The sequence below is a fragment of the Schistocerca nitens genome, chromosome 4 (genome assembly GCF_023898315.1).
Source record: "Schistocerca nitens isolate TAMUIC-IGC-003100 chromosome 4, iqSchNite1.1, whole genome shotgun sequence".
Lineage (NCBI taxonomy): Eukaryota > Metazoa > Arthropoda > Insecta > Orthoptera > Acrididae > Schistocerca > Schistocerca nitens.
In genome coordinates, this window is record NC_064617.1 from 163682733 (window position 1) to 163754821 (window position 72089).

Here is a 72089-nt window from a genome sequence, read left to right on the forward strand (position 1 = left end):
TTTATCGAGTAATCGAATTCCAACGGATTTCTTTTGGAACTCATGTGGATCACCTCACACTTTTCGTTATTTAGCGTCAACTGCCACTTGTCACACCATACAGCAATCTTTTCTAAATCGCTTTGCAACTGATACTGGTCTTTGGATGACCTTACTAGACGGTAAATTACAGCATCATCTGCGAACAACCTAAGAGAACTGCTCAGATTGTCACCCAGGTCATTTATATAGATCAGGAACAGCAGAGGTCCCAGGACGCTTCCCTGGGGAACACCTGATATCACTTCAGTTTTACTCGATGATTTGCCGTCTATTACTACGAACTGCGACCTTCCTGACCGGAAATCACGAATCCAGTCGCACAACTGAGACGATACCCCAAGGACCCGCAGCTTTATTAGAAGTCACTTGTGAGGAACGGTGTCAAAAGCTTTCCGGAAATCCAGAAATACGGAATCAACCTGAGATCCTCTGTTGATAGCGGCCATAAGTTCGTGCGAATAAAGAGCTAGCTGCGTTGCACAAGAACGATGTTTTCTGAAACCATGCTGATTACGTATCAATAGATCGTTCCCTTCGAGGTAATTCATAATATTTGAATACAGTATATGCTCCAAAACCCTACTGCAAACCCAAGTCAATGATATAGGTCTGTAGTTCGATGGATTACTCCTACTACCCTTCTTAAACACTGGTGCGACCTGCGCAATTTTCCAATGTGTAGGTACAGATCTATCGGTGAGCGAGCGGTTGTATATGACTGCTAAGTAGGGAGCTATTGAATCTGCGTAATCTGAAAGGAACCTAATCGGTCTACAATCTGGACCTGAAGACTTGCCGTATCAAGCGATTTGAGTTGCTTGAGTGGCTTGAGTTTCCTCTCACTGAGTAACAAGTTAGTGCCACTCTTATACATCACTGTGCACACTGTAAAGTTATGTATGTTTTATACTTACTTCGAAAATTGATAGGGATCAACTACCTTCAACGTACATTTGCTTGCTTTGTAGAAGTACTGATGTTCGTAATGGAGGAGTTTATTTGCTAACCTGGTTCCCATATGACTTCCCGAAAGCTGCTTTGCTCTCCATACAATCATGCGTTTTCTTGATAACATATTCTACAACAGGCCACATTGTAATCTCTTGTGTTCATGTCTTCTCCAGTTACCCGCCAATCGCAAATACACACCTCAAAAAATGTTTTTCCATCACCTGGGTTCCGAGAGTTCCGGAATCTGTACAGAAAATCGGAGTAGAGATAAACATAAACATAATTTAAGCCCTTTTTATTGCTCTTGAAAACCGTATGTTGCATGTTGTACCACCATGCAGGGAACCCTCAGAGGTAGTGGTCCCGATTGCTCTGCTCACCACTATATATAATACCCAATAGCATTCTTCTCTTGCATTGATGCGTGCCTGTATTCGTCGTGGCATGCTATCCACAAGTTCATCAAGGCACTGTTCGTCCAGATTGTCCCAACCCTCTACGGCGATTTGGCATACATCCCTCAGAATGGGTGGTGGGTCACGTCGTCAGTAAAAAGCCTTTTTCAGTCTATCCCAGAATGTTCGATAGGGTTCGTGTCTAGAGAACATGGCTACTCCAGTTGAGCGATATTGTTATCCTGAAGGAAGTCATTCACAAGATTTGCACGAAGGGGGCGCGAATTGTTGTCCATGAGGACGAATGCCTCGCCTATATGGTTGCAATATCGGTCGGAGGAGGCATTAACGCATCGTACAGCCGTTACAGCGCCTTCCATGACCACCAACGGTGTACGTCGGCCCCACATAATGCCACCTCAAAACAACAGGGAAACTCCACTTTGCTGCACTGGCTGGACAGTGTATCTAAGGCGTTCGGCCTGGCCGAGTTGCCTCCAAACACGTCTCCGATGACGATGCGGCTGAAGGCATGTGCGACACTTATCGGTGAAGAGAACGTGATGCTAATCCTGAGTTGTCCCTTCGGCATGTTGTTGGGCCCATCTGTATCGCTCTGCGTGGTGTCGTGGTTGCAAAGATGGACCTCGACATGGACACCGGGAGTGAAGTTGGACAACATGCAGCCTGTCGCTCACAGTTTGATTCGTAGCACGACGTCCTGTGGCTGCACGAAAAGCATTACTCAACCTGTTGGCTTTGCTGTCAATGGTCCTCCGAGTCGTAATTCGTACGTAGCGGTCATCCGCTGCAGTAGTAGCCCTTGGGAGGCCTGAGCGAGGCATGTCATCCAAATTTTGTCTCTCTGTATCTCCTCCATGTCCGAACATCGCTTTGGTTCACTCCGAGACAACTGGACAAGCTGTATTGACCGTCCAGGTATATCTGAACAACACGAGCCTAGCACCTCCTTCCTGGTGGAATGACTGGAACTGACCGGCTGTTGCCCCCTCCGTCTAATTGGCGCTGCTCATGCATTGGGGCTGGTTTAGTGACATCTCTGAACACTCAAAGAGACTATGTCTGTGATACAATATCCACAGTCAACCTGTATCTTCAGAAGTACTGGGAAACGGGTTGATGCAAAACTATTTTTTATGTGAGTGTTTAGTATATCCTTCCCATGAACCATGGGCCTTGCCGTTGGTGGGGAGGCTTGCGTGCCTCAACGATACAGATAGCCGTACCGTAGGTGCAACCACAACTGAGGGGTTTCTGTTGAGAGGCCACACAAACGTGTGGTTCCTCAAGAGGGGCAGCAGCCTTTTCAGTAGTTGCAGTGGCAACAGTCTGGATGATTGACTGATCTGGCCATGTAACACTAACCAAAATGGCCTTGCTGTTCTGGTACTGTGAACGGCTGAAAGCAAGGGGAAACTACAGCCGTAATTTTTCCGGAGGGCATGCAGCTTTACTGTATGATTAAATGATGAAGGCGTCTAACGGATAAAATATTCCGGAGGTAAAATAGTCCCCCATTCGGATCTCCGGGCGGGGATTACTGAAGATGACGTTGTTATCAGGAGAAAGAAAACTGGTGTTCTACGGATCGGAGCTTGGAATGTCAGATACTTTAATCGGCAAGGTAGGTTAGAAAATTAAAAAGGGAAATGATTAGGTTGAAGATAGATATAGTGGGAATTAGCGAAGTTCGGTGGCAGGAGGAACAAGACTTTTGGTCAGGTGAATACAGGTTTATAAATAAAAATCAAATAGGGGTAATGCAGGAGTAGGTTTAATAATGAATAAAAATAATAGGATTACGGATAAGCTACTACAAACAGCATAGTGAACGCATTATTGTGGCCAAGATAGACACGAAGCCCACGCCTACTACAGTAGTACATGTTCATATGCCAACTAGCTCTGCAGATGACGAAGAAATTGATGAAATGTATGATAACAGAAATTATTCAGGTAGTGAAGGGAGACGAAAATTTAATAGTCATGGGTGACTGGAATTCAAGAGTAGGAAAAGGGAGAGAAGGAAACATAGTAGGTGAATGTGGATTGGGGCTAAGAAAAGTGAGAGGAAGCCGCCTGGTAGAATTTTGCGCAGAGCATAACTTAATCATAGCTAACACTTTTTTTAAGTATCATGAAAGAAGGTTGTATACATGGAAGAACCCTGGAGATACTAAAAGGTATCAGATAGATTCTATAATGGTATGACAGTGAATTAGGAACCAGGTTAAATTGTAAGACATTTCCAGGGGCAGATGTGGACTCTGACCACAATCTATTGGTTATGAACTGTAGATTAAGATTGAATAAACTGAAAAAGGTGGGAACTTAAGGAGAATGGACATGGATAAACTGAAAGAACCAGAAGTTGTACAGAGTTTCAGGAAGAGCATAAGGGAACAATTGACAGGAATGGGGGAAGGAAGTACAGTAGAAGAAGAATGGGCAGCTCTGCTCTGAGGGATGAGGTAGTGAAGACAGCAGAGGATCAAGTAGGTAAAAAGACGAGGGCTAGTAGAAAACCTTGGGTAACAGAAGAAATATTGAATTTAATTGATGAAAGGAGAAAATATTAAAAATGCAGTAAATGAAGCAGGCAAAAAGGAATAGAACCGTCTCAAAAATGATATCGACAGGAAGTTCAGAATGGCTAAGCAGGGATGTCTAGAGGAAAAATGTAAGGATGTAGAACCTTCGGAGAAAAGAGAACCACTTGTATGAATATCAAGAGCACAGATCAAAACCCAGTTCTAGGCAAAGAAGGGAGAGCAGATAGGTGGAAGGAGTATATAGAGGGTCTACACAAGGGCGATGTTCTTGAGGACAATATTATGGAAATGGAAGAGGATGTAGATGAAGATGAAATGGGAGATATGATACTGCGTGAAGAGTTTGATAGAGCACTGAAAGACCTGAGTCGAAACAAGGCCCCCGGAGTAGACAACATTCCAGTAGAACTACTGACAGCCTTGGAAGAGCCAGTCATGACAAAACTCTACCATCTGGTGAGCAAGATGTATGAGACTGGCGAAATACCCTCAGACTTCAAGAATAAAATAATAATTCCAATCCCAAACAAAGTAGGTCTTGACAGATGTGAAAATTACCGAACTATCAGTTTAATGTGTCACAGCTGCAAAATACTAACGCGAATTCTTTACAGACGAATGGAAAAATTGATAGAAGCCGACCTCGGGGAAGATCGGTTGGAATTCCGTAGAAATGTAGGAAAACATGATGCAATATTGACCCTACGATGTATCTTAGAAGAAAGATTAAGTAAAGGCAAACCTACGTTTCTAGTATTTGTAGACTTAGAGAAAGTTTTTGAAAATGTTGATTAGAATACTCTATTTCAAATTCTGAAGGTGGCAGGGGTAAAATACAGGGAGCAAAAGGATATTTACAATTTGTACAGAAACCACATGGCAGTTATAAGAGTCGAGGGGTATGAAAAGGAAGCAGTGGTTGGGAAGGGAGTGAGACAGGGCTGTAGCCTATCCCCGATGTTATTCAATCTGTATATTGAGCAAGCAATAAAGAAAACAAAAGAAAAGTTCGGAGTAGGTATTAAAATCCAGGGAGAAGAAATAAAAGCTTTGAGGTTCGCCGATGACATTGTAATTCTGTCAGAGACAGCAAAGGATTTGGAAGAGCAGATGAACGGAATGGACAGTAACTTGAAAGAAGGGTATAAGATGAACATCAACAAAATCATAACGAGGATAATGGAATTTAGTAGAATTAAGCTTGGTGATGCTGAGGGAATTAGAACAGGAAATGAGACACTTAACGTAGTAAAGGAGTTTTGCTATTTGTGGAGCAAACTACCTGATGATGGTCGAAGTAGAGAGGATATAAAATGTAGACTGCCAATGGCAAGGAAAGCGTTTCTGAACAAGAAAAATTTGTTAACATCATGTGTCAGGAAGTCGTTTCTGAAAGTATTTGTATGGAGTGTAGCCATGTATGGAAGTGAAACGTGGACGATAAATAGTTTAGACAAGAAGAGAATAGAAGCTTTCGAAATGTGGTGCTACAGAAGAATGCTGAAGATTAAATGGGTAGATCACATAACTAATGAGGAGGTACTGAATAGAATTAGGGAGATGAAGAGTTTGTGGCACAGCTTGACAAGAAGAAGAGACCGGTTGGTAGGACATGTTCTGAGGCATCAAGGGATCACTAATTTAGCATTGGAGAGCAACTGGAGGGTAAAAATCGTAGAGGGAGACCAAAAGATGAGTACACTAAGCAGATTCCGAAAGATGTAGGTTGCAGTAAGTAATAGGAGATGAAGAGGATTGCACAGGATAGAGTAGCATGGAGAGCTGCATCAAACCAGTCTCAGAACTGAAGACCACAAAAACAACATTTAGTATATTGCCCCGCGTTTCGACCATTGTTATATACTACCTAACTTTCAGGATATTCAGGTCAGTAGTCACAAAGGAGACTGTTAGTTACAGCTTCTGCACGGTCAGCAGACGATACAGATCAGCTCCTACCATATGTTCGTATGAAAGATCGTCTTGTGTTCACAAACTGAAATCTTTAATTATGTACTTCAGTAATGCTTAGAGCTGTTGCACTTCATACAAACTGCACAAATATGTGCATGGAATGGACGAAGTCCTACAAAGAATTGGCCTTTACGCCAAAAGTTCATAATCTTTACACTCCTTAGTACACTATCTTTTTATACTAGGATAAGTAATCATTTTCACATTAAGTTAATTCTTTCTTATATTCAATAAGTAATCATTTTGGCATTAAGTTACTCCATTCTTTAATCAATACTGTTTTCTGTTCTTTTTGTGAAGGTTAACTTCTGTCGTCACACGTGCCTGTCGGATAAACGGCTGAAAAAATGCACACCTTATTATGGTTGATTTGTTAATTTACGAAGACGACAGTTAAGTTTTATGGTGAAACTTACTGGCAGACTAAACTGTGTGCCCGACCGAGACTCGAACTCGGGACCTCTGCCTTTCGCGGGCAAGTGCTCTACCATCTGAGCTACCGAAGCACGACTCACGCCCCGGTACTCACAGCTTTACTTCTGCCAGTACCTCGTCTCCTACCTTCCAAACTTTACAGAAGCTCTCCTGCGAACCATGCAGAACTAGCACTCCTGAAAGAAAGGATATTGCGGAGACATGGCTTAGCCACAGCTTGGGGGATGTTTCCAGAATGAGATTTTCACTCTGCAGCGGAGTGTGCGCTGATATGAAACTTCCTGGCAGATTAAAATTGTGTGCCCGACCGAGACTCGAACTCGGGACCTTTGCCTTTCGCAGGCAAGTGCTCTACCAACTGAGCTACCGAAGCACGACTCACGCTCGGTACTCACAGCTTTACTTCTGGTAGTACCTCGTCTCCTACCTTGTGAGTACCGAGCGTGAGTCGTGCTTCGGTAGCTCAGTTGGTAGGGCACTTGCCCGCGAAAGGCAAAGGTCCCGAGTTCGAGTCTCGGTCGGGCACACAGTTTTAATCTGCCAGGAAGTTTCATATCAGCGCACACTCCGCTGCAGAGTGAAAATCTCATTCTGGAAACATCCCCCAGGCTGTGGCTAAGCCATGTCTCCGCAATATCCTTTCTTTCAGGAGTGCTAGTTCTGCAGGGTTCGCAGGAGAGCTTCTGTAAAGTTTGGAAGGTAGGAGACGAGGTACTGGCAGAAGTAAAGCTGTGTGTATCGGGCGTGAGTCGTGCTTCGGTAGCTCAGTTGGTAGAGCACTTGCCCGCGAAAGGCAAAGGTCCCGAGTTCGAGTCTCGGTCGGGCACACAGTTTTAATCTGCCAGGAAGTTTCATATCAGCGCACACTCCGCTGCAGAGTGAAAATCTCATTCTGGAAACATCCCCCAGGCTGTGGCTAAGCCATGTCTCCGCAATATCCTTTCTTTCAGGAGTGCTAGTTCTGCAGGGTTCGCAGGAGAGCTTCTGTAAAGTTTGGAAGGTAGGAGACGAGGTACTGGCAGAAGTAAAGCTGTGTGTATCGGGCGTGAGTCGTGCTTCGGTAGCTCAGTTGGTAGAGCACTTGCCCGCGAAAGGCAAAGGTCCCGAGTTCGAGTCTCGGTCGGGCACACAGTTTTAATCTGCCAGGAAGTTTCATATCAGCGCACACTCCGCTGCAGAGTGAAAATCTCATTCTGGAAACATCCCCCAGGCTGTGGCTAAGCCATGTCTCCGCAATATCCTTTCTTTCAGGAGTGCTAGTTCTGCATGGTTCGCAGGAGAGCTTCTGTAAAGTTTGGAAGGTAGGAGACGAGGTACTGGCAGAAGTAAAGCTGTGAGTGCCGGGCGTGAGTCGTGCTTCGGTAGCTCAGTTGGTAGAGCACTTGCCCGCGAAAGGCAAAGGTCCCGAGTTCGAGTCTCGGTCGGGCACACAGTTTTAATCTGCCAGGAAGTTTCATATCAGCGCACACTCCGCTGCAGAGTGAAAATCTCATTCTGGAAACATCCCCCAGGCTGTGGCTAAGCCATGTCTCCGCAATATCCTTTCTTTCAGGAGTGCTAGTTCTGCATGGTTCGCAGGAGAGCTTCTGTAAAGTTTGGAAAGTAGGAGACGAGGTACTGGCAGAAGTAAAGCTGTGAGCACCGAGCGTGAGTCGTGCTTCGGTAGCTCAGTTGGTAGGGCATTTGCCCGCGAAAGGCAAAGGTCCCGAGTTCGAGTCTCGGTCGGGCACACAGTTTTAATCTGCCAGGAAGTTTCATATCAGCGCACACTCCGCTGCAGAGTGAAAATCTCATTCTGGAAACATCCCCCAGGCTGTGGCTAAGCCATGTCTCCGCAATATCCTTTCTTTCAGGAGTGCTAGTTCTGCATGGTTCGCAGGAGAGCTTCTGTAAAATTTGGAAAGTAGGAGACGAGGTACTGGCAGAAGTAAAGCTGTGAGTGCCGGGCGTGAGTCGTGCTTCGGTAGCTCAGTTGGTAGAGCACTTGCCCGCGAAAGGCAAAGGTCCCGAGTTCGAGTCTCGGTCGGGCACACAGTTTTAATCTGCCAGGAAGTTTCATATCAGCGCACACTCCGCTGCAGAGTGAAAATCTCATTCTGGAAACATCCCCCAGGCTGTGGCTAAGCCATGTCTCCGCAATATCCTTTCTTTCAGGAGTGCTAGTTCTGCATGGTTCGCAGGAGAGCTTCTGTAAAGTTTGGAAGGTAGGAGACGAGGTACTGACAGAAGTAAAGCTGTGAGTACTGGGCGTGAGTCGTGATTCGGTAGCTCAGTTGGTAGAGCACTTGCCCGCGAAAGGCAAAGGTCCCGAGTTCGAGTCTCGGTCGGGCACACAGTTTTAATCTGCCAGGATGTTTCATATCAGCGCACACTCCGCTGCAGAGTGAAAATCTCATTTTGGAAGTTTTATGGTGTTTGTTGTAGAGTACATGTGGACGTTGTAGTTACGACTGGAGAATGCTTTACTTGTCATAATCCATAAAGACTGGTAACTAAGTGTCACCTTTTCTTTTAGATTTTCATGATTATGCTACAAAATCTTCTGTCTTTCTAGACGACAACAGCTGTGGTCACAGGGCTGCACACTTACGTTTCTCTTTTTATGGTCACCAAACCACTCTTTCGAACTGCTAACAGTGGATGAAATGCAGCAATGTAATGTAAAACGTGGCAGCTCTGCGACATACATTCTGCTTGGGTGGCTTCTGTTGGATACCGCAAACATGAAAGATTTTTGACTCTCTTCTTTCCGATTGGGACCATTATTACTGATGGAAGAGTTGTTACACGGCAGTAACGAGATGTGACCTTGGCGTAAATGTATATTTGTGTGGTGTGTTTATATTTCTAAAAATACCTTTAAATTCATTGAATTGGCCATCCTAAATACTTTCAATATAACTTGTGATATAAGCTTGTCTTAAGCAGGTGGGCACTATATGATCCATCTTCACTGCTGCCGCCGAAGGAATGTGTAACAGTCGGTGTGGAGAAACTGCCTTTTAACAGAAACACAGTATGTGAAATGTAGATGCATCAGGATTGTGAAAGTGTAATTATAATGTGAAAGCGTAATTATAATTTACCAACGTTACCTTGTATTAACAATACAAAATTCACCAAATTCTCCTAAACAGTTTGTTTTAAAGGAAAAACTAATATAAGCAAGTTAATAATGTTTCGAGATCAATATTAATTCAAAAAACAATAATATGAAAATGTTCAATGTGAGAAATAGCGTTATCAATAGTTCAATAACAGTGGAACATGAAACAAATTTCACAGTTTATCACGCGCTCTGACTCACTGTTACTCGGAACACTCAATCAGAGAATAATCCCAAATTTAACACTAAAACAATAACAGCAGAATTAAACTTAAATCACACAGAATGAATGCAACTACAATGCCAAAATTTTGCACTAACTGAAAATGTGGTATTCGACTGTAAACAGAACCTTGAATTGCTCGGGTATGACGAGCGCTTAACGTAGCTAAATCTTTCCTGACAAGTATCGTGTTATTACACTGAAATCGGGAGACTGCAAACAACGATCTGTCCGAAGTCCTTCTAACAAAAAGTAACAATTAGAAAGAAGAAGATAACCAATCTCACTGTTCCAATAGTAATGTGCAATCGCCTGTAGCACACAGGGTGAAATCAGTTAATTTGAAACCAAAATTAGTACATAACTAAACTAGTCCAAAACAGTAAGCCACGAGGGTAATTGTCATGTGGCACCTCTTAATGTCAGGTCGAACCTCCTTTTACCGGCCGTAGTATAACAGCACGATGCGGAATGAACTCAAAAGTCGTAGAACGTACCCTGCAGAAAGACTGAGCCCTGTTGCCTGCGTAGTGGTGCATAATTGCGAAAGTGCTCTCACCGCCGGATGTTGTGCACTATTCGACCTCTAGATTACGTCGTGTAAGTGTTCGATGGTATTAATGTCAGCCAAGCTGGGTGGTGAAGCCATTGAAATGGTTCAAATGGATCTGAGCACTATGCGACTTAACTTCTGAGGTCATCAGTCGCCTAGAACTTAGAACTAATTAAACCTAACTAACCTGAGGACATCACACACATCCATGCCCGAGGCAGGATTCGAACCTTCGATCGTAGCGGTCGCTCGGCTTCCAGACTGTAGCGCCTAGGACCGCACGGCCACTCCGGCCGGCTGAAGCCATTCGCTCGAACTTTCCAGAAGATTCTTCAAAGCAATGGCTAACAATTGTGGCCCTGTGACGTACAATAGTTGAGAACATGAAGTCCATGAATGGCTGTAAATGGTCTCCGAGTAACTGAACATAACCATTTGAAGTCAACGATTGGTTGAGCTGGGCCAGAGAACGCATTCCATTCTGTGGAAACACAGCCAACACCATAATGGACCCACCACCAGCTTGCACAGTGCCTTGTTGACAGCTTGGGTCCATGGCTTCATAGGGTCTGAGCCACACTCGAATCCTACCATCAGCACTTACTAGCTGAAATTGGGACTCACTTTACCAGACCACGGTTTTCTATTCGTCACAGGTAAAAGCGATACGTTTACGAGGCCAGGAGCGGCGACGCAGTCAATGTCGTGCTGTTAGACAAGCCACTTGCGTCATTCATTTATTGCCATATCCCATCAACACCAGATTTCGCGACAGTCTCCCAACGGATACGTTCGTCGTTGGTCCGATACTGACACATTGATTTCTGCGGTTGTTTTGCGCAGTATTGCTTCTCTCTTGACACTGACAATTGTTCGCAAACGCCGTTGCTGTCGGTCGTTAAGTGAAGACTGTGGGCCACTGCGTAGCCCATGGCGAGAAGTGATGCCTGATATGTGGTATTCTCTGCACACTCTTCCCACTATGGATTTAAAAATTTTGAATTCTCCAACGATTTCCGTGTTCAAAGTCGGTTAATTTTCGTCCTGTGGCCAAAATTACTTTCGAAACCTCTTCTAACGAGCCACCTGAGTACAAATGACAGTTCTGCCAGTGCACTGCCCTTTTATACCTTGCTGTATGCAATAACACCGCCATCTGTATATTTGGATAACACTGTCCCATGACATTTTGTCACCTCAGTGTACATATATACATATATTTTGTATAGTATGTTAGAATATAAGGGATTTCGAATGTTCTTACAAATTTACGGTATTTATTTGGGGTTGCACCTGTACAAATAGAAAAATGACTTGAATGGTAAGAACGCTAACGAAACTACGTCCTGGAATCTCAAATAAATGCCTGAGTACCTCAGTACAGACGACAGTTTCGCCAATGCACCGACCTTTGAAATGTTGAGTATGCCATGTGTATCAGTAACCCACCTCTGTGTATAACTAGTATCGAAGATTTCCGATGCAACGTTGCCTGAAAGCCTCCTTGAACAATTCCGCATACAGGGCACGCAGCATTAGGCAGCGTTCACACTGCCGGCCGGGCCGAGCCGAGCCTGGCCGGGCCGCCGCCCGCTTTACTATCAGACACATGGTTTTGAATTGCGGTGTTCAGACTGGCGGCCGGGCCGCGCCGACACGGCGTGAGCCTCCCGGAGCCGAGCCGACGACATTCCGAATGTTTAATATTGCCGGCGCGAGCCGACCGCAGGCGCGAGCCTGTGGAGCAGCACTACTGCTTCTGCAGTACACGCATCACACGTCTCCCTTCTGCTTTCATCACAAGTGTGACTGCACACGTCTTTTATTTTAAGATGTTACCTCACATTTCACAATAAGTGAGGAAAAATTACGTTTATTATAATGATACATGCGAAATTACTTTTATTTCATATATTTAATCTACATGCATTTACAACAATAGCTTGCCAGCGTTCGCGGCATTGCCGCCACTGAATAGTTCGCATTTACTTGTAAACGGAGGCAGATATGAGTGTCACTGAGGGACGGAAATGTGTCCCTACCAGATGACAATGCATTGTAAAGTCATGTTGTGGCACGTTACTATATAAGCTGTTGTCTGTGACATCTTTTTGCGATGTTCTTACTTTAATGGATGCAGAATAACATATACATGACATTAACTTGTGTCCATCAATTTGGTATCAGAATTTCGGCTAGTATGACAGTAATGATGCAGTTTCCAGATTATGGAACGAAGTAACCAAGGAGTGTGTTTCAGATAGTACGCACAAATATAAATTATTTTCCTTTATAATTTTATTTGTTTTATTTACAGTGAAATGAGATACAAAAAAATACAGTAAATAGCAAAGTAATTTCAATTCCAAAATTTATTTGAGAGGTTTTTCAATTATTTTAAGTTGCATTTTTAACGAAATATTCAACAAAAGTGTTCCTGACAGTTTTCGAACGTAATGTGGAATTTCTGTTGAATGTGGCACCAGCTGTCTGCATATCAGCATTGTTACAAAACTTTTCAGCTTCAACATTGCATCCTTCTCTGTCAATGACAATATTATGAAGTAGACAAATGCACTTGACTATGTGATCAGCTACGTCAACGGATGTTTCAATTTCCTTCCTCAGTAGTCTCCATTTATTGGTCATTATACCAAATGCACATTCAACAACTTTTCTTGCTCTGGAATGCATATCATTGTATAGAATCTTCTCGTTGTCCAAATTTCTGCGAGGAAAAGGTCTCATCAAATTCTCTAATAAGGGGGAAGCTTCATCTCCCAAAATGACGTACGGTAGTTCCTGACACATTCCTTCAAGTTTTGTTGGTGGCGGTAATAACAGCTCTCCATTTGTAAGTTTCTTATATAACATACTTTCTTTAAACACGCCTGCATCAGACTGTTTACCGTAGGCACCAACATCCACAGCTATAAATTTGTAATTTGCATCAGCAACTGCTTGGAGTACAATCGAATAATACTGTTTGTAATTGTAAAACATGCTGCCAGAAAGTTTAGGACATTGGACACGTATGTGCTTCCCGTCTATACATCCAACACAGTTTGGAAATCCCCATCTCGTATGCATTTCACTGGCAATTTCTTTAAATCGAGAAACAGTTGGCGTTGGTAAATGAATGGGGGCAAGTGACTCCCATATGGCCATACAAACGTCTTTCACCAACACTGATACGGTGGACACTCCTAATCGGAATGACGATGCTAGTGCATGAAAGGAGATGCCAGTGGACAGATACCTGAGAAAAAAAATCGTAAAATGTGTTACTCAAGTGTGGTGTTGGGCGAAGTTTTTACAGTTTTGTTTGCACAGTAGATATTTACTTAGTCAATGTCATTTCATAGTTATACAACAATAAATAATTAAAGAGACATTTTCTTGCATCCTTCTATATTCTTTCAATTAAAATAATGAAATCGAAATGCAAAGACCTGAGAGACAGTTACAGAGAATAACTTGTATAACTTGGCAAAATAAGGTCATGTGATCCAGGGAATAGTATATTAAAATGCAATTCCACTCGGGCTTTGTTCTGTCATATGATTTTCCTAAGTTCCAAGAGCTATGCACAGTTCCTTACCAGTGGAAATAGAACCACTGAGTCAAAGGGCATATCAGTCTGTCTATCTTACAAGGTAATGAAAAGAATTCTGTGAGGTCATCAGTGGCTCCACATGATGAACCATCACCACTGCCAAGCGCTGCATCATGAAGAAAAACGAAGAAAAAGTTGGAAAATTCTGAAGGAGTGTATCTGCGATTCTTCGTTGAAGGCACAGCAAGACATTACCCAAAATGACGAAGCTAATTACTTACTGATGACTCTCAGGAGTCCCATAAACTCTCTTCCCCTCAGAGGTAAGCGTTTGTGAAATTTAAAATACAAAAGCATGACTACAATTAATTGGAGGTAGTGAATGCTGCACAAAGTTCTACTGCAAACCAAAAAGTGTGTACTAACGAATCTTACCTTATCGTTATACACAATTTTTCTTCTGCTGTTATACTTCTGCGAAAATTTGTGTTCTGTTTCGAAATTTTGTCTTGAATGTTCTGCAGCACATACTGAAATGTATTATGATTCATTCTGTAATATGAATAAAATTTTTCAGGATAGTTTTTAAGTTCTTCGTGTAAAGAAAAAAACTCTCCTAAATGTCTGTCGCTATTTATGGGATGAATCCATAACCTCTTAGTTCTTCTGTACTTCAAAACTCGACGAGTAACTGCAGAGTCAAAACAATACCAATAAAAGAGTGAAGACATTGTTCTACACGACAGCACACACTAGCCAAAGGCGAGCAACTGTTGACTGCAGCTGCGTTTTCTAGTGACTTGCTTGTCAGCTGTCGAAGGGTGGGGATTTTTTTTAATTTATTTATTTGGCCTTCGGCAACTAGCAGCCATTTAGCCAAAGAGTAGGGATTACCTTGACGGTGCAGCGCAGCCCGCCAAGGAAGGAAAAAAATAATGAAGAACAATGAAACGCACGTCTGTGTCGATCTACAGTAGTTTCATTAACTCTCCATTATTTTTTTTTTTTCTGTCAAAGTAGACAACGAGACTACAGAATTGCGCTTCAGTTTCTGCAGTAAACGTATCACAAATCTCCAGTTTGTTTTTGTGATTAGTTTTACACCACTGATCACTAGTAATTAGTTTTTTTCTGTCCTGCATTATATGACTACATTAAACCAAGCTGTAACCGCTCGAACTCCGTGGCTTGCGGACGCGGCACTGACGCCACTGAATATCTCGCATTACTTGTGACCAGAGACAGATATCAGTGTCATTATCATTTCAAAAACTTTTTGGTACTTTTAGCTACATTTCATACGCAACAATGTATGGTCTAAAACGGATCTAACAGTAAGCTACCCGCTACATAACTTTTTCACTACAAGATCTGTAAATCAAGTGCACAACGTTGACAAATAGCATCATTTAACAATGACTGTTAAGAAATACGAAAAGATAAATGATTCAATACGAAGCTAAGATGTTACACTAGCACGTGTACAAAAATCAGATTTTTTAGCCGCATAATTTCTTCAAAATCGGCTGGGAAGCGTTACGAAACTAAGAAATCACGCGAAACGAAAAGTAGACTTTTTCTTTTTTCACGACGTAAGTAACGCTTTTAAGGAAAAAATGAGTTCATAAAACGATGTGGCGCAGTCTTATATACCTCTAAGAATTTTTAGAACATGAAAATCGGAGAAGTGGATTTTCCCCCATTCCGCCGACCCGGCTCGGCGCGGCGCGCAGTGTGAATGCCCTACACGTCGGCCTGAGCTGGCTAGGCACGAGCCGAGACAGTACGCGTCAGCCCGGCCCGGCCCGGCCGGCAGTGTGAACGCAGCCTTAATCTCAGACACGTCCGTGCAGTGCCGGCGTCGTCTGAAGCACTGCCTGGCCGACTCTCCCTGTGTTTGGCGGCACTCACTGGGTGTGGACAGTTGCCAGCTGCCACTCATTTCCACAGGCGGCCGTTAGCAGAATGGGCTGCGCCGCTGCTCCCCAACAGACGGCCTTCCATCACGGCGGCCTCCAGCTCGTTGATTTCACTGGCGATGACTCAGGCTCCGCTTCTGACAGCAGTGCCTTCCAGGAAATGCGAGTAAACTGCTGCCACTCGGCGCCACCCACTGAATCCGGACGGAACTTCCTCTTCTTCATCTTCCTCGACCTTCACTGCAAAAGGTTACTCGTTTCCTCGTTCCTGTGGTTTCGGTTATTCTAGCCGAAAGCTGTCAACCCCTTTTCATCCGTTGCTCGATCAATACATACAATTCTCGTGAGAAAGGTTCTTCTCAGTAGCCCAGTCGTTTCTCATTCCTTTAAGATGCACAGACGATTGAAGAATTTTATTTGCCAGTTTGCTCAGTATAGGATGTCTCACTGCCACTTTCTCTCATACGTCTGATGTGTTGATCCTAGCTACACCAGTGACTTGCGTACTCTTCAAAACATTTGAAAAGCGTCAAAGCTTTTCATGTTTGTAATTAAAGGAGATAATTGCTTTTAAAATCAGTCATTAGTTTATTGCAATATATGAAGTGTGATGGAGGTTAATTATTGTGTCATTAAGCATCGGTAAAGGGCTATGATTCTTCTCTTCGCAAACTTGGTGCACTTTGTGCATGAAAGGAATTCTTCTGATGCGTTCCTAGCAAGGAACCCCGGTGACCAGGTGGACACTGGTAGTGCACCCATGGGCGAGCGGCGCTCGCTTGCCTATGTCGGCACGCTTCACAGAGGGAAAGCCCCCAGAGGATTAGCGACAGGCGAAGACGCTGCGTACATCAACACGCAGCCAAGGGAAGCCGTGGTCATTCTCACGTGTGCACGAGGCAGCGGAAACTATAAACTTAGAGTTAAAAACAGCTTTGCCACGATTCTAGGTAACACGGACAGAGCGGTGACTTGAATAGCAAGAGCACGACTTGGGTGTCGAAGAATCTCAAGTGGCCCGGGGAATTTTGGCCGTTTCCCGCGAGCAGAACACCTGGGAACGTAGCGGCAAGTCTTGATTTATTTGTATACTCTGTCTGACACAGAGTATGGCTCTCTTTTCCTCATGGAACGCGACGGCAAGGAGGGAAGAAATTTTGAAAGGGACTTCTTCATTGACGAGAATCTAACGTTGGCTTTGAAAAATAGTACGAGCTACGTAATTTGGGGAAGGGCGGAGACAAGAACCTGGAGGGGAGCGGTTCTCCCTCTCCAGGTGTGAGGATCGCACTAGTATTCAGATTCCGAATATTGCATCTGAGGAGGCGGGAGTTCACTCTTGACTGCTTCCGATAAGCCGCAAGAATTCTCTTATTGCTTGTCATGAGACGATGCACTTTGCATTCGTCGCAAACAGCGTAGAGAGCAAAGTTTGTTAGATCCAAGTAGGCGAGCTTCACTCACTGTGCGCGTTATTAAGAGGTTAACACAGGATCACATTTAGATTTGCTACATGTCCGAAGATGGTAGTGCTGTTAGAACAGTTTTGAGCTTTGTTTAATGCAGCTTCACGTAGGTTTGCACTTGCAGATGGACGCATACCGTCGTCCAGTAATGATAACTTCCAGTAGCAGGTTTGGGTCACTATTTTCAGCGTAGGGCATGTTAGACGCTATCAACTACGTCGCCGGCAGAGTCTTGATGCAGCCGCACGCAATCAGCTGACTCCACCGTCACGCCGACCACGCTATGAACATGGTAATACAGAAAATGCCCGCTTTCCTGGCTACGCATTCTTCTTTCGCTTCCTTCAATTTCTTTGCAATGTGTTAGATGCTCATAAAGACGCAAGGCACAGTATTCACCGTTTGCCGGTTAAGAGAGTCATCTGTTCAGCTGTTTTTTATTTTTATTCCTTCCTCATTTACTACACCAAGTCAAACCGTCTAATTTATTTATATGTTAAATTAGAATGAAGTCATACAATGCTCATGTTAAAAGACAAATACCAGGGCAGGCACCTTATACAATTCGCTTGTTGTGAGCTCTTGGTGCCAGTTCAATTCTATTTGTTGGTTCATTTTTTTTATACTTTCTAGAGTATCTGGCGACCCAATTTTTTTTCTGTTTTTGTTTATCATTATTTGAATAATTTGTGAGTGAATGTTTAATGAATTTGATAATATTTCTATAATTATTGCATATGCAGTTTCACTGAATAAACCACTTATATGTTGAACAGCCCTCCTTGCATTTCATTTATAGAGTTTAAATAAAAATTCACATCTCTGTCTCTCTCCCACACGTGGTATCTTGCACATTCAATTTCACTGTCCTGATCTTCTACGTTTCTTTCATTTGTAAGTGGCCACACTTCTACACCGTAAATAGCTATACTCTCAATAACACTGTGATTTTTTTTTTTTTTGTGTTGACTCACACTGTTGTTCCAAATCAGTACACATACGGACAATGTCGCTTGAATTTAAGTCGCTACTTTGGATTCAATATCTTACTCACAGGTGCTGCCACTGTCTATAATAGAATCTAAATACAAAAAATATTCACATATTTTGAAACTTTTTCATCTTCTGAAGCTGAATCTGATCATTTTCCACCACTATATATGTGTTCTGTCATTTGTAAATTAATGTGATGACCCTATCTTGTGGCTCCTTGTGCATTTGATCCAGCATTTGTTCCATAAATTGTCTGCTATTTGCAAAAATCTGTTAATGTATTCTTTCATGACCAGCTAACATACTTATTCCATAGACTTCCTGTACCATCGCTGCAGCGTTTGTTTGGTACTTGTTAAAAAGTTGTAGGTACCAACGGTAACACTGCTGAAGACCTTTGATGGTTTTATAGCTTTCCGTTGTTCTGTTTCCCGTGTTTACTTGTTATGTGTACGATTCGTCTGGGTACAGCAGCTCGCACACATCGTATTAGGCTCAGGTGCTCCGAGGTGGACAGAGGTACAGTGACAGTGGAAACACATTACTGGCACACAATTATACACTTATACGATACATAAGTAGTACAGAAACTCGTTGGATGTGCTTGCGAACAGATATAACTCAGCAGTGGCCTGTAAAGGCGTGAGTTACTGAGCACAGTGTCAACAAAACAATGTGGATCATGTGCGGCACACTGTCAATCACTAGTATCACTTGCCTCTATTCGAAAGCTAGAGGAGGCTCCAGTTGTATATTACGTCTCGCAGGCTGGTCTCCACTACGAACCTTAGCTTAGAATAGCAACCATGAAACTCCGTACTAGAACTGTCGTACACCAACGCTGAACAGGAACCGTCCGTTGCTGCCTGTGGCTGCCCCTTATCACAACTTGAAAATCCACCTCATGGGCGATGCCGCGAAAAGTTGCTGATTGGGCCGCACTTGCGCTTCGCAGTGGAAGTGTTCTGCTGCAGAAGGTATTACACTAATTCCCCTACAATATAATACTGGTCCTTCTTTTTGCAGATGCTACTAGGAAAGATATATTCCACTCTCTAGGCTTATCCGCTCTTTGTTCTATTTGGTTAGGAAAGTACACGCAGATGTTATACTAACTTTTCGCCTCCATATTTCGAGAAATTCGCTGCAACATTTCCTTGACCAGGAGCCTTGTTACTTTTGCCGTCTTTAGAGCTTCCTCCACATATTCACTTGTTACCTCTTCCTCTGTCCTCTCGCATTATAAAACCATATTCTTTGTCATACACTGTTCGTTCTGTTCTCGTATCAGTCAGCTCTAATGCGTAATCCACTTATCTGGTGGTACTACCTGTATCACATTTTTGCCTCTTATACTAGTTCTCATATTCTTTATCATCTTCCATGCCTCACTGATTTGCTGTATCCGATGGTATTACCAGTTCATGCGAACAGATTTTTCCCAGTGGCAGTCTTTTCCCTTTTTGACCATCGCTTTGATCCTGTTCTTTATAACAACAGGTTATTATCTAGAATGAAAATTCGTACCCGATAAAAATTTTACATCGGCTTCTTCCTTCTCCATAGACCAACGTTCCATATCATCAGTGAGTTTTTCCACGTATTCATTCCTTCTTGTCTCAATCCCTAACGCTTTAATGGCCGCTTGGCAGACAGCACTCTTGAAATGATCACTTAGCTGTGCTGGTGTACCCACCTTATAGACAAATAGCTTATCAGCGGCCTATGTTTGTAAAATATCCGTATACTATGTTTTGTTATCAGTCTTCTTTAAATAGAGGTTCCTGCAGTATTGTTCCATTTCTGTATTTTCCTTTGAAGGCATAAATGATTTTCCCTATAACGATATGATGGTTACTTGCACATTTATGTTGTGAAATATTTTGACAATTCTCACTCAGGACTAGCCGTATCTGTGGTCTGCCGTCATCTTAACGATAGATCTAATATATCACGCTAGGTTCCCCCAGGCGTACATGGTAATTTTCTTATACTGGAATAAGTTATTTTATGTTCATACTACCTACATATTTGTATTAGCTCGATCCACTGTGGGTAATTACTTCCTCACCGTGAAGTCCTACTGCATTTGTGTCTTTGTAGCGAACCCTACTGCTTAAATCACTAAATAATACTGAAACAGTTTGGTTTATTTTCCAATTTTCCTTCAAGTTTCTTATAACGTAATCCTTGTTGTTGCAAGGTTCATTGTGATTTACTGCATATATCCCTTCTGCATTAGTAGTTTCTCCGTAAATCATGAGCCCAACTTTACAAATCGGTCACATAACAACAGTATATATCTATGCTTAGCCCATTTCGAGTCAACCGGTATTGAGTACCCTCAAAGGTGTTTCGAAATTCTACTCCAGAAATGGATATAGATATTTAGTATTTTTTCCTCTGTTCCCATTCTCTTCATTTCACCGATTAATACATATAGATCCATCTCACCAATCACATGTTGTGTTTCCAGAATGAGATTTTCACTCTGCAGCGGAGTGTGCGCTGATATGAAACTTCCTGACAGATTAAAACTGTGTGCCCGACCGAGACTCGAACTTGGGACCTTTGCCTTTCGCGGGCAAGCGCTCTACCAACTGAGCTACCGAAGCACGACTCACGCCCGGTCTCACAGCCTTACTTCTGCCAGTACATGTTGTGTTTCATTCTGCTTTGATCGCAAACTTTGGATTTTCCATGTACTTGTAGCAGTAGTCACTTTACAAAGCCGTTGCCATATATCTTCATGTCCACCCAAAATTCAGTTGCTATGCTGGTCAGTTTTTGCAGCGTAAAATTGTTTCCATTGGATGGGGCACAATCCCGTCGCTACAACGTCCTACATGGTGGAGTAGGCAATTTGTTGTCTAGGATTTGTTCCCCCGGCCTTTGAAAAACCATTGTTGTTGAGTACAAGGTAGCGATGTTAACTAAATCTCAGCAGAGAGTGACGCTGCTTCTGCTATTCAAGCTATCGCAGGGAATCCCTGGTAAACCTGTTTTCTCCTCCGTCGTTGTTATCTTCACCGTAAGCCTGTCATGGGACCCTCAAAGGGTACTTTGATCTGGAACAGGTAAACCAAGGTCTATGGCGTGAAATCACGGCAAAAAGTGAGGAATAAATGTAACTAAGAGCCTTACTGTAATTATGTGAAAACAATCAGTTTTGTGCCATTCCGTTCCTTCCTTTATCCTTCAGTTGCAAAATGTCGCACTGGTCAAAACCTCTTCCATCCGTGCATTAAACAGTATGAAGGAACTAACGCTTTCCATCTAAGCTTAGAATCTGACACTTATACATCCTGCACCTCTATCATATCCTTTTTCAGTCGTATGTCACTTCAAATGCAAGCTGTATGCTACTGCCATGTCGGTCACGTTTCAACACTCGTTCTTATAGGTTAAAAAAGCATATCTTCTTGAGTACTGCATAGTCAGAAATAGGTACTGAAGTACCTGAAATGTCATTTGATGGCGAACGTACCAGACAAGTCTGAAGCATTTCAATAAAAATTCTTGGTTTGAAATACGTTTTTCGTTCCAATGTTATCAAATTAAGGGTTATCAAGAAATCAAAGAAAAAAAAAGAACAGGTAAGAGATCCAATCCCGAATTGTGTCTTTGCCGGGAGTGCACCCACTTTTCGAAGTAGATTCTTACTCTTGTGATAAATTTGGCGCGAGTATTCTCGTTTCTGTACAAACGGTAGATCTGTAATCACATAATAACATAATTTTTACTATCATCAAGGTATGCTGTTCTAAAATAGTGATACCTTTTTACACCTGAAAACTCAAGACACATTAGATACTGCAAGAGTTCGTGTGTTGAAGAGTGGCGAGTACTAAGCTAGCTCTGAATATAAATTTCACGTTATTACGAAGTAATATAATTGACGTTAGCGGCGAAAGAGTGACATGGGCACCAAACGCTGGCAGCAACTAATATTTCTTCTAACCAAAGTAGCCCTCAGCATGATTCTTTGGATTACAGCTGACATTTAACTTCCTTCATTCGTGTATGAGCGTCTTTATGGCCTGCGTTTATCGTAGTCTGAGTTGTAACGTCGGTTCATGTTTCATCGACTGTCACGATGCCCTATGCCTATCAGAAAATTACCTCCCCATTGTATTTCACTTCTTCGCGATATTTGCACTGCGGTGGCCGCAAAGCAAAAATTCATCTCCATTTTTTAACACATTTCTGTTTTCACTTTGCGCATTGTCATCGTACAAAGTGTGTAGACAGTTGCAAATTGCGTGGTGTTGCATATTTTGAAACACTCTGCTAAAGTTATTATCTGAAAACTGTGACAAATTTAGACTCTTTGTCAAGGCAACATACCAATGAGGACTCTTGTCATTTGCAGGCACTGTGGATCTACAAGCTATGAGGTGCCACTAATGGTCCACCTCATCCATGCGTTACACTGTTGTTTGAGTAAACAGTCCTGGAATAAAATATACTGGTAAAAGATTTTGATATGCAGAATAAACGGTCGATCAATGCATTCCTGCAGTTCGTACTGGAATGTATCATAATTTCAGAATATTACAGTTTTAAGAGATATGTAATAGTTGTTTCACCAAAAAGTCACGCTGAAACTCGCAGACACGTCAGTACATATTTATGAAAAAATTAGAGCTTATTCGCCAAAAACGCTGAAGTTAAAAAGTCTATGTCTTCCCTATTTGTGATTATGTGTTTTTCTCCCTTTCTCTCTCTTTCTCTCTTTACGAGCGTGTGTGTATTTGTGCACGCTGCGTGTGAGTGTGTGTGTGTGTGTGTGTGTCTCATGGTGCTTTGTCATGTGGCTATGGCCACTCAGTCCCCTGTCTGCGATGAGCTGGACAAGCTGTTTACGACAGTTAATGGGTTTGCGTTGTTGTCTCCTTCTGGTTCAACTCAAAGCCCCTGTGCCTTCAGCTGCTCGGGTATTCCCCTGCCGACATCACTGAGCTTTTCGCATTACTCTGGAGACCCATTTCCAATTCCTCCCAGTGGACTCGGAAAAACAAATTATTGCCTCCATTTGCTGTCGGCGAAACGAGCGTCTGTGTAGCTCGAAGTCTTTCCGGTCTTCCGGGCCATTACGTCTCAATTCACCAAGGCGCCTCGGGCGCTGTAATTAAGTTCGTCCCTTTACAAGAAGTGCAGATTACGGATATCATGAAGTAGGACGGGTCGAATTAAAATGTAAATAATATAGCCAGAAGTCCACTTCGTATGCAGCTGAACACGATTTCTTTACATATAAAATTATGTAACATATTACCCATTAAAATGAGAAACAAATGATTAGCAATGGCTAAAGCGTTAGTGGGAGCCATGTGCAGGCCCTCACATTGTATAAATACCTGAAGTTAGAACTACAAATTGGTATGAAATGATGGAAACACGTGAAATCAGTAGTAAAAAGATGAATGACGTATTTGGATTTTTTGAGAGGATAGTGATAAAGTGCAGATTATCTGTTAAGAGAACAGAAATGTGCTCCATATACTTATCTTAAACTCGCCAGAAATTCTTGTGACGTCATATCCGATCTGGCGCTTGGACTTGATTCGTCTTTCTCCCCCGCTGCCCGCTTGTCTGTAACTGAGTCTGTTGGCAGGTGCAAGTGGATTCGATTTGCTCAGAAATCGGAGCGAGTACACGAGTTCACAAGTATAGCAGCCGACTCGCGCCATTCCTGCTAAATAAACAATTCTTTTGAAAGAAGTTTCCAATATCGAAGTGTAAATTACTATACATTTATTTCACAGAATCATGATTTCGGCATTATTTTCACAGCTTTATTGCCAACTTCAAATGCAAGGTCAACTGTCACAAAATGTCCAACCTGCCTTAGAGAGTAAAGCAGGTTACTTACTATTATAACAACTGATCGGTTAGCAGTGAATACTGTTCTGCTTATACATACATTTATATAAATAAAATTTTTTTGAAGAATGCTGCAAATTTATTTCAGTATTTTATATCTCTGCAGAGAATATCTATCAAAGACGATGATGTGTAGATACACTCCTGGAAATGGAAAAAAGAACACATTGACACCGGTGTGTCAGACCCACCATACTTGCTCCGGACACTGCGAGAGGGCTGTACAAGCAATGATCACACGCACGGCACAGCGGACACACCAGGACCCGCGGTCTTGGCCGTCGAATGGCGCTAGCTGCGCAGCATTTGTGCACCGCCGCCGTCAGTGTCAGCCAGTTTGCCGTGGCATACGGAGCTCCATCGCAGTCTTTAACACTGGTAGCATGCCGCGACAGCGTGGACGTGAACCGTATGTGCAGTTGACGGACTTTGAGCGAGGGCGTATAGTGGGCATGTGGGAGGCCGGGTGGACGTACCGCCGAATTGCTCAACACGTGGGGCGTGAGGTCTCCACAGTACATCGATGTTGTCGCCAGTGGTCGGCGGAAGGTGCACGTGCCCGTCGACCTGGGACCGGACCGCAGCGACGCACGGATGCACGCCAAGACCGTAGGATCCTACGCAGTGCCGTAGGGGACCGCACCGCCACTTCCCAGCAAATTAGGGACACTGTTGCTCCTGGGGTATCGGCGAGGACCATTCGCAACCGTCTCCATGAAGCTGGGCTACGGTCCCGCACACCGTTAGGCCGTCTTCCGCTCACGCCCCAACATCATGCAGCCCGCCTCCAGTGGTGTCGCGACAGGCGTGAATGGAGGGACGAATGGAGACGTGTCGTCTTCAGCGATGAGAGTCGCTTCTGCCTTGGTGCCAATGATGGTCGTATGCGTGTTTGGCGCCGTGCAGGTGAGCGCCACAATCAGGACTGCATACGACCGAGACACACAGGGCCAACACCCGGCATCATGGTGTGGGGAGCGATCTCCTACACTGGCCGTACACCACTGGTGATCGTCGAGGGGACACTGAATAGTGCACGGTACATCCAAACCGTCATCGACCCCATCGTTCTACCATTCCTAGACCGGCAAGGGAACTTGCTGTTCCAACAGGACAATGCACGTCCGCATGTATCCCGTGCCACCCAACGTGCTCTAGAAGGTGTAAGTCAACTACCCTGGCCAGCAAGATCTCCGGATCTGTCCCCCATTGAGCATGTTTGGGACTGGATGAAGCGTCGTCTCACGCGGTCTGCACGTCCAGCACGAACGCTGGTCCAACTGAGGCGCCAGGTGGAAATGGCATGGCAAGCCGTTCCACAGGACTACATCCAGCATCTCTACGATCGTCTCCATGGGAGAATAGCAGCCTGCATTGCTGCGAAAGGTGGATATACACTGTACTAGTGCCGACATTGTGCATGCTCTGTTGCCTGTGTCTATGTGCCTGTGGTTCTGTCAGTGTGATCATGTGATGTATCTGACCCCAGGAATGTGTCAATAAAGTTTCCCCTTCCTGGGACAATGAATTCACGGTGTTCTTATTTCAATTTCCAGGAGTGTACTTTCGAGGTGTTATTGACTTCAGTACCAGGATGAGGATGAAATGCAACCTTCAAATGTTCATTAATTACTAAAATAAATTGCAAAAATGAATGATAAGCTACACAACTCGCTGTTAGACCATAAACGCAAGTTCCCATGACCAAATGAATACAGAAATTGGATGGTTCTTCGCCGCAGACATACAACAGTGACATTGCTCTCGACCCAATTTCCGTTAGGGGCAGCACGTACATTTTCTTATGGTGGAGGTAGAATAAGCAAAAATTCAATCATTTTTTCTGCATTGGACGAAATGGGTGTGTTTTTCACCTGAAGCGTTGACGTTAGCATGAAACTTATTCCTGACATCACTACGCCCTTAATGGAACACATTTTCAATTATATACTTTGCATCAATAAATTTTTGTCTCACACCCTCCACAATCTCACAAAACACAGCTTCGTTAAAGGCCATCTAATCCTGAAAATTGGGCATTTTGTCTTGTCAGTGCTACTTCAAACCAACAAGACCGTATATTGATGTTCAGTACTAATATAAGTCACGTCTAGCCTTACACTCATGCATGCTTCCAGTCAAGCCGTCTGCAAACGGCACAAGGCAGCTATAGTGAACGTGCACGCGGACGGGATACATCACTTCATGAGAGACAGCGCTCTAGGCACACGGGACGAGCTGTTTAGTATTATTTTGCACTCTCAGTGCTCTTCTGCGGCAGTTTTCGGCTTTATTAGGCTCGCTAACAATACAATTTGCTCACGAAAATGGAAGCGCGTAAATTCCTACATTAGCTCTATTAAAACACACGTTTCTTCTGTTGTCCATATCCTAGTCAAGTTGTTCTGTCTGTGGGGTACAGAAATGAAAATTACAATACCTGTAAACATGCTATAAGACAGAAACGAAAGATACATCTCCGATCAGTAAAGGCACCAGCTCATAGAATTTTACCGAATCGGGCAAACTCAGTCCTGTCAGGCAACAGACATGTTTACGTAGCATCATCTATACGCAGTTTACTTCTGTAAATTTCGTAAGAAAGTCCCACAATCGTTTACAAAAGACAACGATGGAAAAGGGAACTTTATACAATAGGATTCGAACCATCTACCCATCTAATCTTTGTTCCATAACATGTCGCCGCTACTCACCACTCGTTTTTTCTGCATTTGAGCAGGTTTCAGTTTTACTTCTAGTATCCCTTTCCCATTTTTGTGGAGCAGGAAAAGCTTGTACTGTAACGACAAGTGCCTGATGATCTGAAACGCTGACGGGATTACTGTATAGTCCTGTGTATCTGTTCCTGTTGTGGTATAAAATCTGTCTGATCTCGAGGCTGGTAGTGGAGATACGTATGTTGGATCCTGTGATGGCTTGTTGTTCTATGAGGTCTGTACGTTCTAGTCTTCGAATCGTATTATATCAGACTTACAATTATTAGTTTCTCCCGCTGTGTTTGCTAATCTTACAACGTAGTTAAAATCTCCCTCCATTATTTTGTCAACCTCTATGTCTCTCATAAAGTACAGAATAGTTTCACTATAAAACTTTTCTCTCATAGTTCAGTTTGTTAGTTATGGGGCATAAAGTTTTAATATCGTTATTTCGTTTGGTGTGGCTTTTATAACGCGCCCATTCCGTTGCTTTTCTAAGTTCTGTAATTCCTGCCCATTTCTGGTTAAAATGCAGCGACGCCTACCTGAAGAACCGACACGCTTGTACACACTGTACTGCTGTTGCGGTTCATCTCTGCGCAAGTTACTTCCTGAAGGGACGCAATGTTTACGTCATTGGTTTTTAATAAATTCCCCAGAATCCTCTTCCTTTTTCACTTTCACTTCTTTTGCAAGCTATTTGTAAGGTTTCACTTCCTTTCACTTTTCCCTGTTTAATTGTTGATTCCACTGGTGTCCTCTTCCATTTCTCTTTTCTCTTAGTCTTGGTATTCCCTTTCCGCATCTTTCTTCTTTTTCTGACATACCGCATCTATATTTTGTTTGGCTTTTATTCTGAGTGTCTTCTCAACACCTTCAGATTTTATAGCCTTCGGGTTGCTAATACTTCCTTCTACTGCCTTAACTGTGTACTTTGAACATCGTGTGGTAACATTAAAAGCTGTTTCCGTACAATCTACTACTTTACTTTCCAACCACAGCGGATGTTTACTCAGCTTTTTATGTTTTGTTGCCTGGCGTGTTGTTCCCTGCAAGGGATGGTATTTACTTTCCTGCTGTGGATGACATAAGGAGCTCCCCATGTTTGTTTGTCGGGACTGAACAACATGTACGTCCGAGAGAGTTTTCATCCCAACCTTGGATCTACACTGTGCTCGTATTGCTGCAACAGTAGCGGACTTCTGTTTGGCTGGTATCTGCGCCTATTTTTCTTCAGGGTCTTGTTTGGAGTTCGTATTGCCATTTTATAGTGACCGTTTTTATGGTTTTCTTGCTGTTGAACTGAAATCTCGTGGACTCTGTAGCTGTTTTCTTCAACAATAGCAGCAGACTGGTCATTATCGGTTTCATCCTTTTGATCGTTGTCTGGTTTCTTGTGAACTTCATTTCCTGCTGGTCTCTTGTTCACGGGTGGGCATTCCTTTCTAACTAAACAAACGAACTGCTCTGTGGATTCCACGTGAATATCTCGGTGTTGTCCACAGCAGTATTTTGAAGGAATCACTTCTTGTGTCTCCAGTCGTCCACTATTGCAGAATATTTCATTGGATAGAGACGGGTCGTTGACAGTTTTCTCGAAGATTTCTCCTTCATTTCACACGTGTCATGAGGGAGTTTGACCAGCATATATTATGTGTGCCTTGCACCAGCCTACAAGAATATGGGACGGGTTACCGGACGTCACAAACATCTGATGCCGTAGTAACACTGAATCTTGTATCTGTTAGACCAATTTTCTAATTCGATGCTTTTTACTTGTCCATAATTAGAGAGTACCTGCATCAAGTACTTGTTTTCTAGCTGCGGAGGAAGATTTAGCTCCCTTACAGTTCTCACTTTACTGTTAAAGACAGAATCTACACGATGAGGGATTTAAATTGGCCCTGGGTTTTCAGTAATATTCTGTCTAACATAAAAGTACTATGCATCTTAGCAAACACACAACAATTTTTCATGTGAATAAACTCAGCATTATAACTAGAAATACCGAAGTTTTCATGGAGAAAGTGAAGAATTTCCAAACATGAAGGCTGCACATGTATTCTTGTCAAAGGCGAGCTTTAAAGTATTTTTCCTTATGGAATCCGTGGCCATTATTTACAGGTATGAAGTGCAAACTCTTCAAGAACAATACACAAAGCCGATGGACAAGAAGTATTACTACTTCCAAGTTCTGTAGATGTAAAATAAATGTGATATACACGTACCGTAACACTTATTCGCGTTGTCAGTCAGCCACAGTTCTCTTCCGCCTGTCGCGGTGTTCGAATGTTCTCGCTAGTACGCACCTCGTGATAGTCACTTGTTTATGTTTCGCGAACGAGTGTGGTACTTCGTACTCTCTGCGTTGTTTCTAATATTTTCCTACTCATGGCGCCATTTTTCGACGAGATACGTTTACGTGCAGTGTGTCTTACGCCAGTTTGTGTGTGTGTGTGTGTGTGTGTGTGTGTGTGTGTGTGTGTGTGTTCGTTGGTCACACTTTCGCGGTAGTAATGCTATATAGCTCACCGTAAAATGGCCGATCTCCCTTACACGCATCAGGTCATAATTCGACACTAGAAATCTACCGTCAATCCGCACCGACAGATGATCCTGTCGCTTGATAAGCATGAGTTACCGGGTTCGGATACCCCTTCTAGTAATGGTACAGTGCAGTCAAACACAGAACGCTCTCAGAATCAGCCGTTGATTTACACTGTTGGGGTAGTACGACCAAGTGCCAACAATCGGTTCAGTCGATCAGATGCAGGTCCCTGTATTGCGTTTGTGGAAAGCGTAGATAAGAACGTATGCAAACTCAAACCTATGTCGGTAGGCAAGTTATTATTTTCCTATGACTCTGATTTCAATCATGACATTGTTGACTTTAGGCGGTCAGGCAGAGACAGAGTTAAGATAGAACTTAATAGTGCTGCGGCTGCCAACGTGTTGATAGAAGCCCTTCTTTCCAATGATCGTAAGTTTGACGTCAGTACTCCCAACTTCTTGCTTGTCATCAGTCAGACAACGAGATCGTTGACGCAAAAGTACCGTCGCAAGTAACAAACTTCATCCGAATCTTAAGGAAACGTGGACGACTTCCATCTGTCTCGCGGTGTTTCGCCCCCACATTGTGCCCGGGCATGTTGCCCTTCTGGGGTCGCGTTGTCATCTGGAACCGTACGTTGCTCAGACCGTTAAACGTAGATATTAGTAGCGTTTGCTTCGTCGAGCAAGGCAATGTAGAAGTCGAACTCATTGCAGCAAATGTGGTGTTCCACACATAGAGGACTCAAATACGGAGCTGTTTCCGATGTGTGTAAATTGCTCTGGTCCGCACCCGTTGACAGAAGGTTCATGCACGGCCTTAGATACAACGTACAAAAGCTTACGAAGCGTCGAGGAGGCTGCTCTCCTAGTCCTCTGCTCTCGCCAGCCTCCTAGTAGCCAAAATCCCATGGGTTTCCCTCCTCTACCTATAAGCCATTCCCTGCAACCAATAGTCGTTTTACCACATTCTTTTACGCGACCACCGGTGACACACAGTTAGGCTCTGTCCCTCAGGGTCCCAGTATCATCAAATTGACTTTAAGCTATCAGAAAGATCGGGTTCCATCTCTGGCACGAGAGTTCTGTCGAAATGGCGTGCTCCTAGGTCAGTTTGGCCACAGGGATTGTCAGACATTCGTCACGAATATTCTGTCTCTCATCACCTCTCCTAAGCACCGCTACCAACCCTTATAATCCTTACCTTGAAGTAACAACGAATATGTCATCGAAAGGCTTTTCTCGTTTATCACACACCTCTTGGAAGACACGAATCTACAGCCACCTTGATCTTTACAGATACAGTCTATCCGACAACTATTAACCACCCTACTAGCAACATTTTAGGCAACATTTATGGGAAAAGCGATCTTGTAAGCTACATGAAATTACTAGAAAAACCAGCCTAGAACGCGTCTTAGTCTTAGGCCATCTTCAGAAAAACACTGTGAAAGGTAGAAAAGGTGCAATTTACATAAAGAAGTAATTTATACATATTGAAATTGAAGAGTCTATACCCACGTTACGATATCCAGAATAGTCAGTAGACCTCAGTCAATGCCACTTCTGCTATTGGCTAGACAGCATTGCGTTGTATATATCTGGTGAGGGCGTGTTTGTGCTATATGACGTCAACTTCAGCCAGTGAGAAACGATTTACTTAATTTACGTATCATCTGAAGCACAGTTTAGCTAAAAGTGAATAATCATACAAAAGAGCATTGACCAACCGTTCGACCTTCCAGGTGGCATGTTGGAGGCTCCACTCTAGACTTTGCCCTCGTAAAGATGCGTCAGAGGTACACATACAGCAGGTCGCCGACAATAAAGGCAACTCTGCCAAATCCTTCTGGACACCGTTTGCCTTGCTACAACACTTCCAGTGAATTCTGCGAGGTCACATGCCAGTTGTCGTGCAGTAACAATGCAGTACCGTCATGCCATTACAGCCAAATATCGGTTTTCTGTTTCCTATGTTACATGTCGTCGGTCCCGGCCTAGTCTTCAAGACACAGTTTGGATCTCTATAAACCGTCCCCACATCCGAAAAACAACAGAATGATTCAGATTAAGCCATCGGGCCACATCAGCTTGTGACTGTTATACTTGCAATCTTCCAAGGTCCTCCACCGCAGACGGTCTTATAGCCGTCTTCTCTGTGCCATACTGCTCCGTCTGTCATCGTGGTCGTGGTCGTGGTCATGGGACTACCCGGCAAACACTATCCCGTTCGACAGGCACCGTGACATTATAGTTGGCGTGGTTGTCCGTTGACCAGAATGCAATCTTCCGTGCAGATCACGAACGTACGGACATATGTTGATACATTATATGATTATATCGTCAATTAGACATGGAACGGGAAATAATAGTTTGTTGCTTTAATTTTAGTTACTAGTGTAGAATCAGTTCTCAAAATTACTGGCAACAGTATATTGACGGTCACTGCAGAAACAATAACATAATTTGATCGGTAATGCCGTGGTATGAAATGACCAATGACGCCTGCTTCTCATGCAATACACACGTTACAAGCTCCATGTTTCATAAGTGTGCCATAAACGTGACAATCGTTACTCCGCAGTCACAAGTTTCCCTACATTCGCATCCGCTGCAATGCTGCGTGTCCGACTGGGAAAGACAGCAAACGCTGCGCCAGGTGGTTTTGCTCACAGCAAACCTGCTCCTGCTCACGCTGACCGTTGTCTGACCTTGTGCTGTCCTGCGCACCAGCTCCTTGAGGCCCTTTGATTCGGCTCTTCCACCTCACTCCAGGGACTCATTTCAATCGTTCACCCTCGTCAACCGCCGACACAGCCCTCTGTGACCCATACTGACTGTTGACTGTAAACTCAACTCGTTTACCAGAGACATGGCACGGTTTTGTGGGAGATGTTGCTGGTGCTGGTTTGATGGTGCTGGTCTCAGTGGATACAGCTGACGGCCGACCTCTGGCCGCTTCTTACTTCAGCTCAACCTTTGCAGCGATTGTGTCCATCGCATGTCTGCACAGCCAACCTCTGGTGGCACCACTGCAATGACCAAGATCTCTGCTGATCGACATGGCACATAAACTGACTATGTGTCAACCCCTGACTCTTATTACGGATGTCTTGGTTGTTTTCTCCCTTTCTGCTGATGTGATTCTGGGCTTGGATTTCGTCGATCAGTACACGATGATTGCAAATTTGGATGAAACGCTTATGGAAAAGTTTGAAGAACCACTGTACGATTAAGAGGTGACAATTTTCTGGATGAACTATGAAACAAAATGATTCAGTAGAAGTTGTGATCACTTCTCATGACAGAATCATTGAAGGTAGGAAGTAATGGGAGTAGCGCTAGGTTGGATGCGGTGGCAGACGATAAACTCATAAAAGTCTTCGTACATCCCTATCCCAGGGTGGAGAGGAAAATTCGATCTATGAATTCACAAGGGTGACCTGAATGATGTTCGACAACAGTCAGAAGTACCAGAGATCAGTATGACACCGATTAGACATGACATGAAACAAAATAAAGTTCTATTAGCTCCCTATTTGTGCTGATCACAGAATTCACTAGTCGACAAATATAAGAGACCTTTACAAGTATTAGACACTCACACACACACACACACACACACACACGCACATATATATATATATATATATATATATATATATATATATATATATATATATACTCCTGGAAATGGAAAAAAGAACACATTGACACCGGTGTGTCAGACCCACCATACTTGCTCCGGACACTGCGAGAGGGCTGTACAAGCAATGGAAATGGAAATGGAAATGGAAAAAAGAACACATTGACACCGGTGTGTCAGACCCACCATACTTGCTCCGGACACTGCGAGAGGGCTGTACAAGCAATGATCACACGCACGGCACAGCGGACACACCAGGAACCGCGGTGTTGGCCGTCGAATGGCGCTAGCTGCGCAGCATTTGTGCACCGCCGCCGTCAGTGTCAGTCAGTTTGCCGTGGCATACGGAGCTCCATCGCAGTCTTTAACACTGGTAGCATGCCGCGACAGCGTGGACGTGAACCGTATGTGCAGTTGACGGACTTTGAGCGAGGGCGTATAGTGTGCATGCGGGAGGCCGGGTGGACGTACCGCCGAATTGCTCAACACGTGGGGCGTGAGGTCTCCACAGTACATCGATGTTGTCGCCAGTGGTCGGCGGAAGGTGCACGTGCCCGTCGACCTGGGACCGGACCGCAGCGACGCACGGATGCACGCCAAGACCGTAGGATCCTACGCAGTGCCGTAGGGGACCGCACCGCCACTTCCCAGCAAATTAGGGACACTGTTGCTCCTGGGGTATCGGCGAGGACCATTCGCAACCGTCTCCATGAAGCTGGCCTACGGTCCCGCACACCGTTCGGCCGTCTTCCGCTCACGCCCCAACATCGTGCAGCCCGCCTCCAGTGGTGTCGCGACAGGCGTGAATGGAGGGACGAATGGAGACGTGTCGTCTTCAGCGATGAGAGTCGCTTCTGCTTTGGTGCCAATGATGGTCGCATGCGTGTTTGGCGCCGTGCAGGTGAGCGCCACAATCAGGACTGCATACGACCGAGGCACACAGGGCCAACACCCGGCATCATGGTGTGGGGAGCGATCTCCTACACTGGCCGTACACCACTGGTGATCGTCGAGGGCACACTGAATAGTGCACGGTACATCCAAACCGTCATCGAACCCATCGTTCTACCATTCCTAGACCGGTAAGGGAACTTGCTGTTCCAACAGGACAATGCACGTCCGCATGTATCCCGTGCCACCCAACGTGCTCTAGAAGGTGTAAGTCAACTACCCTGGCCAGCAAGATCTCCGGATCTGTCCCCCATTGAGCATGTTTGGGACTGGATGAAGCGTTGTCTCACGCGGTCTGCACGTCCAGCACGAACGCTGGTCCAACTGAGGCGCCAGGTGGAAATGGCATGGCAAGCCGTTCCACAGGACTACATCCAGCATCTCTACGATCGTCTCCATGGGAGAATAGCAGCCTGCATTGCTGCGAAAGGTGGATATACACTGTACTAGTGCCGACATTGTGCATGCTCTGTTGCCTGTGTCTATGTGCCTGTGGTTCTGTCAGTGTGATCATGTGATGTATCTGACCCCAGGAATGTGTCAATAAAGTTTCCCCTTCCTGGGACAATGAATTCACGGTGTTCTTATTTCACTTTCCAGGAGTATATATATATATATATATATATATATATATATATATATATATATATATATCCACTGTTTCCCTATATATATATATATATATATATATATATATATATATATATATATATATATATATATATATAGGGAAACAGTGGATGAAAGCTGCCTTTCAAGTGTACAGTTAATAGATTTATACATTAAGATGCCGTGAACTAAAATGCAGTCTGATATATGAAGTTTAGGCCCAATGAGAGTACAGTGATGTGATTGCACCGTTGATTAAATACGATCAAGATTAGGCTCGATTTACTCTGAGCAACTTTTTTACAATAAATTTTGCCATTAGTTAACTGACTTGCGTTAACATAACGATTTGTAATAAACATCTGAATTTACATGGGCAATGAGTAGGTTACTGCTGTTATAGCTCAGTTGCAAGCATGTGGCATTCTGGTCCTAGAGTGGTGGTATTACCTACAAACGCAATAGGTGAAATAATCACGCTTTATACATTATTTTTATTTATTTTTGCTCCTTCACCAGTGGTAATAACTGATTTGTCATCCCTCTGAAAACATACATAACAGATAGACGGAGCGTATTTCTCACCGTCTTAACTGAATAACGTAATGCATTGTGCATGCTCTGTTGCCTGTGTCTATGTGCCTGTGGTTCTGTCAGTGTGATCATGTGATGTATCTGACCCCAGGAATGTGTCAATAAAGTTTCCCCTTCCTGGGACAATGAATTCACGGTGTTCTTATTCCACTGAAAACATACATAACAGATAGACGGAGCGTATTTCTCACCGTCTTAACTGAATAACGTAATGCCGATCGTAGAAACAATTCAAGAAAATGAGTATATTTACGGACGTCAAAACATACTTTACTTAGTTTAATATCGATTTCAAAGTGCAACTCGGGAGTACTTCAGAAACAGTAAAAAATGTCGAGGAAATTCGAATGACTTTGACGATGTCTGAGTATTTAATACAGAATTGCTTCCAGGATGCAGCTGGCCACAATGCCACAACAACCTTTGTGCAGAGGTGAACCAGTACAATAAGCCATGTCGTGTGAAACATATGAAGTAAAGAAACTGTGTCTCGAAAAATACTGGAAGAAGCTCATTAAATGAGAATGTAAAGAGCTGAAGTATCGTAATAGCCGGACACATTAAAGGAAACAATATTCTCTCTCGTGTTAGGAAATCAGCCACTTTACTAAGATAAAAAAGCAACACTCGGGACATCTGAAGGTTGTGAAAATAAAGTGAAAATTACCACTCAGTGTCGCGCATTGCAAAGCGGGAAGTACATACACAATAATTTCACATTATCTGCGGGTGAACAGCAGGCTGTAACTTCAATCGTACTTAAATCTTACACAAATATACGAGGGTCACTCCATAAGTAACGCCCCGCATTTTGTTTCCTCTGAATGTATTTATTGTTAAGAATCAGAATCTGTCGACAATATACATCAACGTGCCTTGACCATGTCCTATTTTTCTACATAGTCTCCATCACATATGCCTACGTTGTGGAAGAGCATGTATTCCATGCTGGTAAAAGCTCTTCTCTTGTAGGCTTAGCAATGTTTTCACTGCATGACTGACACGATCTATGATAGAGAGGCCTCTCCATCGGTCTCAAAACGCTCCAACAATTCAGATAAAATGGCCTTTCTTTGAATCTTGTGGTCTGCGGTGAGCATTCGTGGAACCTATCATGAGCACCTCTGAGTATTCGAGTGTCTCGATCATTACAGATGCATTCGCAATGTTGACCGACCACTCTAGAGCCACCTGTCGAATTGTGATCCGCTGGTCGATACGAATAATGGCATCCGCACGATTTAGCACGTATGGAGCAGTGGCTGTGACAGGACGTCCCGAGCGTAGCTGACCATGCGGCTCTGTTTCTGCATTTCCTGAGGCTATAATTTTCTTTACCCATCGCCCAACTGTACTCCTATCAACTGCAGCATCGCCATATACTGTACACAAGCGCTTATGGATGTTCAGCATGGTTTCTTTTTCTGCACAAAAGAATTCAATAACAGCACGTTGCTTGTAACATGAGTCGTATGTAGGCGCCAGTTTGACGCTGTACTGCGGTTCTGCCATCTGCCAGAACGTTTCGAAACTTCAACGGTGCACAGAACAAACATCAGACGTGAAGCACCAACCAGGACGTTTGTCTATGTATATTAATGGCTTTTTTAAAAAAAATGTGGGGCATTACATATTTCACGATCCTCGTAGTATTTTATTGCACTTGCCTGTCTCTCGCCGCAGCGCCCAGTTGACATCACAAGACTGACACCGTAACACTGCTCCACAAGACGACCAGCTTTTGTCTCATTGAAACACACCGTCTTGCACTCTGCTACATGTTGGGCTAAAATTTAATTGGATCTCGCGTACCGGGACACGAAGCATTTCGGACTGCTGTGTTAATGAACACTTCAGAGTCTGTAACCCTTTTGAAACATCGAGACCTCACTGCAAAATATACGAGTGGGGTCCAGAAATTAAGTTCCAATTGGAGCTATGAAACGACAATGAAAATTCGTCGAGGTTTTGAGCAGATGTATTGGGCAGTGTCGCTGGTATGGACCCTAGATAGCATGACGTCGCTCTTCTCATTTCTGAGCTCAAGTGAGCGCGTAAAGATGTCTAGAAGATAGTGTTTCCCGCCAAGTGCGAATGCCTGGCCAGGAATTTCGCTTGAAGCTACGCAGCCAACATTGCACAACTGTTGTGTGGTTTCTTCTTAGTTCTCAGCAGCATTCTGCAGGGACAGTGAAGATGCTCCCGCATCGTTTTCAATGGAAAATATTTGACTACCCACAATACAGCCCGTAATTATCTCCCTCTGAAAGTCATCTCTGCTCACATGAACCGCTGGCTATGAAGGCAACATTTTGGCATATTCAACGAGCGTATGTCAGCGTAGAGAATCGGCGGAAAGCACTGGCGGCTGTCTTCTATGATGAGGGTACTGCAAAGTCGGTACAACGCTACGACAAATGTCTAAGTGAGAACGGCGACTACGTAGAGAAGTATCTGGAAGCTGTAGCTAACTGTTACAAATAAAAAATTTCTGATTTTCACTGTGGTTTCTATTTCACGATCAATCGGAACATACTTTCTGGACAGCCCTCGTATCATTGCAGTCTGCCTGCGATTTGAGAACATGCGAAATAAATCAGTAGAGAGACGTTTGACTGGAACAGTGTCTATCAAACAGTGTCTGCGCAAATCTTTGCATTTAGCCTTATAAACAACTGATACGCTAAAGACATAAAACTTTTTTATATGTACAAAGTTTTAGATTGAAACGAAGATTTTCTCTTCAATTTCATTAGCTGATTTCAGACTGGATGGATTCAGAAATACTTGATGAGGCCACGTCTAATTAGAAGTTAAAAGTCCTTTATTGAAAAGCAAGAATTTCAGTGAGCTGTACAGCAAATCGTACTGATTTGTCAGTTACTTACAGTGTCAAAGTATCCATTGAGATCGATGGCGGAAGTCTCTATTTATACAATGAATGTCCGTCTCTCATTTTATTCTCCATTTTAGCATAATTTTACTGTCCGCTAGTGTTCGCATTCCTGAAGCTTCTTTATGTCTCGGTGCAACGTTGAGACTGAACCTAGATTTGGTTTTTAACTGGCGTCATACACATAACGTCATCTACCTTGAAGGTGACGTCGCTGACCATTCACTTCTTATTTGTACACTTTTGTCGCCAACTTGTAGTTAAGTTCATTCAGATATGGCCTTAGCTCTCCTTTGGTCTCAGGTATTCTTTACAGAAGTGTGTGAAAATGTGATGGCACCAATACACTAGCTTCCAAGCACGTGAGAGGCCAACTTCAAAAAATCTATATTACTTTAGTACAAAATATGTCTCTTTATTCTATAAGTGTTATCAAGTGGTCTTCATTTACGATCGTTATGCTTTTCAGTTAACATCGAGTGTTTCACTGTCAAAAAGGTACGCATCTTCCTTGTCTTCAGTCATAAGAAAAACAGGAGATATCCACTGTTTTCGTTCTCGAACGCCAGTAGCAATCGCGTGTGTGACAGTTTCAGCACCAAGTTCCGCCTTCCGATGCCAACAAATACCCATTAGGCACAATATCATATGACAGTGCGTGTTACAGGATCACGTCTCCTGTTAGTATCACCATTCCTCGCATATGGAACGTTATTTTAACTGAGTAATGCTTTTATCACACTTTTGCGCCGATTTTATGACGTTATCGACAATATTTTCTGACATACTTAGTTGCATCAGATTACAGAGTGCGGAAAAAACTGTCCATTTGATCTTCATTAAATACTGATACGCACGTCATTATTTCCCGTATCCCGCCTGTTTGTTATCAGTATTTTAATGTCTGCGTCACGTCCATAGTTGCGTTTATGATTGATGGCCCTGTTGTGGTAGTGGCAGATCGCTTTCACGTTTAGCAGGGCTTGCTGTATTCTGACGTTCACAGTATGGCTGCACCTGTTGTTTCATTCCCAAGTGGACATATCACGTCATGATAACGAGTCTTTGTGGAAAAGAGGTCTGTTTCCTTTTCAATCCACGTACATCATAAAAATGTATGTATGTGTGAACCACATCTTCTCCTAAACAGCTGGACAGTTTTCCACCAAATTTGGTAGAAGTATCACTTATAGTCTGTAAGGAATCGTTGTGGAAATAAGAAACACCTGCATATAAAATGGCTGGGGATGGGGTTGCAAAAGAACTGTAGCAGACGACTTGCGAATATCCAAGTTTTGTTCATCAAGCATTTTTAGGGTGAGAGAAATTAGTGACTTGTTACAAACTTTGCACATAATTTTGAACTTTTACGAAATTTTTTCTCGCTGAAAACCCACCCAAAATGTGTAAGACAATAAGGTCATCGCTTACAACATTGTTCTGTTCAAGCAGTAAAACAGTCGCTTCGGGCATAGCGTTTTGATTGTCTTGCTTGCTTACCACCAACAGCAGTCATGACACATTTTGCAGAAGTATTCACATATAACTCTCAATGTATCTGCACAATTGTATCATTGTACGACGAATAGTTTAAGGGATATGACGTCATAAAGATGACCTCACAGTTGCGAGGTCAGATAAGGAGCCGCGTGATTGAAGAAGCAGTGACATCGTCACCATTCATCTGGTGGTTGTAACAACTGGAGGTACTGGCAACATTTTGATCGTAATGTTCCATGATCAGAGACTGCTCCTCACATCGCGTCGTGAGCAGCGCGCGGCGAGACACAACGGGCATAAGGCCGAATCTGTGAGTGGTTGTTATGTTTCTTTTACGACGAAACCCTGAAACCAATGTGCATAACATGAGATCTCAATATGCCGTTAACTCCTCGATTACTTTTATCTGATATTTACTCAAACGTAGTGTTATAAGTATGCAATCTTTATCTTAATCGTAAAAACATGATCTATTTATTGCGTTTAAAGTTTTGAAGTGTCAATTGCGTATTGAGTCCATTTTCTACTACAGTTTCAAACTTCGAAACATAAACATTATTTGATTGTCTTAAAATTTATGAAGTTAATTGACTTGTTTAAAAGTCATTCTCCTAAGTCAAAATGCAATGTGACAGCTCCTTGCAGAACCTAATGACCATTTGGTGATAGCAAAATGATTAACCAGTTATTTTAATTAACTACGGTATACTTATTTGCAACGCGTACAACACAGTCAGAAAGAAAGGCACTGATCACATAGTAAGGCATTATTTGGTTTGTGGCAGTAGTGTACCGCTGTTTACGAATCGCCGACTTCCTTCTTGAGTCGTGGGAGGTATCAAAATTTTGCTTCATCTCACATTCCTACTATCCAACAAATGTATATTCTTCCTCCTTCGACATTGCTTCAGTTCCATATTATATCATACATTTTTACTCATCACAAATCAACATTACGTTTTTCTTAGTTTAGTATCTATACCGTCTCAGGAATGATCCCTGGTCCGTCTTCGTAGATCAGTTTCATTCATTCCATCTCTTCTTCGGTCATCAAAGACTTCCTTTCCTATGTGATACATAGAGCATGGCTGCTGGTATTAATTATCCCCAAATGGTTCGTTCGTTTGATTACATTGTTACATCGTTTACTAGTTCATCTTTGAACTGTATTCTAATAGTTACGTTCTTTAATGTTATCTAATTGTCCATCCTTTGACAGCTCTCAGACATCTAATTTCAAGTGCTTTAATCTCATTTCTCTGTTCTTTTGTTAGTGACCAGGTCTCGCCGCGGTAAAGGAGTACTGGAACTGTCACAGTTTCATGAAATGAAATTTTAAATGTTTCCTCTCGTCATTTTTTAAGTTTCTGTTTTGTGCTACACATGTGAAGAAATTCTCATGTTCATTCACATCTTGAGATACGAAATATCTTTTTTGGTTTACAAGACAGTTCAAAAACTTTAGTTATTCTATTATTTTATTACAAATGACAATTTTTCAACTCATATATTTGACTCATGCAACTGGCGTCCCTTTTGTCTTAACAGCAGAAATTTTATTATTATCTTCTTTTCATAGTAAGCTCAATTTGTGGACAGTGTAGCATTGTAAATTTGTAGTTCTGTATTTATGTTACCACAGTGTATCACTCACGTATTTGTTTCAAATGTACCAGTCATCACTGTCTGCACAGCCTTACCTGAAAAATTTTGGCATACATTTTATCATCATTCACTCATCTGCTGCAGGCAATTATTATTCAAAGCTGTTAGCGTACGCACCATTCTTTGTTGTATTTCTTGGAAATGAAATGTTTTACCACCGTAAGCTGCTGTTAAAAGTAATCTGCCCACGGTCAAAACTTACATATAGACAACGCTGGTGAAAAATTGCCCAAAACTGTAGCAAAACATACAAGCAATCCTTATTGCAATACAATTCCCTCATAAATCGAAACAAATTGTTGAAGGGACTGGAAACTAAACCGGCAAACGATGTATAACCGTCTGCATATTATTAATTCGAAACTATGATGTGTAATAATTGAACAGTATTCTGTATGTTAACTGTAAAGGGCTTAAGTTACCAATATGGTAAACAATGTGTAAATGATTTTAAAAACCTACAGTAGGTGTAATATTAAACGTTTTACATTTTGATGCATTGGGTGAACCTAGTAGAAATGAATCCTACATACACTCTGCAGATGTGAGTACTAAACCTCATAGAAAAGGTCTCAACGAGGTTGCAAAGTCTTGGAAAAATTCAGAGAGCGATAAAAAGGGAGTAGGTTAAACAACGAAAAACAGTGGACCTAGATAAGACCGGTATTATTGCAGTTGAAAATTGTCGTAGATGCGTTGGGAAAGAACCACAGTTTCAAGAGCTCGTAGAAGTTGAAGCAAACATCGCTATATGTATTGAAATGTCTCTAAAACCAGAGATAAATTCAGCTGAAGATTCTGTCAATGACTTAATGTTGTATAGAAAGGATTCGTTAAATTTAGTTGGTGACGGCTTGTTTCTTGCAGTTAGAATCAGTTTATTTTTAACGAAATTGAAGTAGACATTTTATGTAAATGCGGGTGGCAGTTATACTCGGCAACAGAGATAAATGAATAAACATTTTCGTTTACTATTCCGCGACTTACGTAATACACTTGTTGAAATATTCAAGAAAATTTATGTCTCATTAGGAGTAGGCACTTGAGTCGTACAATTATGGTTGATAGAGACAGGAGTTTTCTGTCGATGTGTTAGGGAGCATTTATATTTAAAGTCGTTGGAAGACCAAAAATATTGTCCGCGTTTGTACTAAACTCTTCCCCCGAAACTTATTTTCAGCCATTAGTTCAGGAGCCCACCCGCCCCACTTAGTTCAGTCTTAATAAATGAAGCTTTTGGCAGTTTGCATAACGAATCTCTGTTATCTATGTCAGAAGATTCAAAGTGGTTGTGCTCGTAAGTATAGTACACCAGGGGCAAGACACAATGAACGTATGCGATAACAAACTAGTCCTACTAGTCACTAATAGTCCTGAGCAGACATCGGAATTCAGGTCAAATACAGTAATTACTGACGAGAAAGTCACTGCAGTGAGATTTAGAACATAACATCTAAATCCTATAATAAGGAACTCACAGTATATCAATTTAAAAAGAAAAGCAGATAAAATTCCTCAGAGACAGTCTCCATTCCCTCCAAAAAAAGTATGTAAACGTCCACTGAATGTTGCTAAGATACAAAGTCTATGTTGGTGGCAATGGAGAGTTGTATAACAAATAAATCGATAAAAGACGGGGAAGATTGCTCATAGTGCAGAAAACAGATCAAGAGACTGTTGCAGAAGCACACGGGAAAGGCATGCCAGATTTAAGAGGTATCCAAAGCTTCAAGACGACGGTTTACAGAAGCTCTAAACTCAGTGCTAACTTCACACACGAAGCCCTTAACAGTCCGCACAGTGAAATTTTGTTTCGAAGTCTGGCAGAAAAAACAAAGTGGTTACGCCTGTATATGTAATATACCAGCAGCAAGACACAATCGATACCTCTATTGCGTGAAGTCAGGAGTAGTGTTACCAACAACAATGGCATATAAGTGGAGTTATTAAACATGATTTGTAGAAATTTCTGCACAGAAGGATATGCAGCACCTATTCTAGAAATCGAATCAAGAACAGCTGCCGCCATGAGCAACATGGAGGAGGATAATTTCAGTGTAACGACATCACTTAGCAAAGGAACGTCTGCTAGTCCAGACTGCATACCAGTCACGTTCCCTCAGAGTGTGCTGGTGTAAAAAATCCATTTTTCGTAAACAAACGCAATCGCTCGCTCAAGAAAGATCCACACATAAGACTGGAAAGAAGCACGGGTGGCATAAATACAGAAGACAAGAAACAAGAGTAATCCTTACTAAATGGGAATGAGGAGGGCATCGATAAAGGGCAAAGAAGGCAGTTCGTTTTGTGTTATCGCGGGACAGGGGAGAGAATTTCACGAATACGATAAGCGACATCGGGTGACAGTCATTAAGCCAAAGGAGTTATTCGATACAGGGAGATCATTTGTCGAAATTTAAGACACCATTTTCTTTCTCAGTGCCGAAATATTTTTTTTTAATGCGTCCTTGTTAGGGAGAAACGACCGTCGTATTAAAACACGTATCCAAACTCACACGGAAGGGTTATATGTTCATTCGTCCAACATGATATTCCGCAATGGAACTGTACAGAAACAGCCTGTATGTGGCTCTGTGAACTACATGATAAACACTTTAATGTAAGAAAAACATTAAGTCTACAACGCAATTAATATTTATTTATACTGGTACCTGGTTTTCAGTCAAAACATGACACCAAACAGATTATCAGAATAAACAAATAGTACTTATACTGTCGATTGACTCTTTTCTTAGCACTGCTTGAGAGGATCTATGTCGTGCCGTATGACTTCAAAAATTATTACTCAAGTGATACTTGCAGTATAGTCATGTATGTGTTGTTACTTGTCAACCGTGTTAACCAATAGTAGATGTAGGCGCAAAGCCAGTATACATGAAATAGATACTAAGAGTAACACATGAGAGCTACAATAAACAGATAAGAAAAATATAGAACTGATCAAGGTGAATAAACAAAGCCTGGATTGGGCCTGGCAGTCACAACTGCACACATTCAGTCCGAGGGCTCATTTGATTCAGTTGTCCACACAAATACAGATCAGTGTGCCCCCAGGGAAAATCAAAGGAGTAGTTTCCCTTTACTTTCAATGATTCACGTTACTAGCATATCAATCCCACATTGGCTATACCCTTGCATTGTGGTTACACCAAGGTTACGACTTATCCTATAGCTGAGGAATTCAAGCGATCCCACCCCGACAATGTCCACGGTTCATTGGTGATGGATACGCTGTATATAGCTAATTAAACTGAGCTGCGTAAAAATATGTTGTACGAGAATTACAATGGAAACTTAGTATAAACCCCACGTGAAAACCGACGTTCCGTCATCTCGAAATCATGCAGAAGAAGCAAAATAATCTCGAAATACAATAACTCCTAAAAACATTTTACAACAGTTATTACAAAACTTATTAACACATTCTTCTGTAATACATCACATAAATGTGAAAGAATATAATCACCGAGCAATGTGTAATACAACTAAGAGGAAACAGATGCGTAAGAATATAATACATACGGCGCTGTACTACCTTTGGACTTAGGAAAAATACTGTTAATATGTTATTTAGAAATTTTAGAAATCGGGGCTCATTTAATGGTGCAGGAATAGTAGTAACTCACATATGCGATATATCATCACTGCTAAATTCATTGACTCAATAAAATTGTGTTCATACCCTACAATACATTCTGATACAACCACGTCTTTCCCAATAATAAGGTAAGAATCCATAATAAAAGTAGCCTTTGCTATGATAATTAATAAAGCAGGTCAGACGCTTAAAAGGCCTGGACAGCATTTGGCAGAACCAGTTTTTTTCATGAACAGTTATGCGTAGCTTTTTCCACGAGTCCATTAATTTGAGTGATATTTATGCTTCTGCTAAAAACACATACTTCAAGAAGTTAACGTCGGTGATATAACATCTAACATTTTTTTCGTCAGTTAAAGAATTTAAAAAACAATTTATTTGCCAAGAAATTTTAATGTTTTACAGTAAACTGTATTGTATATAATCATGTGGTTTGTTTTATAATGAGACTAATATTTGTTACTCACATTCAGGATGTACACTGAAGCGCCCAAAAATGGTATAGGCATGCATATTGAAACACAGTTACACGTAAACAGGCAGAATACGGGTCCTGCTGTCGGCAACGCCTATGTAAGACTACAAGTGTCTGGCGCAGTTGTGAGATCGGTTATTGCTACTACAATGGCAGGTCATCAAGATATAAGTCAGTTAGAACGTGGTGTTACAGTTAGCGCACGAGCAACAGCACACAGCATCTCCGAGGTAGTGATGAAGTGGGGATTTTCTTGTACCATCATTTCACGAGTAACCGTGAATATTATGAATCCGGTGAAACACCAAATCTCAGGCGTTGCTGCGGCAAGAAAAAAAATCCTTCAAGAACGGACCAATGACTGAAGAGAACCGTTGAACGTGGCAGAAGTCCAACCCTTCCGCAAATCGCTGCAGATTTCAGTGGTGGGCCTTCTACATGTGTCGGCGTGCGAACCATTCAACGAAACATCATCTACGACGTTTGTAACTTTAATAGTGGAAACTATTTATTTACAGCTCTTACACAATAGATACGTTTTCAAAGTGTTACTGAGCTGCAGAGTAGTCACCAGCATTGTGTTTAACCCGCTGCTAGCGGTGTGGCCGTCGTAGGATTCTCTTAGCAGTGCCAGTTGTGTTGATAGTTCGAGTGGCGTGATCTATTGCCCCACGAATTTGTAGCAGTTCTGAAGCGAACGCCGTGAAGTGTTGCCTTCAGTTTAGAAATCGAGTAGAACTTCCGAGGGCTGAAGTCAGTGGAGTGCATTACGTGATATAGCATTTAGCAGCCCCCTCAGTCAAACAAATCAGTAACACCATACACTGCACTTTAAGTACTAAGTTCTAGGGGACTGATGACCTCAGAAGTTAAGTCCCATAGTGCTCAGAGTTATTTGGACCATGTTTTGGACCATTGTCCTGCAAATTGATGGTCAGGTCGTGCATAAAGTGTCATAGCTTCTGCCTCTAAGCTGGTCGTAGGTTGTGTTTCATAAATGAACAGCTGATGATCATTTCTATGACAGATTGATCGCATTCACACTTATATTAATTTATACTTCAGTAGTTCCCTCCTCACACCCCCAAACCACGAAAGATGGACCTTGCCGTTGGAGGGTAGGATTGCGTGCCTAAGCTGCACAGGTATCCATACCGCAGTTGCAGCCAAGATGGAGGAGTATCTGTTGAGAGTCAGACGTCGTGCCTCAAGAGGTGGAGCAGCGTCTTCAATTGCTGCAGAGGCCACTGTCCTAATGATTGACCGATGTGGTGTTGTAACATCAACCAAAACAGATTATAACACTTCCGTCTGCTACTGCTATACCATAACCCTAAATTAGGGGGCAGTATTAATGTTCAAACACTTTCCTAGCTGACATAAGATTATAAATGTAGTTCACTGCAAAAGTATGAACTGGTCACAGGTTAAATATCGCTCAACTAAACACTATTCTATTTACAATGAATGTTAAGTGGAATTCACTAACAGGTTACTTCTCATTGTCTTTTGAATAAAAAATTATTGCTTTGATAAATAGTGGTAAAGCATAACCTGTGGATCTTATTAGACTATTAATATACGCTTTCAATACCCAAAAGAAACAAGTGCTTCGCAAGCATCCAACATTCCACAACTGAAATTCAGTGAGACACAATGTTGACAAATTTAAAATTTACTACAGGCAGCACTATGATCATTAACTAAGCAAAGCTTTATAAGCCTCAGTTTTAAGAACTTTTAATTTTAAAAGAAACAGCAAATTGTCTTTATTACCACTGTCTTCTACTTTCTAGTAAATGATTAAATAGGTGAGTTTGAAACTCAAAAAAAAAACTTTAAATTGGACTGTTTCCATCACTGGGAGCCTCTCACAAGACTACATTCACTACCTTCCACAATTTCACTAAATCCACAGTAAATGTGAATACTCCCTTCTTACCAAAGATCAAACAACATTATTTAATTAACTATTTGGCTTTGAGGCTTTCATTTTCTCCACAAACTAGGACACTCGGTAATCATAGTTGAAATGGAGAGGAACCTGAGAGGTGTTGTGATAGGGAAAAAATCAGGGTAGGTACATGAATTCAATTATAAGTTACCTTATATTTGAGCACACTAACACATCCAATAAGCTGATCCTTCACTGTACATTATTATAGTATTCCGTTACATTGGTTGTGCAATGTGGTGGCAACTGCATGTTGGTAGGTGGATTTGCAGGCGGAATTGCTGGACTCTGTTCCTTCTTGGTGGCGATGATAGATACCAATTCCAGAATAGTTCCAGCTATTTATCCATGCATTGGTAAGCGGCAGGAAAAGCTTCTCTCGGAACCAGCACAATATACAACGTTTACATGGGCAGTGCACAGTTTGGTAGCTCGTCCCCGACTGTTTCTTGTTCCACCTTTTCTACCTAGGATAACCGCAATTTGCGCTCGCTACTAAGTTCCGTTCACGAGGGGAACCACACTATCTCTTACATACAGAATAACTAAGAATCATAAGTGAAGGTCAGCAGTTTACATAACAGCAAACAATCATTTTAAACAAAACAGAAACTTTGCACATAATGACATTTCTATAAAAAATATTTAAACAAATCCCAAATAAATACAGTAAGTTTTGTCTCCCTCCAATTGGGACAAAGAATTTAAATGACAGGTTCACTACATTGCATAGAATCAAACCATGACATCAAAGTTTTTACAAAGAGTGCAGTATAGAATTTTGTGTTATCGATTCAATCGAACAACCTTTACAGATACTCAATGTTGTAACATTAAACCAAAACAAAAGGCAAAATAAACCCGTACAGCATTAGAGCTATGGTGTTATAAGCCTTGCCCTGCTGGTACTGCGAAGAGCTGAAAGCAGTGGAAACTACAATCGTAATTTTTCCCGAGGGCATGTAGCCCAACTGTATGGTTGAATGAGATGGCATGTTTTTGGGCAAAATAAAAAAAAATAAATAAATAAAAATATAAATTCGGACGGTAAAATGATCCCCTATTTGGGTCTTTGGGCCGGCAATATTTATGAGGATGTCGACATAAAGTCTAACGCAACTGACATTCTACGGATTGGAGGTTGGAACGTTAGATCTCTTAATGTGTCGAATAGGTTAGAAAATTTATAATTGGCGATGGGTAGGCTAAAGTTACGTATAGTGGGAACTGATGAAATTTGGTGGCGGGACGAACAGCACTTCTGATCAAGTGAATACAGGGCTATAGATACAAAATCAAATAGGAGTAGTACAGTTGTAGGTTTCATAATGAAAAAGAAAAAAGGAATTCGGGTAAGGTATTATGAAGAGCATAGTGAACGCATGAATTGTAGCCCAGGTAGATACGATGCCCGCACCCACTTGTAGTACAAGTCTATATGCCAACTAACTCTGCAATTGATCACGAGATTGAAAAAATATGACACTAGATAAAGGAAATTATTCGTTTGTTAAGGGAAAAGATAATTTAATTTTGATGGGGGACTAGAATTATATAGTAGGGAAAGTAAGAGAAGGAAAGATAGTAAATTAATATGGAATGAGAGAAAGGAATGAAAGAGGAAGCTGTCTGCTAGAATTCTGCACAGAGTATAATTTACTCATAGCTAACATTTCGTCTAAGAATCACGAAAGAAGGCTATACATGTGGAAGAGACCTGTAGACGCTGGACGAGTCCCGAGTGGTTATGTAATGATAAGGCAGAAATTTCGGAACCAAATTTTGAAACTGTAAGACATTTCCAGGGGCAGATGCAGACTCTGACTGCAACTTATTGGTTATGAAATGTAGATTAAAACTGAAGAAATAGCAAAAAGATATGATGTTAAGGTCCTGGTTAAGTTAAAAAAACCAGAGGTTGTCGAGAGATCCAGACGAGCTTACACAACGTTTGAGAAAAGATGGGGAAAGGAATACAGTTGACGACGAATGATAGCTTGGATAATGAAGTAGTGAAGGCAGCAGAGGATCAAATAGGTCAAGACCTAGTAAAAGCCCTTGGATAACACAGGAGATATTGAGTTTAAATGATAAAAGGATGAAGTATAAAAGTGCAGTAAATGAAGCAGACTTAAGGGAATACAATCGTCTGAAACTGAGATTGACAGGAACTGCAAAATGACTCAACAGGAACGGCTAGACGACAAATTTAGGGATTTAGAAGCATGCAACACTAGATGATAGACAGATACCGTCCACAGGAAAATTCAAGGGGTCATTGGCGAAAAGAGATGCTCCTGTATTAATATCAAGAGCTCAGAGGGAAAGCCGGTCCTAACAAAAGAAGGGAATGCTGAAAGATGGAATTAATATGTAGAGGATCTGTACAACGGCGATCTACTGGAGGACTATATAGTAGATATAGAAGAGATGATGACGATCTTTGCCTTGTGGGGCGTTCAACTGCGCGGTTATCAGCGCCCGTACAAATTCGCAACCTTTGCTCAGTCCAATCTCGCCACTTTCATGAATGATGATGAAATGATGAGGACAACACAAACACCCAGTCATCTCGAGACAGGTAAAAACCCTGACTTCGCTGGGAATCGAACACAGGAACGCGTGCTAGGGAGGGGAGAACGCGACCGCGAGACCAGGAGTTGCGGACGAAATAGAAGAGGACGAAGATGAAGATGAGGTCGGTGATATCATACTGCAAGAAGGATTTGACAGAGAACCGAAATACCGAAGAAACAAAGCCCCAGAAAGAGACGACGTTCCTTTAGAAATACTGATAACCTTGGGGGAGCAAGTAATGGTGAAACTCTTCCAACTGATGTACAAAATGTGTGAGACAAATGCGAAATCCTCAGACTTCCGAAGAATATAACAATTTCAATTACAAAGAAAACACGTGCTTACTGGCATGACTTTTACAGATCTATCAGCTTAATAAGTCATGGTTGCTAAATACTAACACGAATTCCATACGGAAGAATGTTAAAACTGGTGGAAGCCGATGTAGGGGAAGATCTGTTTGGATTTCGGAGGAATATAGGAACATGCAAGGCAATACTTCCCGTAGAAGATATGTTAAAGAAAGGCAAACCTTGTTCGTAGCATTTTTAGACTTAGAGAAAGCTTTTGCGAATATTGACTCGAATGCTCTCTTTGAAATTCTGAAAATATCAGGATAAAAATACGGGGAGTGGAAGGCTCTGTACAGCTAGAGTCGAGGGGCATGAACGGGAAGCAGCGGTTGCGAATGGAGTGAGACAGGGTTGCAGCCTATCCCCGATTCATTCTGTGCAGTGAGCAAGCAGTACAGGAAACCAGAGACAAATTAGGAGTAGGAGTTAAAATATAGGGAGAAATAATAAAAAACTTTAAGGTTTATCGATGACAGTATAGTTCTTTCAAAGACACTAAAGGACTTGGAAGAGCAGTTGAACAGAATGGACAGTGTCTTGAAAGAAGGATATAAGCCGAGCAGCATCAAAAGCAAACCCAGTGTAATGACATTTAGTCCAGTTAACTCAAATGACGCTGAGAGATTTAGGTTAGGAAACGAGACACCTCAAATACTAAATGTGTTTTGTTACTTGGGCAGCAAAGTAGGTAGGATATTAAAGGTAACTGGCAATTGTAAGAAACGCGTTTCTAAAGACGAGAGGGTTTTTGACATCGAATGTATACTTCACCGCCAGGAAGCATTTTCTGAAAGTATTTGTATCACATACAGCCATGTGTGGAACATGGTCTATATACAGTCTAGACAAGAAGAGAATAGAAGATTTTGAAATGTTGTGCTACAGTAGAAAGATTAAGATTTGATGAGTAGACCACGTAACTCATGAGGAAGTGCTGTATAGAACAGAAAGAAAAGAAATTTTTGGCAGAAACTGACTAGAAGAAATGATCGATTGATAGGACACATAGTGCTATGTCTGATTATCACCAACTTAGTGCTGGTGGAAAGCGTGGGGGGTTAAATTCGTAGAGGAAGACCAAGAGATGAATGTAGTAGGCAGATCCATCAGACTGTAGGACGCAGCAGTTATTTGGAGATGAAGATGCTTGGTCAGAATAGTGTAGTTTGGTGCCGGCCGGGGTGGCCGAGCGGTTCTAGGCGCTACAGTCTGGAACCGCGTGACCGCTACGGTCGCAGGTTCGAATCCTGCCTCGGGCATGGATGTGTGTGATGACCTTAGGTTAGGTTAGGTTTAATTAGTTCTAAGTCCTAGGGGACTGATGACCTCAGAAGTTAAGTCCCATAGTGCTCAGAGCCATTTGAACCATTTTGTAGTTTGGTGACCTCCATGAAACCAGTCTTCGGACTGAAGTCCACGACAACTACTTCAGTAGCAGCTTCGATGTTCTAAGATTTTGCATTCTCGTTAAGTGTTTTTTTTCTATTAGTTCCTGTACAACTGTTTGTTCAGATGATTTCTTTCCTCATTTATTCATTTTGCTTGCCATCAAACAATATGTCTATACCAAATGATCTTATATCCTATCCTTAACATTTACGCAACATAAAGGCTGACACTTTTATTTATGTAGTGACATTTACATTACACTTCTGTGGTACTTTCACAACGAAGTACTTAATTCATCTTCAGTTAGAAATAAAATTACTTTGTTGTCTGCAAAGGTCAGTGTTTCCAGAGAACCATTATTAATTATAAGTTTTTCTATATATTTATGACACTGTCTATACTATCATTAAACAGATTAGGGTGACAGAAGGAATTCCTGTCGTACTCCTTGGGTTACTTCAGTTACCCTGTTCCATTTACAATTTTATTACTTCGTTCTATTACACACATGTTGGAATACTCTCACTAAGCAATGTGAAAGACTCTAAATTAATGTAGATCTGATGACCATTTCGTACTCATTATCAGTGTAAACAAAACAATATTAACTATTTTGCGAAACGAAAAATGTTACAATTGGTAGGGTACAGGGTTGGTCATATGGCTATTACCAAAACAAAACACCTGTTGCAGTTACTGTTCGGTCGAAGGCGGCAGCCTGTATATTTAATTAGGTAGTAACCTATTACGAAAACAGAGAGGAGGCGCTACTTGAAGAACTCAGAGTAGTACATTAATCCTTAAATCGATGAGTTCTTAATTCTTCAAACTCCCATACCTGTAAATATGTTTGCAGATGCCCTAAGTTCCGTAAAAGGGATCTTCATTAATACTCAAAGTCTGCTTTTAGGGCAGTGCTTCTCTTTGAATGACACAGTAATTTTTGCCTTTATATTCATGGAAACAACTACCAAATTTAATTTCAGCAATTTCTATATATACGGTAACCATATCTTAGATGCATGTGTCTGAAATATTACGCCAACGTGCCATCGCTCTGAGTCATTGTTTGAAAACATGAGTTATTGTGTAATCAAAAACGGTGTGCGATCTCTCCTCCATGAAAACCGTTCTTTGCACCAGTTACATCTCCTTGTGCTTCTAAGCGAACTCTCCTCAGTACTTAGTTTGCACATATTTGACTTGCTGTGTAGCAGGATGCGTGTGTGCAAAAATCGTATGATAATTCTCCGATATTTCTTCAATGGCACTTATTTTCGTGGTAAGGAAAGTAGTGGGAGAACAGTAACACACTTGTAGGCTGCCCTGAGTCGTAGGTCTTAACATGCGGCTGCTGATGCGCTCGGAGATACGCGGGAGGCAGCTGACGGGGTCCCAGAGGTTGATGCCAGCCTCCGCTTTCCACAAATTCAGTCCTGATTCCGTTGTCCCTCACTGTCACGCGTACTTTACACTGCGCTGAAGTGATGTCCACGACGTGAAGACATGGGATCGTCGAAATCCATTTTTCATACAGGCGCGCCAAACACGAAGATATTCTGACAGCCTCTCAGTGTGAAAGAATACGATATTGCCGTGCCTGTGTTGCTCATAAGGAACAGGCATTGCGACGACTACAGCCGTTATGAAATATACGAAATGTAATCACAGTTACAAATATGTACGACCATCAAATCTGTGGCGGACCGCGAATCTAACGCGTATTTCCAGCTTGTCGCGACTGGTCGCCTTACCATTAGGCTATCCGACAGACACTTACGAATATACACTCCTGGAAATGGAAAAAAGAACACATTGACACCGGTGTGTCAGACCCACCATACTTGCTCCGGACACTGCGAGAGGGCTGTACAAGCAATGATCACACGCACGGCACAGCGGACACACCAGGAACCGCGGTGTTGGCCGTCGAATGGCGCTAGCTGCGCAGCATTTGTGCACCGCCGCCGTCAGTGTCAGCCAGTTTGCCGTGGCATACGGAGCTCCATCGCAGTCTTTAACACTGGTAGCACGCCGCGACAGCGTGGACGTGAACCGTATGTGCAGTTGACGGACTTTGAGCGAGGGCGTATAGTGGGCATGCGGGAGGCCGGGTGGACGTACCGCCGAATTGCTCAACACGTGGGGCGTGAGGTCTCCACAGTACATCGATGTTGTCGCCAGTGGTCGGCGGAAGGTGCACGTGCCCGTCGACCTGGGACCGGACCGCAGCGACGCACGGATGCACGCCAAGACCGTAGGATCCTACGCAGTGCCGTAGGGGACCGCACCGCCACTTCCCAGCAAATTAGGGACACTGTTGCTCCTGGGGTATCGGCGAGGACCATTCGCAACCGTCTCCATGAAGCTGGGCTACGGTCCCGCACACCGTTAGGCCGTCTTCCGCTCACGCCCCAACATCGTGCAGCCCGCCTCCAGTGGTGTCGCGACAGGCGTGAATGGAGGGACGAATGGAGACGTGTCGTCTTCCGCGATGAGAGTCGCTTCTGCCTTGGTGCCAATGATGGTCGTATGCGTGTTTGGCGCCGTGCAGGTGAGCGCCACAATCAGGACTGCATACGACCGAGGTACACGGGGCCAACACTCGGCATCATGGTGTGGGGAGCGATCTCCTACACTGGCCGTACACCACTGGTGATCGTCGAGGGGACACTGAATAGTGCACGGTACATCCAAACCGTCATCGAACCCATCGTTCTACCATTCCTAGACCGGCAAGGGAACTTGCTGTTCCAACAGGACAATGCACGTCCGCATGTATCCCGTGCCACCCAACGTGCTCTAGAAGGTGTAAGTCAACTACCCTGGCCAGCAAGATCTCCGGATCTGTCCCCCATTGAGCATGTTTGGGACTGGATGAAGCGTCGTCTCACGCGGTCTGCACGTCCAGCACGAACGCTGGTCCAACTGAGGCGCCAGGTGGAAATGGCCTGGCAAGCCGTTCCACAGGACTACATCCAGCATCTCTACGATCGTCTCCATGGGAGAATAGCAGCCTGCATTGCTGCGAAAGGTGGATATACACTGTACTAGTGCCGACATTGTGCATGCTCTGTTGCCTGTGTCTATGTGCCTGTGGTTCTGTCAGTGTGATCATGTGATGTATCTGACCCCAGGAATGTGTCAATAAAGTTTCCCCTTCCTGGGACAATGAATTCACGGTGTTCTTATTTCAATTTCCAGGAGTGTAGAACAATCTGCACTTCGGATCATAACGCTTGCCAAAGTGTCATTAAACAAGATGATCCAAACCAGAACCGGAAAGACTTTGGTAATCCAACAGTCTCTAATATAACAAGAAATGAAGAAATGTGGCACAAGCTAAGCTCGTTGACAGATAACATATCAGCTTATGAAAGGCAGGCCTACAAGACTGAGAGACAAACATGAAGAGGCCATACAAGTACATCATGACAACGAACATCAAACACCAACAACCTTCCCCGAAGCAGTGACGAGATGAGCCTCGAGGAGGACCAGGAAGCCGGCCGCTTTGGCCGAGTGGTTCTAGGCGCTTCAGTCCGGAACCGCGCAGCTGCTACGGTCGCAGATTCGAATCATGCCTCGGGCAAGGATGTGTGTGATGTCCTTCGGTTAGTTAGGTTTCAGTAGTTCTAAGTCTAGGGGACTGATGACCTCAGATGTTAGGTCCCATGGTGCTTAGAGCTATTTGAACCATTTTAAGGACCAGAAAGAATTTTCTGAGACTATGACAGTCATCTTACGATCTTTACATCTTGGGTAGCATTGCAGTGCAGCCCCCTTGAATCATGAGTTGTACTACATTGCGCCGGGGCTAACCATCCAGACAAAAGAGGAGCCTATCCTGATTCTGATACCAAATGCAGTAGTGTATGGTAGTCCAGTTTGGTGTTGTTTAGTGAAATGTTGCGTAAACCAGAATTATAAATTACAAAATTTGTGATCTGTCAACGCAGAGTTGTGTAGCAAACCAGTGGCGCGTGCTTTCTGGATACCAAATGAACGTATAATTATCTTTCTGCCAGATGGCCAAACGGAAACATGCAGACTTTATAAAAATTGTTGCTGTTACTATTTTTCTTTTCTGGCAGGTATGATATGTACATTCCTCCCCCTTAAACACTGTAATGTTTTTTTTTTATAATAACACATTTGAAATGTTAGAATGTTATGTGGTACATTCATGGTAATCCATGTGCAACATTTGGTCTATTTTTGTCAAAGATATCAATCTAAAAGAAAACAGAAAATAAATAAATGATAATGAATTAAAAAGTACTCTAAATAGAACTATTGTGGTTTCGTAGGATTATGCTCGATTAACTGGCATATTCATAACCTCTTGAGACAAATAGACGTCTACATAAAACCTCCACACGTCGTCGACAAAATGTCTACAGCTTGCACTCGTACAACCATTATGTATATTCTTGTCCAGGGAAGACTTTTAAGTGAAGCTCGCTTGGCCCACTACATCTAGACTGAGCCTTAGCAATCACCTATCCAGGTTTTCTAACTTCCCTATCAGATTCAAACTTCTGACATAACACGGCCCAGTTCGTAGCACGTTACCTTTTCGTTGATTATTCAATCTTTTGTCTCGGTCACGCCAGATGGTGTTAAGGTGTTCGTGGTTCGAGTGGGATCAACTTATTGTGCTTACGAAAATGCTAAACGAAGTAGAATATAAACAAATTTTACGGTATTGTATATTGCGTACAATAGAGATACGTTTCTGAGACGAAGAATGTTTGCATCAGAATGACACTTTACCCTCTCAGCAAGCAGCACCTGTGAGGCCATAGTCCGTAAACAATAAAATTCCTCTAATGGAATGCCCTGCTCAGGCTTCCGACCGAAACCCAATGAAATACCTTATACACGAATTAGATCGTTGACGTCCTTCCAGAACCCAGCGTCCATTTTCAATACCCTCTGCAATTCTGTCTTTTGAAGAAGGATGGGTTACCATTCCTCAACATACATTCAGCAGAGTTCATATAGGGGTAATGTGTACACACCCCGTATTAATGTTGACTAAAATCTATCAGGCTACTTCTTATGAGTAAATGGTGTATACAGAACTTTTCAAGAGAATCTCAGTTACGTAGACGTCTATTTGTCTCAAGAGGTTATGAATATGCCAGTTAATCGAGCATAATCCTAAGAAACCACAATAGTTTTATTTAGAGTACTTTTTAATTCATTATCGTTTATTTATTTTCTGTTTTCTTTTAGATTGATATCTTTGTACAAAAATAGACCAAATGTTGCACATGGATTACCACGATTATACCACATAACATTCTAACATTTCAAACGTGTTATTATAAAAAACAACATTGCAGTGTATAAGGGGGAGAAATGTACATATCATACCTGCCCGAAAAGAAAAATAATAACAGCAACAATTTTTACAGAGTCTGCATATTTCCGTTTGGCCATCTGGCGGAAAGATAATTATACGTTCATCTGGTATCCAGAAAGCACGCGCCACTGGTCTGCTACACAACTCTGCGTTGACAGATCCCAGATTTTGTAATTTATAATTCTGGTGTACACAACATTTCACTACACAACACTAAACTGGACTACTCTACACTTCTGCATTTGGTATCAGAATCAAGATAGACTTCTCTTTTGTCTGGTTGGTTAGCTCCGGCGCACTGTAGTACTACTCAGGATTCAAAGGGGCTGCGCTTATATGCCACCCAAGATGTAAAGATCGGAAGATGACTGTCATAGTCTCAGCAAATTTTTTGTGGTCCTAAAAATGGTTCAAATGGCTCTAAGCACTATGGGACCTTACACCTCACGTCAACAGTCCCCTAGACTTAGAACTACTTAAACCTAACTAACCTAAGGACATCACACACATCCATGCCCGAGACAGGATTCGTACCTGCGACCGTAGCTGCAGCGTGGTTCCAGACTGAAGTGCCTGGAACCGCTTGGCCACAGCGGTCGGCTTTCTGGTCCTCCTCGAGGCTCATCTCGTCACTGCTTCCGGGAAGGTTGTTGGTGGTTGACGTTCTGCCGTGATGTACTTGTATGGCCTGTTCTTGCTTGTCTCTCAGACTTGTAGGCCTGCATTTCATAAGCTGATATATTATCTGACTACGAGTTCAGCTTCTGCCAAATTTCTTCATTTCTTGTTATATTAGAGAGTGTTGGATTCCCAAAGTCGTTCCGGTTCTGGTTTGGAACATCTTGTTTAATGACACTCTGCCAAACGGTATGATCCGAAGTGCTGATTGTTCTATATTCGTAAGTCTGTGTGGTGCGTTGCGTATTTTTAGTGAGTAGCTGGGATATAGAACATGTTCCGTTTGGTAGTTTATAGCTCTCTTAGACGGAAGGGTGTCATTCACGTTCTTTCCTTTATCTCAGGTTGGAACTGGTAGGTTCTCCTCCTTATTCCTGCAATGTCGCAGATATCTTGCCATTCTCTATCAATGCTAAATTTATACCATTATTCAATACGGCTCTTGTGCCCAGTGTCTCTTTACCTTGCCACAATCGTGCTTTTTGAGACACTATTGTGCACCTCTTTTCTTACGGATAGCATAGAGGTAGAAATCCTGACGTCATAGGCAACGCCCCTGTTGGAGTTATTAGGCGCAGGAGTACACTTCTCATTGCTCGCCATAGAGCTTGTCCAATCCTTACTTTTCAGCTCTGTGAGCCCAAACGCGTGTGCATAGCCCACAAGAACAAATAACATTGCGTTGTCGTAACCTCTTATTCCATTCAGTGGCAGCTGAAAACTTCGCTGGCCGATTGCTGCTTTTTTGTTTAGGATTTCAATGCTTCCCGGCACACAACTTTTACATTCGCATGAATGTTTTGCTCTTCGTCGATTTTAGCTCCAAAGTATCTATATATTTCTTTACATTTATTCTCTGTGGGGTTTCTCGTTCTTGATGATGTTCCTTTAGTAACATATATACTGTTTAATCCATTACCTGGAGAACTGTAATGGTATATGTAGTTCACCGGGAATATAAATGGCTTCATACTCAGCAGACTGATGGAATAATTAACTGGAGCGAAGCGGTGAGGAAGTTATTAACTTTTCTGCAGTTTCCTTCCAGAGGGATAATACGCTAAAAGCGTCTCGAATGGAAAATGTTCTTCAAACTTTGTCGCAGCAGACGCCCCCCTTCTATCCGGAGACGTTATTATCCTAAACGCTTGGAGAATTGGTTCATTGTATGTATTAGTAAATGCGCGGAATTTTAGGATTATACGAGCGTAATTCAAAAGGAGTTTGTGTTCGTCGTTTTGAATGTCCAACGTAAATAAAAACAGAAATGTTGTGCGACACAGTTTCTATGTGTTTCATCTCAGGCCTTACGGAGCTGTGCTGATTCTCTGTATCCATGTTTTGAGCTCGTCTGACTGCTCCGTATAGGACCCTGGTTCGAATCCTGGTGCTGCCAGGAATTTATCTTTTCTGGGTGGACTGAAATGGGCCGCAGTACGCCCCGTCATGCCACTTGCGGAGCTATCTCTGTGAGAAGTAGCGGCCACAAGAACTGGAAGCTGAGAACGGCTACGAAAGGGATGTGCTAACCCCATGCCCCCCCCCCCCCCCACCACCACCACGTACCGTATCCGAGATGACGTGGCGGCCGGTCGGTTCTGAACTTCCTTTACGGAAAGTAATATAATACATGAATTTTTTATTTAGTAAATATTAGTGTAAGATATATGAAGCCTATCAAAGTAGTGTTTTGCTAAATTCACGTCAGTACTTAAAAGATTCATGATGCCTTGTGTAAATCTTCCTACGACCTTAAATACAACGTATCATTACTCAAGCATACATCTGCCTGGAAAGGCGAGCGCCTTAAACGCTCCGCTTCCAGGTTGTTGATGGAGGCGAGGTTGCCTCGTATCGAATCCACCACGTGGATTAACGAGGGCTACTGAGTCGACCGGAATGTACGTAGTATCTAAGCAGTTGTCCACATCCAAGCTGGTCAATACCCGAGTGGCACCCAGTCCTGCCTCAGATACACGTTACGCAAACATTTAAAAAAAAATCTCACACTTGATTTTTTTAGTGTGTGTGTGTGTGTGTGTGTGTGTGTGTGTGTGTGTGTGTGTGTGTGTGGGTGGGTGTGTGGGTGTGTGGGTGGGCGCGCATTGGCGCCTTTCTTGCAAAAGTGTTAAAGTGCTACTATTGCGTGGCTGGATTCCCTGGTTCTTGGATGAAAGGAGAATTTGCTCTTTATTGCTCTGTATTGACTTTGTGGTGTCACAAGGCTTAGGCCTGTCCCTCCCCTCAATAAATCGACCAAGACTTATACGAATAATTGTATGAACAGTTTTTATTATTATGTTATTTATTTTTTTTTTATTTTCAGAAATACTGTGGGAAGAAAGTTTACTTATATGGCAGATAATGTGGAAGACTTTGCGCAACGATCACCACGAAAGTTCGACGTAGCGGCAAGTGGACAAGTAATAAAACGAATGCTGCAAACTACCGCGAGCCATGGTGAGGCTGAGCCGCGAGGGCTTCGAGCTTCCTAGGTCGTTGTAGGACAACGTCTAAGAAAGAGATATTCTGCTTTCTCTTTGTAAACAGATCGATCCAGTCGTGAAAGGTTCATGTAAAACGTATAGGCGGGTGACACATTAGGTGGGACGCGATGCCTGTAATACTTCCACAGTTATTAAAAAGTTGTTAAACGGCAAAACCAATAGTTCATCATTTATATAGATAAAAAGTAGTAAAGATATAGGAAAAGAAGAGTTGCGGCGTCAGAACGAAAAGTTATACATCGCTCAGCAACGAAGAAGGACGTAAACAGCGGGCGTTACGTGGTGAAAACTAATAAAATGATAAAATAATAAGTCTGTAATTAAGCATAAAGACACGTAACACTGCAACTTGTAAGAAGGGCCGCAGTCTTCCTGAGTTCTTTTAGCCCCTCTCAGAATGGTGGTGAATTTGTTAGGTGGTTTTTAGTAGCGGATCTCGATAATGGCCACAGGTAGCAAAATGTCATTTTTCGGGGGCGACCGATCACACAATGCAAGTGGCGAGATATCAGCCGAAGAGTGTCGATGTTGTTTATCAGTTTCCGTGTGGATGCTTCGATGGCTTCTCGGGAAGTCTCTATGCTCATTTTTTGACGGAATCTCTGACACGTGCCCATCTGAGGAATCTTAAGGTCATCCTCAAATACATGTTTCATTAGAATGTTAATGGGCTTGAGGCTGAGTTGCAGATGGCGCACCACGAGTAGCAACATACGGATGGCTGGTAGGGTGGTTGGTCCATGTAAGTGCAATTTGGCGCTGGTATTGATGCACGTATTGGCAAGCAGTGGATAGAGCGGATGCAACAGTCGTAGGATATGAGTTGTCTTGTTGCGAAGGTTTGGCCGGAAAAGAAACCTCTTGCTGATAGCCACACCTGAGAGATTCGGAGTTTCCTATCATTAGTCGATCAGCTATACTGGAATGATGCTTACTGATCTTGATAACTTCAGTCTTTTCGGCGTTCAATTGAATGTGGTTGCATTTCTACCGATAGTAGTGGTTGTAAAGCAAACCTGTCAGTTCGTATGATACCACTAGTGAAGACTGATTGCAGGAGACGTTGAAGAATAACCCATCCAAAGACTTTTGAGAAAGTAGACTTAGAGCCTGAGGTTGTGAGGCAAACCTCAAATCTTTGTCCAGCTTTGGGATGGGCACAGTGCCATGGGGGTGTAGCTGAAAGTAAGATAACTACTGCAGATTCTCGTCAACAGCACCACATATTTCCTCGGCAGTTTCTTCAGCTGGATATATGTGATGCCATTATAAATGGTACAGAGCCGACGGCGAAGTGCCAAATGGTGTGCTAGAAATCTGCCTGTGTGGTTAGAAAGGGGTCACTGTGTCGTTAGATGTTTTTCACTTCATCTACCTGTATTCTTACATTATCACTTTCAGGCGCGTTAGAATCCAACAGGGCAGATGCGTTTTGACTGGTAGAAAACAGCTCAACTCTGCTTAGAGAGTCGAATATGTGGCCTGTCGGTCCTCGGAGTGCTGTTTTTTTTGCGGCCGCGGATTTTCAAGTGCCTGGACCAAACATCAAGGAAGTGTAATTTTTACCATCTTATCTTCCGATACATTCCGTAGCATGTATGTGTATTTCTTGTGATAAATGGTTTATCTCTCGAAGGGGCTCTGTGTTTTGACACTTCTGCCATCCTTTCCGTGCCCGAATTTCAAACGTTTTGAGGTCCTGGGTGAGTTGAGAGAACTCATCTCCATGTGGTAGGTGTCGTTCGTGATCCCCGGCCCACAGAAGGCCAGTTTGATCTTGACTCTGTGCCATCATTGCCTTCTCGACGGGACTGGGTTTTATATATCCGCGGTAAGTCGGATATTGCTTTTCAGGGAGGTTCGGATTTGGTCCCATGAGGTGGAAGTCATTACTGGTGACCAAATATATTCCGATGCCGCCGATAATTTGAAATTAACCGGATAGTGTTCCGAAGAAAATCGCCTGGAAGTGTAGATACAGACATTAAGATCGCAATGTTCAACATGCGTCGCAGGTGGTAAGGGTTTACACTCATGTTAATCGTTCTTCTAGTCCATGAGTGGTCACCTCCAGTCGTTCTTCAGGGGCATACAGCCGGTTTCACCTCCGATTTGTGATCCACGATTTCCACGCAAAATGCTTTGCGTTAAGATCTCATCAAAAGATGGTTTTGCAGTGTTGATCCTACAAGGTTGTAATATCTCCTTCGACAAATGGTCTTGCAGGAATGCGCATTAGAGAGATTAATTTGGTAATGGCTGACGCCACCGGTGATTGAAACTGTGGGAAGGCTGCATTGAGTAATTGATCTAGTTATGAAAATGGCCGTGTCACCACTCTGGCAATTAGAGCGGTCTATTCCATACTCCACTGCGGATATTGAAGGTTTGTGTCTGTTGGAGGTGTCTGTCTGTCAGGAAAATGACGTCGAGTTGTAAACATTGCAGAAATTCCTCTGATTCCAGTTTCCTGTTATAAACTTCGTTGGTGTTGTATATACAGAATGCAAGATCTTCAGGTCACTTTGCAGGATGGGCCATTTATCACAGCAAAAAGTTTCATTGCTGCATTGACCAGGATGAGGACCTTTGACGTGATGTCTAGCGCATTGGCGAATTGATGCATCGTCTCCCGTGGGTTTTCAAAATTTTTTGTCGACAGAGTGCTACATGAAGTCAGCGGTGCTTCAAAACAAAATCATAATCTCCGAAATCCCAAAGGGTGACCGCTCTGATGGGGCGTGGCCCATGAGCAGTAGCGATGGTTGGTGGTGACGGACTTGTTCCGTATTGGTACTGATGGAAATGTGGTTGGGTTGCTGATCTTTTACGTTGCTACAGTGGCGATCGGATGTTGTTGTCGGGCGTGCGCTACTTTTCCTTCTGCTGTGTAACGGTGTTTCCTGGAAAGTTCGACATGCTCTCTAGGTGACAGGGTGTTCCCCTTAGTAATTGACATACTTCCCTTTCTAGCCTGTGAAGCAGGGTTACCTGCATATTTGAAGCATCGCCGGGGCAAGGAATAATAATTTGGCGTTTAGGAATAACTTTGGCAACTCCTTCATTGGTGTGAGCCATTTTTGGAGCGGTAAGCCTGGTTTTGGACTTTCGTAAACAACAGATACTGTAAGTCGTAAGTGACTCACTACTTTGTTCACAGAATTTACATTAAATTATTTAAGCTAGAGCACAGATGAGATGAAATGATTATATGGTAATGATGGTCAGGAGTCCGTACCTGGGGAAGTTCATCCGTCGAGTTTCAAGTCCTTTTCAGTTAATGCCACAGTGGGCGACTAGCGTGCCGGTGATGCAAAGATGATGATAACAATACACCAGCCAGTGCCCAAGCGGAGAAAATCTCCGGCATGTCCGGGAAACGAACCCGGACCCACTACGTGGCAGTAAGACCTGCTGACTACTCAACTAAGGGGAAGGACGCTACAGCACAAAAATAAGAGCACTTGGATTGGTACTTTGGGTAAAACGTTTGGTGCCACAGAGGTAGCTAATGAGTATCTCATTTACTTTTTTATCCTACCGTAAAGTGTCAAATTGGCATTTTCTGTCGTTCAGTCATAATAACCAATGTTTGCCTATTACTTGATGTGTCTTGTGTAGAGTTCCGTAACCGTTTTAACAATATATGGGTTATGATGGGGCCTCGTTATTATTTCACATGTAGTATTTTCCGCATTATGTCTGTCTTCCTTCTCTTATTCAGTCACATTTTATCTAATTATTCTGGTTTTCTGGTTGCAATTGATTAATGGTGGACTTCCCGGTGATCAGTCGAGATGTTTTCATGTTAATTCGCAGTATTGCGTCACCGCTCCAATGGTGTTCTACGGGACCTGCAAGCTGTCTAGCGGATCCAGTATATGAACTCCAGTCAGACTGTGACGTACTCTTGGTATCGCTTTTTGGGTTCAACTCTCGGCCCACTGATGCTCATTAGCTTCTTGAAGCCCGAGATATTGCTCCATGAAAGACAGATTTCCTGTCCCTACCGGGGGACAATATTAGAACAGTCGAGGGCAGGTGCAGGAAACATCAGTGACACATCCGACTTAAACAGTGAGGCGTATCAGTCTCCAGGATAAAAATTAACTCTAAAAGAACGACTTCAGTACAGTGGAGAAAACTCCAAGTTTCTTGAGAATCTACCGAAACAGAGAAGTAAGAAAATCTTATACACCGTGAAACAGGTTCAAGTATTACCAATTCTGGGACCTAAGGTAAATGTGTTAAGATCTTTCCTGGCATCTCTTGAACAAGAGCTGGAATTAGCTAAGATAATGTTTATTTTACGTAAAAATTGTGCGAGCTGCGGAAAACAAAGAAGTATCAGTGAACACTGCCGGCGTCGTATGTCGTTGGAAACTAGGCTTGACACAAGCAACATCTCCCAGTCTGTTTGGATTCCTTGCATCGAGAGCACATGACTAGAGAGCTCGCAGCACCTGAACAGGGCGGTTTGTTCAGTAGTCGAAAAGCGTGAATAAAACTGGAAACAATCGCAGTACACCATTTTACCATCCATTCCTCAAATGTACTTAAGGCCGCCCATCATTATCGTTACAAATATTACACTGTTTCTCGACATGTAGCACTGAATGACGGTACTGATAGTAGCGTTTGTAACCTCCCCCACACTTATCGACATTAACGACAGTGAAAAAATTAAACCGCGTGTACCTAATGGAAATTTGGGAAAAGCAATCGTCACCGAAGTTAATCTGTCGGTAAAGAGGGAGGAAAGGGTTACATCTAAATGACAGGAAAAATGCAAATGAAACTGGTGGAAATTAATTTTGAAAAGGGGTAAAGTTAATAAAGAAAGTAAATGTGCGGCCGTTACGTTAACAATTAACTAGCGGTAATTAGATATTTGAGATTTGGGGGAAATTACGGTCGCCAGTCCTAAGGACAATTACTATAGTAACAGAAAAAGAAAGGTTATTACACATATAATTAGCACTAAAAGCGTGGCAACTGAAGGTTGACACGTGTTGTGTGAAAACTGAATGTTTGTCTGAAGTAATAAATTTCGCTACACCCTGACTTAATTTAGCAAAAGAATTAATAAAACTGGAAAATTTAAAGTTAGTTTAGTGACTGAAATTAATAGTGAACATTGTTTCTGAAGCATATCGAAATTCAGTAAAATATAGTTAGTCTTGGGTTACCTCAACAATCATTTCAAAAGCTACTTGAATCTACGCAATTTAGAAATAAGAGATTTAACTTCGAACTTGAATTAAATGATTCTGAACAATTAACAATAGTAAAATTTAGTACGTACCAAGCTGAGCTGCAGTCACAGGTAAGCTAAAATACGGTAACAAAACTCGCACTCTTAATTTGTGCTTGTGTAATCTAAATATTGTAGCCAGCTATGAATACCTTAACTGAACTTTGAAATTAAAGCAGTGAAATCTAATGATGCTGGCGTTTGAATTTCAACGACACTCGGGCTCACTTCGGAAAAGGAAGGGACCCTGCTTGGCAATGCAATTGGGACAGTGAGCAACAAAGGTTCATGCTAAGTTGCTGTAATTTTGTGATGCAACAATTTTAAAAGTTTGAAAAGCTGAGGTCTGCCATACAGTTCTAAAACTTTACGTGCTTCCAGTCTTCCTTTTTGGCTGATTGAAGGTTTGAAGCCGTCAATCAAGGAGGTGGCGACAGTCACTCATTGTCGGCCGTCGCTGTTGCAGAAGCTGGAAGTTGGCGCGCCTTCTTCTCGACACGGTCACCAGACGAAAAGGGGTGTTGATGTGTGCCAGCTAATGCTTCCCGTCCGCGACACCATGTCAGAAACTATCATCGCAAGTCGAGCGCAATTACATGCTGCCAAACCCCGAATGCGCGGCAACTCGCGGGAGCTTCACACAACACACCTGCTCCCCTGCACTACCCCAGCCAGATTCCCTCTGCCCGCGCTCCACGCGACAGAGTTAACACTATACCAAAGATCCTAAACACTTTCGTTCTCCACACGACCTATCGATGTATTCGTTCGATGGTATAGTTTTCCCTAGGCCAGACCCAGCGTATAAATACAAATAATATTCACAAAACAAACCAATTATACATCGACATAATATATATATATATATATATATATATATATATATATATATATATATATATATATATATATACAAATAGTAAAACAATTACAATATACAAAGACACAGAAATATCATATCTTGAGGTAACAAAACAAGGAAAAAATTATAGTACAATAGATGGAAATAGGAGGATATGCATTTCCGGCGTTACACGTGCCACACATTGTCTTAGGATGTTCGTGTAACCTAAACAGACTCAGAAAATGTCCCAAAAAAGAAACAGCGGAAGTGCATATGCTCAAAACATCAACAAAATTTAGCATTCGTCTAATTAAGCATAAATCAATTTTTAGACCATAATAATTGCGTGGAGACACTCCTAATCTTATTCCACTCACATCTTGCACAAAATAAAACAGGTTGACAACATATTAAAATTCATTGCAAACATAGAAAATGGTTTTGCTATTCTAAAATCGTCAAAATTCCTAACAGTACCAAGAAATGGAATTCTATTTACAAAATTAATCAGAGTACATGGTGATAGAAACAGGTAGCCCAAAATACACAAATTTATAATTAATTACATAGAATACACATTTTATATAACCTTTTCATAATTAATACTCTCACCATGAGAGTCCACTTAACGCTAAACAAGAAAATAATATACAGCAGATCGACAAAAACATAAATATTGACAGCAGAATTCTTTCACATCAGCTGTCCGGGAAGAAAAACAACTCCACCTTCCGTACCCGCTAGTACAAAGAATGCCGACAGCGGCACAAGAGCCGACAGCGGCACAAGAGCCGACAGCGACTCCGCCTCGCCAGTATTGTTGCGCCTGCCTATGCGGCACGCTTGATCTCACTCGCCCTTGTAACGGCACTTCCAGAACGTCCGTTTCACTGAATTCTTTCGGAAAAACTCACTCCCGAGTAATCTCAAGGAGTCCATTAACACTATCACAGTGGACAACTCAACACTGTCCATCATCACACGCATGTACTAGCCTGAAACTTAAAACAGCGACTAAGTACATCGGCAACGACAAGTAAAACACGTATTCATGAAATCTTACAGCTAGTTACAAAATCATATTTACATTTCTTAATCTACTGTGACTCAGCTGAAAACTTAAACTAGCAGCTTGTATTTTTCAATTGACAAATAATCACTCTCTCTTAAATCATTTAGTCAAAATTAATTACTTATTAATTACAATTTCTTTAATGTCCTCTTGGTCAGGCAAAAGCATGGCAATCTAGCAAACCTTAAATCTTACACTCTATATTTACAGACTGTACAAATTACCCATTGTGTGGTATTAATCGATCCTAGGTTGGTACAATTTCAAGTCTACAATATTCCGTATACGTAATCGTTTTCCAGAGCTTGGATACTCTAAGCAATAAGCATTTGTGTGAGGTATGCCAATGACTTTATATGGTCCATTATAAACAAACTTAAATTTAGAGATTTCATTGTCTATCTCGCTCGATTTCTCATGAGCTTTTACAAGTACTAAGTCTCCGATTGCAAACTTAGCAAAACGCGCTTTAGCGTCATGACGTATGCGAGCATCGGCTTTTAGCTTCATTACTTCTCGCAAACGATCTTTTTTCACACCAATACTAATGTCAATCCGTGGAGGGAATTTGATTATCTCTTCCAATTCACTTTCTACACTTTTGTCAATGCCGAGATTCCTCACGTTACGGCAGTTCAAATTCATGCCTACGTCAATGGCATCCAGCCAGTTAATAATGTGTATAGGCTGGTTTTGCCTATGCACGCCGTCTCCTGCCTCGTCAAAACTGACTACTATTGTTTTATGTTCTGACGTACATATGAAAGTTTTGCTTTCGCAATTAATCACTGCACGGTACTTTAATAGCCAATCTAACCCGATAATTACTTCCGTAGTTAAGTCTGGCACGACGACAAACGCTTGTTCAAATCGTGCCCCACATATCTCGAAGTTGACAAAAATCTGTTTTGTGACCGGTTTACTGGCCTTCCCAGTAGCACCGATAATTTTCACTCCTGTTACTGGCATAACTACGATGCCAGGTCTGTCTTTCAGTAACTCAAATATTTTCCCAGATACAGCACTCAATTCTGCACCGGTGTCAATCAACACGTTTAGTTGTAGGTCGTGCATATTAACAGACACTACTATCTGTCTACACTTGTCCTCGACTGTTTCTTCATTTTCCCACAGTAAATCCTCGTCTATATCCAGGTCATTCCAGAAAAAACCATCTGGCTTTGATCCTAAAACCGGCTTATCTGGCGGCCTTTTCAGCCTCTGTTCACATACAGTTTTAATTTCAACTGGTTTGTCCTGAGGCTTAGTCTGTAGCCTCGCCGCCAATACCGAAACCTTTTCCTGTAACTCGTCAACTAGTGAGTGTTGCTTTGCTATCAATTCACTAATTGTCACCTTCGTTGATTCCACTTTGGTCAGATTGATCTCATCTGCCAATCTGCCTGGAGGAATGTGCCCAGTAGTATCTGCAATTACTTCCTCTAGATCTACGCAACCCACACTGCTATCGTCTGACCGTATAATGTCAGCTCTATCCTCATACAAGCTGTAATCTATGTACTTTTCTACCAACCGTGTCCGGCTATCACTAAATTTTTTGTAATCTTTCTCCTTAATACTTTCGCAATGTTTTAACTGGAGTTTTGCGTCGAATGGGTCGGCTACTTCTACCACTATAACTTTCGGTAAATGGCTCTGAGCACTATGGGACTTAACATCTATGGTCATCAGTCCCCTAGAACTTAGAACTACTTAAACCTAACTAACCTAAGGACATCACACAACACCCAGCCATCACGAGGCAGAGAAAATCCCTGACCCCGCCGGGAATCGAACCCGGGAACCCGGGCGTGGGAAGCGAGAACGCTACCGCACGACCACGAGATGCGGGCTAACTTTCGGTAAAGTCTGCCGGTCAGGGCCAGAACTTTCCGTTACTACTTCAACATTCAACTCTTGCGCGACGAAACACGACGAATCTTGCACGTGCTCCCCATTAACATCAACTATTTCTAGTAAAGTCTGCCGGCTAGGGCCAGAACTTTCTATCACTTCACAAATACTATCTTCCTGCGGGACGAGACGCGGCAACTCCTGCCCGCGCTCCCCATAAACACTTCTCCCGTACAGGCCACTATAATCTCTTAATTCGTCGTATAAACGACCGAACTGCCTTAACCAGACCTCATCCCTCTCTGCATCCCCTCGCTCAATGACGGACGTGTTATCCGACAACTGACCTTCTCTCATCAATTGCGAATCATTCTTAAACTCAATCTCCAGTTCCGCTGTGGGTGTTACAGCTGCCACTTTACAATCGATTTCCGGAACACTACTTAAATTGTTCTCACTGACAGTGAATGTATTTTCTACTTCCGTGTCTACAACTGATCTACTACTTGTGGGTGCACTCCTTTCTCCCAACACTGGCACACTCTCCCGCCGTTGAATATTCCATACGGAATTTTCATAACGACGACACCTGGGTTTTCTCCTGTTATTGGGCCGCCAAAATTTCTCCACGCCCGGTGGGCCCCTCACCGGCGCGGCTAATGGTTTCCCTGTCTCGTCCCAGCAGATCTGCTCCCCGGACGCTGCTGTGGCGGCTTATCGCACCCTCTGGCGTTATTACTATCCTGTGAAGCCCGTATCACGTTAGTATGATACTGGTTTCCTTCATTCCTGTTATTATTTGCATTGTACCGATTGTTATTACGGTCCGAACCATTATTGTTATTGCTGCCATGGTTGCGGTATGCATTATTCCCATGGTTATCGTTGTTGTGGTTGCTGTGGTACCCATTGTTGTTACCACGGCCTCTACCACTATCGCGATTATTGCGCCAATTGTCCTCGTCCTCAACTCTTTCCAGGAAATCATTGATTGTCCTGTAATTGTTTCCTATGTAGCGTTTTGTATCATCTGGAAGCTTCTTGTAGAGTTCCCAGACTATTTCGGATTCCGTGCGGCGATCACGCAAATATTCCAAATTGCGGATCCAGCCCTTACAAAACTCCTTCATCGAGCCACGCGAATGCGCATCGAAAGGCCTCGATACGACAAATTCGCGCCAGACACTTTGTTGTTTTTGCTCTGACCAGTATTTAGCCAGAAACAAATTTTTAAACTCGTCAAAAGTCAGGTTCGTAATGTTGAGGTTTAAGCCCCAACGCTTGGCATCACCAGCCAACACATCAATAATCGCATTAATTTTTCTCTCATTAGTCCATGATCTGGGTAAAACTCTTTCACAATTTTTAATGAAATCCGTCGGGTGTATACCGCCTTTTTTCAAGGGGTCGAACCGCTCCTCTTTCGTCAACAATTCCGAACTATGTGCACAGATTGGCACGTAGCTCTGTTTCTCGACAAGTTTCTTTTTTAATTCCGACACTCTCGTAATTACTTGGCAAATGGTTGTCGCAAGCGTTTCTACTTCCCTTTTCTTCTCTTCGCAGGTATTAGTCTGCTTCGTCACTTTGGTATCTACTTCGGATACTAAAGCCTTTAAAGTTTCCACCTTCTTTTGATCCTCTTTTTTCACTAATTGAATTTGTTCCGTCACCTTATTCTCGATGATCGGAGCAACTGCTTCTCCTACACTTTTCTCAATTCTGCTAATTTCGGAATAAAAACGAGTATTTATGGTCGCAACTTCCGCCTGAACGCCTATCATTTCCTGTTTAAGATTACCGATTTCGGTATTAATCACAACAATATCTTCTTTGATTTTAACAACTTTTGTGTTAACAACTCCAACATTGTTGTTAATAACATTAATAGCTTTGTTCTGATTATCTAGCTTCCGTTCAATTCGTTCAGACTGGCTCGTGATTTCGTTAATCAAAACATTCAATAAATCAGTTAAATTCCCGGAAACTACTGGTTTTACTTTCTTAGCGGCTTCCTCTTTAATTGTCCCTCCGTATTCGTCATCAAGGGATTCACATTTGATTTTCACTTCCGATTCCGAAACATTTTCTAAAGTTTGGAATTCCATTTCCACTCTTTGTTGCGTTTCGGCGGTCGTGTCTTTCATGCTAGCCGCCTGCCCCTGAACAATGGGTACCGCGGTGCGCGTTTCCCACTGTTCGACCGATTGTTCCGTATCCAAGTCTACCAAATTTTGGTAATTGTTGCCTTCACTTATTTTAATAATTTTCAATATAAATGCCAAATCTCTAATCTAATTAGGATTCCTCACACTAATATTCTCGCTGACGTATCGACCATTTCGTAACCAGTACTTTGTTACGAGATTTGCACAATGCAAAATTCGTGTCCAGAACAACCTCAAATCCGAAGATTGTCCTGTCACCAGGTCGCCACGTGTAACCTCCCCCTCACTTATCGACCTTAATGACAGTGAAAAAATTAAACCGCGTGTACCTAATGGAAATTTGGGGAAAGCAATCGTCACCGAAGTTAATCTGTCGGTAAAGAGGGAGGAAAGGGTTACATCTAAATGACAGGAAAAATGCAAATGAAACTGGTGGAAATTAATTTTGAAAAGGGGTAAAGTTAATAAAGAAAGTAAATGTGCGGCCGTTACGTTAACAATTAATTAGCGGTAATTAGATATTTGAGATTTGGGGGAAATTACGGTCGCCAGTCCTAAGGACAATTACTATAGTAACAGAAAAAGAAAGGTTATTACACATATAATTAACACTAAAAGTGTGGCAACTGAAGGTTGACACGTGTTGTGTGAAAACTGAATGTTTGTCTGAAGTAATAAATTTCGCTACACCCTGACTTAATTTAGCAAAAGAATTAATAAAACTGGAAAATTTAAAGTTAGTTTAGTGACTGAAATTAATAGTGAACTTTGTTTCTG